Source organism: Eulemur rufifrons, chromosome 20, assembly GCF_041146395.1.
Source record: "Eulemur rufifrons isolate Redbay chromosome 20, OSU_ERuf_1, whole genome shotgun sequence".
Classification (NCBI taxonomy): domain Eukaryota; kingdom Metazoa; phylum Chordata; class Mammalia; order Primates; family Lemuridae; genus Eulemur; species Eulemur rufifrons.
Window position 1 is genome coordinate 7,884,315 of NC_091002.1, and position 70,181 is coordinate 7,954,495.

Sequence of the window (70,181 nt, forward strand, 5' to 3'; positions counted from 1 at the left end):
GTTTTCCTGTGGGTTACTTAAACATGTTTTAGAATTCCATTTTGATTTGCCTATAGTGCTTTTGAGAGAGTCTCTCCGTGTGAGTGTTTAAATGGCTGCTCTAGGTGCTACGTTACGTATATTACACGCAGCTCATCACAGGCTGGGCAGTCACGTGATTAGCTTGAGTAAGGTGTGAAAACCTTACCTCCCTTATGGCCCTTTGTCATATCTTGTTTATAGTGCAATCATCCTACGTAGCTCCTCTGCGTACATTGAGAGCCACACCAGATAGTGTATGATTTTTGCTTCAACAGTGAAATAGGATTTAGAAAATTCAGGAGGAGAAGGAAAGCGCCGGGTTCTCGGTGGGCACTGCACTGGCTGTGACACGTGCCATTGTCAACTGCCACCTGTGTAAGATGGAGCATGCTGGTTTAGAGACCACCAACCTCATTCTACATACAAAGAAACTGAGGCTCAGAGAGGCTAAGCCACATGTCTGAAGTCACACAGGAATAAACATTGAGCACTTCCTATGTGCCAGGCCCTGTGCTTGGCCCTCATGCTGTAAAGACGGATCAGGCTAATCCCCCCTCCACCCGCCCCTCAAGTAAGGGGGCAGGGAGCTAACATTTGAGGGTCCTAATATGTGTCAAGCAGTGACCTGAGGGCTCGCAAACGGCAGCTCATGTGACCTCTGCCACCCCACTGTGGTCGAAATGTGCTGTAATTTGTTCATCTTCTTTCCTGTTTGAGGCTACCTGCTTCTTGGACCTGCCAGCCCTTGGGGTGGCCATGGGAGGAGGAAGAAACCCTGAGAGGGATGCACTGTCACCTCCAAATGACGAGCACACTTGAGCACAGGTGCCCACTTTGGGGGTGGGTTTCGTGGTTTCTGGCTCTGACCTTCTTTCTTAGGAAGCCAGTTGTTCCCGTGATGTTTGGAGATTGGCCCAACTGGCACAATCTGAGCTCAGCAACCTCCATGAAACTCGCAAAACAATTTGAAGTCTGCAAAGTGAATCTGATGGGACGCCTGTAATTTAGTTGATTAAGGCAGGAAATATCCTTCAGGCCCCCTTGGCCCTAACAGGATGCACACGGACCTTCTCAAATGAGTTATCTTGGAGAGAAAATGTTGTTCTCGAAAATGCCTTCAGCACTTGGGGGAAGAACTGGGCTCAAACGAAACCGTGATGAAGTTTGCACAACTTGAGAGTGGGGGAGAGGAGCCTTATTGGTCCTAAACGTAGATGAGATTTTCCTGAAACTGAGTAGAGAATCCCGCAGTGGCTGGCGCTCTCGGAGGGCTCTCTTTAGGGTCCTGCAAGAGGCATGTTCTTTGAACGCAAAGAGAAGATTTCGAGCAGATGCAGGGGCCCGCGGCTGAAGGATGATAGCAGAAAGGCAGAGGCCACCTGAGGCTCCGGGCAGCCTCCCCGCGGTGCGAGAAGCATCCTCAAGCCCTTGCAAGGCTCCTGCAGCGACTCAGTGCTGGCTTTCTGGAGGGGGCAGGCCCTGGTTGAGCCCGTTGCAGAGGTGGAGGAAGTAAGATTCACTCATCAACCCCCAGCAGGACCAGACATCTCCTGTGGGCTGAGCCCTTTGACTGTCAGGGGATGGTGATGTGGTGCTCACAGCCCAGGGCGGTGGTGACAGGTGGGGTGACAGCCACCACCTGCGATGGACTGAATATGTGTCCCCCCAATTTGTGTGTTGAAGCCTTGACCCCAGGGTCACAGCATTTGGATGTGGGGCCTCTGGGAAGTGATTGGGTCTGGAGGGTGGGGGTGACGGGCCCTTAGAAGAAGAGGAAGAGAGGCCAGAGCTCACGAGCCCTCTTCCCCGAGTAGGCTTGGAGGAGTAGGTGGCCATTGGCAGCGCAGAAGACAGGCTTCGCCCAAACCAGAAGCCGCCACGTGGGCCCCTTGCTCTGGGACCTCTAAACTCCAGACCTGCGAGAGACAAACATCGGTAGTTTGAGCCCTCTCCTCTCTGGGACTTGATGACAGCAGCCCGAGCTCACCAAGACACTGTCCACACTGAGCACCTGCTGTGTGCATGGGGCCCTCCAGGCACACGTCAGCCAGTGGTCTCTGCCGCCTTCCAAGGGAGGGGGGCGGTCATATCCCCCTTTACAGAGGAGGACAGGAGGCCTGAGCAGTGCAGCCAGCACAGGGCACAGGGTCGGCGCCCGCAGGGCAATGTCTCCAAGCCACAAAGGGGACAAGTCCAGAGCCGCTGCTTGTCCAGACCATACACACTGGGCGGGAGGGCAGGGGTAGCATGAGGAAAGGTGTCGTTTCTGCTCCTGTAACAAGCAGATCCAGAAAGCAGCAGCTGAAACAGTCCAGGCACTGTCCCCCAGGCGGGGTGGTGGGACAAGAGATGTTTGCTGTGAGGTGGGAGCACATACAGGGGCCCTTGCGCACAGCCACACTCGTGAGGCACAGGGGGCGGCGGAAGGAGAGCAGCCCCAGGAGCAGGCAGCTGGCCAGGCCCAGGCAGTCACAGGGGACGTGCAGGGCTTCAGGGAGGGAAGGTTCACGGGTCCCTGAGGCGACTGCAAATGCGAGGTGGCCCCCCCTGAGCTCTCACTGTTGCTGTCGGGAGGGGCTCCACCACCGCCCAGCTCTGCTCCCAGCAACACCAGCCCATCCTCTCCCTCTGGGACCCTCCTACCCCTGTTTCTCTCCAGCCCCATGGCCACCTCCCCTCCTGCCCAGATGACGGGTTCACCAGGGCTGCCTTTGTATCCCTGCTCTGCCCTGCACCAGCACCGAGCAGGGCTTTACTGAATCCAGATATGCCTTTGAACCCCTGTGTCAAGCCCTCCACTGGCACCCTATGGGGGGCCTCTGCCACCTGCCTCGTCCCCTGCCCCTGCCGCCAGCCACTCTGATTCTCCTCCCTGATGGACCATGTCCTTGCCGCCACAGGCCATCTGCAGGTGCCTTTGGTTGCCGTCCCACTGCCCCCCAGGCCTCCCCGTCTGTGCCCGGCCCAGGCTTCTGCCCCCTCGGGTCCATCCCTCTCCTGGGCCGAGGTCACCCCTTCCTGCTGAGGCCTTAACCAGCTCAGCCGCTGGACACACCTACTGTCTGCAAGCCAGGAGCCCTGGATGGGACACCTACCCTCTCTGAGGCTGCTTCCTCTTCTGTGAAATGGGTGGATAGATAAACTCGTGCTTCAGAAAGGCCTGGGGACCCAGGGGCCACCTCACCAGACACCTGTGAGAGAGTAGAGCCAGCGACTTATTTACATAACAAGCCAGCGGCCAGTGACACACCCCAGGTGCTACAGGCTGCAGAGTCGTCCTCAATTCAATCCTGGATACTAAAAAACAGGTAAAAATAAGATATAGTAAGGTAGTGAGCCGGGGCAAATTAGACTTTGGCTCACATTAGCCCGTTGCTGTCCCGGCTCAGGCTGCCTAACTAAGCGCCCCAGGCTGGGGGCTGCAGCGGCGGGTGTTGATTTCGCAGTCTGGACGCTGGAAGTCCAGGAAGAGATGGCTGCCCGCACGGCGAGGACGCTCTTCCTGGCTGGTGACGACAAGAGAGGGAGCTCTGGTCTCCTCTTCTCATGAGGGCACTAACCCCACCGGGGGACTCCACTGTCACATCCCCACCTAAGCCTAGTCACCTCCCAAAGGCCCCACCTCTCAACACCATCACGTTGGGGGGCAGGGCTGCAAGATGCTGTCAACAGACAAGAACCCAAACTCTGTAAAACAATTTGAAGTGGTTTATTCTGAGCCGAATATGTGGCCCGGAGCTGCGCCCAAGAAGCCTTGAGCAAGTGGTAGCTCTGTGGCTGGGCTATGGTTTGGCTTATGCATTTCAGGGAGACAGGAATCACACGTAAAGTCATGAATCAATACATTGGTTTGGCCCAAAAAGGCAGGACATCTTCAAGTGGGGCTTACAGGTTATAGGTGGGTTTAAAGGCTCTTTGATTTGTAATTGGTTAAAGAAATGAAGCTTTGTCTAAAGGCTTGGAATGTTTTAGGTGAAGATAAGGAAGTCTGTTAATCAGAGACAAGCCACCGGACCTGCAGGTGTGGTGCAAGCTTTGTCTTGCATGGCCTTAGGCCTGGTAATGAGTCACAAAGGGCATCCCCAAGCGGGGAGGGTGCATGACCGGGGGTGTCTCACCTCCCTTCTCATGGCCAGAAACTCAGCATTAGGGTATTTCTGGGGTCCCCTTGGCCAAGAGGGGGTCCATTCTGTCAGCTGGGCCGCTTAAGAGGCTACATCCATAAGAGGCTGCGGTGCAGGAAAACAGTGAGAAGGGGCAGCAACCAGAGGGCTTCCCAGAGGCGGCACTGTTCAGGCAGGAGGTGCAGGGTGGGAACAGCAGTGGGAACAGCATGTGTACAGGCCTGGAGGCAGGAAGCACTGTCCCGCGGCATCTGGGGAGCATCAAGAGAAGCAGGCAGAGCGCTGGTGCAGACACCGGATCACAGAGGACGGGCTGTCACCCAGGCAGAGGCGCAGAAGCAGAGGCACTGGAACCACGCAGGAGGTGGGTTCTGCAACGCAAGGGGCTGCGGCTCCCTGTGCCCCGACCGTCCTGTGAACTCCAGCAGCTGCTCAGTGTCCCCCAACCCGCATCCTCTTATTTTTGCCACACCGAGGCCACGCTGATTTAATGAGTTAATTCCCCAAATTACTGAATCAATACCTAATTACAACCACATGCAATTCTGACAGCCCTGGGAGCCAGAGCCTGTAATCACCGCATTTGCAGCAGGAAGCTGAGGTTCAGAGAGGTGACGTCACTAGTCCACGCACGTGGATGCAAGCTGCTGCATTCAGGGGGGTCGGGATCTGTTGCCCGAGATGCTCACAAACCGGGAAGGGGGTGCAGGATGGGAGGGACACGGACTAACAGCTCACAGCCCTGCAGGGTGCAGTCTGCATCCTGCACCCTGTACCCCTGCAGTGCTGCACCCTGCACGCCACACCCCTGCAGCCCCGCACCTCTGGACCCTGCACCCTGCACTTCTGCACCCTACACCCTTGTACCCTACACCCCTGCACCCGGCATCTCCTGCTCCAGCCTATTTTTACGCTCCAGGAAGGTGCCCCCAGAGGCACATAATCAGGCCCCTCTGGGAGCAGGAGCTGGGAGCAGCAGGAAGGCGTGACGGCCCTTCATACTTCTCCATTTAAGGCAAACTTTATGGGAGTGTGGGCTGGAGGGGCTTGGAACTGAGCTTCCATGGTGGCCTGGGCTCTGGGGGCTGCGGTCGGAAGGGGTGGGGCGGAGACACGCCCCTTGAAGGCCAGAGTCCTGTGGGGGCAGGTTTCTGCTGGGACAAGAAGGTGATGGTTTCGTAGGGATGAGATCGAACCTCCTGAGACTCTGCTGGTGACAGACCATGAATCACAGAGGCCCAAGGCGGGTTTGGAGAGCAGGGATGGGGCGGCGGGGGTGGGGGGTACAGAGAGCCCTGGGGACCAGAGCCTATGGTGGGGTTGGGGTGGGGGGGGTGCGGAGTGTGATGTCAACAGCCGTGAAGGCTGCAAGGGCTGAGCCCAGGAGCTCAGGGGGAGGTGGCAGGTGGCAGGTGGCAGGGCCCGGGCTGGTGGGGCTCCCCAGTGACGCTGCTGATGGAGTTTGTATGCACATGCACGCTCTCACACACACACACACACACGCTCACTCACACCCACTCACACCTGCTCACACACGCACTCACACATACTCACACGCATACACACTCATTCATACTCTCTGACATCCGCACACGCTCATTGACACACTCACACTCACTCATACACACACTCATACCTGTACTAACACACACTCACACCCACTCATACCCGCTCACACATGCATACTTACACACTCACATGTACTCACACACACACCTACACACATACTGTCACACTCACTCATACCTGTACTAACACTCCCACACTCTCATACACACTCTCACACCCACGCACACCAGCTCACACACATACACACTCATACACTCTCACACCCACGCACACACCCACACACTCACACACTCACATACCCCGCCCCCTCTGCTGCCCATCAAGGCAGACACAGGATTGGCTGGGGACACCCTCCAGGCCTCTCCGACCCCTGAGCCCCCCGGGAACCCGGCTAGCCGAGCGCACGGAGGGGCCACTGCCTCTTCATGGTCTCGTCCATCGGCAGAGCCACAGCCCAGCCCATCGGGGCTTCGACCAGCGCGAGGGACGGCAGGCATCAGACTGCAGCCTCTAGGTGGGGCAACCGGCAGCCTCCTCTTGCCAGCCGGGTGCTGCGGGTGGAGCCCGAGCTGCACTCTTTGGGTGCCTGGGGCTGCGTGTGACCCCAGCCTGTGCGTGTGAGTCTTGGGCCCTGGAAGGGGGTGGAGCACTGGGCAGGTGACCGCGGAGCCCAGGAGGGGAGGAGGGCAGCACAGTCCCTGCAGAAATGTAAAAACTAGCTGTCGGGCTGGTCAGATGTCCAGGGGCCCCTGGGTGCTCCACGTGCCTCAGGACCAAGGCATCATTTCCTTCCCAAAGGGCTCGTCCTCCCCAGCCCAGCCCAGGAGCTGCCCCGACCCTGGGACTTTCCCGCCCACGTATGGGGGACTCTGTCTGTAGCCTGGGTCCAGCCAGGAAAGAGGGGATGTGATCGGGGAGCACTCGCACAAATGTCGGGAGGACAGAAGAGACCCTGAGATGGCGACTGCAGGCAGTTGCCACCGCCCTGGGGCTGGAGGGGCAGCAGGGGCAGCGGGGGCTGCAGGCGGGGACCTGCATGCTGAGGGGCTGTGGCCCAGACTGCCTGGAAGCCCCTGCCTGACCACCAGCCAGGACTGGCCAGGAAAGCAGGGCCAGGCTGGGGGAGAGACAAGGCTGGTGTGGGGGACCAAGGATGGGGCTGGGGTCACAGCTGTCTGTCCACTGCTGCTGGGAGGACAGGGCAAGGATGGAGCAAAAGGAACCCCCCTGCTCCCTCCTCCTTCCTCTCCCCTCCTCCCTCCCTGCTCTCTTTCCGTCCTCCCTCCTCCTTTCTTCCTCCGCCCTCCCTCCTCCCTGCTCTGCCCTCCCTTATCCCCGCTCCTCCTCCCTTCTCCCCGCTCCTCCTCCCTTCTCCCTGCCCCCTTTCAGGGAGAAACCAGGGAAAACAGACCCACCTCCCCACCCCTGCTCTTGGAAATCAAATCCTCTGCTGGTCAGGACAGGGACGCCCCCACCAGCGGCTCCCTCCTCTGCCACTGCAGACACACAGGGAGGGTGAAGAGGGGCTGGGACAATGTTCTGGGAGAAGTGCCTCCCCTGCCTGTCTGCGCGGATCCCGGGCCTGGGGAATGGGGTCACCCCAGCGACCCTTGTGCCCCCTCAGGTGTGTGCTGAGCACTCAGAGCCGGCAGCTATTATTATCCCATTTCCCAGAGGAGGAAACTGAGGCTGAGACAGCCCGCCCGGGGCCAAGGAGGTGTCATTCCCATTGTCCCGCCTGCCCCACCGTGTGGTGGCCTGGTTGCACCTCTGCCCACCTGATGACCGATTAGCCGGGCCATTGTTCAGGAGGGGAAACATCTTCGTGTTTCATTTCCTCTCCATTGTTGGGGGGACGGGCCTGCTCCCCCTTTGCGGTGGGGCTGGATATTACAATTGCCACCGTCTGGGCTGGGAATATGCCGGAGACGACGTTTCCTTTAATGAAGCCAGCGCTGGCGAAGAGTCTAGAGTGGCTGGCTGTGGCACCATGAGGCCATGGGAGTAGGGTGGGGGCCAGCATGGCCTCCCCTGGTCCCCACAGCCACCCCGCGGGGCGGGCCCCACTGCAGAGCTGCTGCTCCAGCGACACCGACACCGACACCGACACCGGGGAACCCCAGGTGCGGGCGGGAGCCTGGCGGGGTGTCCAGGTCCCAGCAGCCCTCACCCCCTTTCTTCCCGCAGGGCTGCCTTGTTGGGCGCTCCCCACCCGCTGCCAGACCTCAGGAAGGCCACCCCCGCAGCCCCAGGCTTCAGTCCTGCTCAGCTGTCACTGACAGTGCTGGAGAAATGTGTCCTTGCTCTCAGAAAGGCCCAGGAAGAAACAGCCTCTCCCTCCACCTCACAGGCCACGGCTGCTGCTTTCCGGGCAGCCATGAGGGGAACGTGCCGCTGGGGACCCCTAGAGGTGGGACGGGCCTGGGCCTCTGTGCCCTTCCTGTGAGAATTCGCCAGCCCTGAGCCAGCCCCTCTCAGAACTTCCTGTTAGGTGAGGTGAGGCTCAGTCCTCCTGTGGCTACCATTTTGAGATGGGTTTTCTGTTATTTGCAGCCAAAGGTATCCAGATACCCTCAGAGTCTCCATTTGCAAACGGAGATAACAACAGGAAGATGTCCCCCTCCTAAATGACGTAGAACCCAGGTCCACGGCAGGGGACCTGCTGTTACCTGTCTCCCTCCCTCCTCTTCCTGCTCCTCGCCAGGCCTCCAGCGGTGCCCGGGGGTGTGTCAGTGGCAGGGTCCTGGGACCCCTCCCCTCCCTCTGCCCCTGGAAAGCCTGCTGGGGAAGCTTCCTCCTGAAGAAGAGATCTCTCCCCATATTCGACCGTTTTTGTTTGAGATTGCACGTCTAGGTCTGGCTGTGCCTGCTCCTCTCTCGCCTGGCGTCACGTCCTCCAGGCCCAGCTGTGCTGTGGAGCGTGGCAGAGGCTCCTCCACTTACAGGCTGAGGAATGTTCCATCGTACACACCAGTTCGTCCAGGGGCCCCACGGCGGACACGCGGCTGCCTCTGCGTCTTGGCGACTGTGAACAGCGCTGCTGCAGACAAACGAGAGCCGACATCCCTGCAAGGGGCGACGGCACTTCCCGTTGGGGACATACGCAGAGGGGGATTGCGGGGTCCCGTGGTGGCTCTATTTTAATTTCTTCAGGACCCTCCACGGACGGAGGCTGTCCGGACGGCCACCCCGTCCTGCGTTCCCGCCAGCAGCAAGGCTTCCCTCCGGCCGCGCCCTCCGCACGGCTCACTCTCGGCTTTTCCGTGACGACCACGCCAGCAGGTGTGCGGCTCATCTGCTAAAACGGAGGTCTGTCTGGGAGGACCCACTGCGCAGTCTCGCAGTAACAGCTGGCAGGTGGAGAGGTGGGGGGCCCTATGGGGGAGGAGGGGGCAGCAAGGAGGGGGAGTCAGGGGCCTGACTGTGACCCCACCCAGTGCCACCCCCTTGTGCCTCTCTCTCCACATGACACAGTCCCGGAGCCCCAGAGGACACCTGTCTGGGAAGCCACGTCCTGAGGGGAGCCCCAAGCAGGAGCCCCGACAGCCTTCCAGCACTGTGCCCAGCAGACTTCTGCCATCCCCCAGGGGCACGCTGGGGCCAGCCCTGCCCTCGGCCACCCACCCTCAATGACGTCATCTGAGGGACAAGGTGGCATCAATCACCCCCTAATTGGACAAGACCCAGAATGGGCAACTGTTGACCTTCCACCTCCAGGTGCCCGGGAGAGGAGTTAATGTCATTAGGGGTGCAGGGGGTGCCGGGGCAGGCCAGGGCCACCAGAAGCCTTACAGGGGGTGAGTGGGCAGCAGCCTGGGACCCCAACAGCCTCCCCACTGTCACCTGCTCCTAACCACGCCCATCCTGCACACAGACAGAACTTCCTAAACACAAAGCTGCTGTGTCACCGCACCCCACCCCCACCACAGTGGGACAAGGTGCTGATCCCAGAGCTGCCTGAGTGTGACTCCCACACTCCAGGGACCCAGGCTACCAGAGGTAGGCAGGGGCTGCGAGGCCTTGGGGAGGCCCCAGGGTCCCTGGCTGCGCTGTGAGAGGGGCCGCCGAGGACACAGACTCTTGCTGGGGTGGCTCCCCTCCTGGCCCCCTCCTGCCTCCTGCCCCGTCCACCCTCTTCCAAGCCTCTTGATGGAGCCCCACCCCCACCCAGCAGCTCAGGAGCTCAGCCCAGCCCCCACAATACCATCCCCCTGAGCCACTGTGCTTTCCCCTGGCACCACCGTGGCTCAACCCTGACCCAGCTGCCCCCATGCACCCGCCTCCTGTCCCCCCTGTGCTCTTCAGCCAGCACAGGCTTCCGGAAACGCACCCCTGGCCCTGCACTGCCAGGTGTGCCCACGCCCAGCAGCTCTGCCAGGGCCTGGCGGAAGGCGCAGGGCCTTAGTGGGCATCACAGCACTGTGCCTTTGCTCGGGCTGCCCCTTCATTGGTGTCCCTTCCCCCTCCTCCCTGCCGAACTCCTATTCATCCTTAAACACCCACCCCTGGTCATCCCTGAGAGGCCCGCCCACCTGATGCTGGTCATCATGTCCCCAATGCAGGTGTAGGAAGCAGTTTTCACAAGGTCGCTGAGCTGGTCATGTGGGTCTCTGGGGTCCCTCTGCCTGGCACACCACACTCCTGGTTTGGACTCGTGGGACTCAGCCCCAAGCACAGGGTGAGGCAGGACACAGGTGGGAGGGGGAGCCATTCCCCTCTGGCCACGGCTCCAGGTGGACCGGAAGCCTCCCTCGCCATGTGGTCCAACGTGAGTCATGAGGCCACTCGGCAAAGATTGACTCCTCCCTTCTGTGACGAGTCCACGACTGAGGACCAGCCGTTTCTGTTTCCCATGGGGCCAGCCATGCTGAGTGAGCGGTCCGCACTCGGCTCTGTGGGCACAGGGACGCCCGTCCCTCTGTGCTGGGGGACAGGGAGCTTCCAAATGTTTGTCGAATACAGGAAAGGCGGTCCCTGTGGTGGAGAGCTGGGGTGTGGCCTCCCTGGGGTGTGGCCCTGGGCGAGTCACTTGACCCCTCTGGTCCCCGGAAGACCAAAGAACATAAACCCTGCCAGCCTCTGGGGAAGTGGTGACGCACTGCAGAGGTGACCAGGCTGCATCTGCCCAAAGGTCACAGGTCACCTCATTTCTGGCCCCCGTCAGTCCCTCGTCCCCTCTCAGGAGGGCCCTTGCCTAGACCCCCTCGCCTCCCCGGGCTCTGTTTCCTGGTCTCTGAAATGGAAATAAACCCAGAGCCCCTTGTCTCCTCCTTTGCAGATGGGAGCGACCTGGGTTTCACAAGGACAGTGTCCAGTGGCCCGAGTGGGAGAAGAGGAGCCTGGCCAGGGAGTCTGTGCAGGGTGGGGTGTCCTCCTCTCCTTCGCTGGGGTCCCCATGCTGGGGCTGATTCGGCCCCACTCAAGCCACGGAGCGGTCACAGGTGAGTGCTGGGCCCTCTTCCCCACGCCCCCCGCCTGGGTCTGCTGGGCTGCGGGAGGCCCAGGAGGGGCCTGCGTGTGTCTCCCCTCCCAGGCCCAGGAGCAGGCCAGGCCGGCATGTGGGGTTCCCGCCTCCCTGCTGTTGGGCAGTGCTCCAAGGTGACCTCTGCCGAGGAGGGGGTCCCGCCATGCTGGCCGTGTGGACCCAGGGGAAGGGCCCTCATGACTCTCAGCTCCCGATATCCACAGTCCCGAGGCCCACCCTCCCAGAGGAAGGGGAGAGCTAATGAGGCCAATTCTGGGCCAAGGCTTTGAAGAACCTATGCCAGGTTCTCCTTTGCCCCTCCCCAGCTGGATGCAGGTGATGATGGGGACCTGGGGGTGACAGTGAGGGCCCACAAGTCCCTGCCGGAAGATGCTGCCCACCAACCAAGAACATCCACCAGGGAAGGTTTTACGAGCAAGAAACAAGTACCCGTGCTCTTTGAGCCAGTGTGTATTTTAGGGCTTACACTTAGCGTAGCCAAACCTACTTTAGCAGAATTAGGCATCATTACCCTCGATACACAAGAGACAGACCTGAGACCACAGGTCACGCAGCTGGGTGGCAGGTGGCTGGGCCCCCAGCCTGGTCTGCCATCGTCCCGTTCCTTCTACCAGCCCCTGAGCACCTCCTGTGCCCCAGGCCCTGTGCCAGGTGGGGATGCAGAGATGACAGGGCTCTGTCCCCACCTCCAGGAGCCCTCGGCTTCATGGGGAGACACACAGGGACCTGGCCGGCTCATCTCTGCATTTCCAGTGTCTTCCACAGGTGCCGTGTTGTGGCCTCTGGAAAGTTTTCTGTGAAGAAAAGGAAAGAGTTCCAGTGTCTTTCACGGAGTAGCCATGGCTGAATGACAGTTACCTGCTGTCTCAGTCCGTTTGTGCTGCCGTCAGGAACACCCGAGGCGCACAGTTCCGCAGGCTGCACAAGCAGCGTGGCGCCGGCATCCGCAAGGCCTCCGGGGGCTTCCACGCAGGGTAAGGTGACGGGAGCTGGTGTGCAGAGATCACATGGGGGGAGCGGGCAGGCTCCTGTTAACAACCAGCTCTTGCAGAAACTAATAGAGGGAGAACTTATTACCCTGCTGCAGGGAGGATTAACCCATTCATGAGGGATCTGCCCCCACCACCGAGCACCTCCCAGGAGGCCCCGCCTCCAACATGGGATCAAATTTCCACATGAGCCTGGAGGGTCAAATATCTGAACCGCAGCGCTGCTCTTTGATAGGACAGACACTAACTCCGTCATTGTCAATCACAGCACTTGCGTTACCAAGGACAGGGGCTTAACCACCAGACTGGCTTCCCGAAGGGTCATTTGGACTCTCAGACACTCACTGCGTGTCTACTGTGTGCTGGGCTCGCTGTTTGCCGAGGGCGGGGCTGAGACATGTGCGCAGAGGGCCAGAGTCTCCCCAGATGTGATGCAGGACCCTCCCCAGCCCACCTCCTCCTTCCTGGGGGTCCCCAGATATGCTCCCAGGGGACCCCAAAGGGTGTACATTCTCACCATAAACAGGACCCTCACACGGGGAGGTGGGCAGAGCGACAGCAGCCCCCGAGACGAGGGCCAGAGGGACCCACGCACTTTACCCCCACGACAGGGCTGGCCTGGGCCCTGCGACCGGGGAGCACCACAGCAGAGGTTCTTCTGGAACAGGGAGTCCAGCCCAGCCCCACCCGCCCTACTCCCCACTGACCCACCACACGGGCTTTATCTCCAACGCAAGCGAGGAGTCCTGGTTTGGGCGCCCCCAAAGCCGCTCAGAGGCAGGATCTGTGCGCTCGTTTCCTTGGGAGGTGACGAGAGCAGTGTGGGGCGTGGGGAGGAGAGGGCGGGCGGGAGAGGGCCTGGGTCCCACTCGACACCGTGGCTGTGATTCCCCACGGCGGGCACAGCGAAGTACCACAGACTGGACGCCTGAGAACAGCAGATCTACCCTGTCGCAGTCCCAGAGGCCAGAAGTCCGAGATCCAGGTGCCCGCGGCCGCACTCCACATAGCGACCCGCACGTCCCGTGACCCCACAGGACACCAGCACGCTGGGATGAAGCAACCGAGGGGGCCTGGCACCAGCACGGATTTCCGAACATCAAGGTACAATATTTGGAAAGGTCATAAAACATTTAAGCAACTGACGGAAGGAAAATATTGACGATTTCGTCAGCAGTTTCTCGCCTATTTCAATTACGTTAACTTTTTAATTAAAATCGACTGCTCGAGGCTTTCCAATGGAAGGAAGTTTCACTTCCTCATCTGGAGGGAGTGCACAGGGGACTCCTGACCCAGAGAACCTTCTGGAGAGGAGGGCATGGGGCCAGCAGGACAAAGCCGGCCGGGTGTGGACCACGGGTGCTGCAAGCCAGGAGCAGGTGAGCCCTGGGGAGGGTGGGTGCAGTTGGGCAGGGGTCCTGCCGCCCACTGTCCATGGGGCTGTCTCAGCCCCCCTCGCCCCAGCCTGCCTGCCACGGAGCACTGTCTCCTACCCGCACCGGTGGGGTGATGGGAGAATCATCCCTTCCCCACATTGACTCCAGTGACTTGTGTAGGTCTCTGCTCAGTGCTGACCTCACTGCGACATGCCTCCCCTCAAGAGCCTGCGATGGCTCCCCATTGTTCAGCATGAACTCCCAGCTCCTTAGCATGGCTCTGCCCCTTGGGAGATGTGTGACCCCGTGTACTTTACTCAACCTCTTGGTGCCTCAGTTTCCTCTTCTGTAAAATAGGACTAATGATACACCCACTCAAAGGACTGGGTAAGAGTCAGAGGAGTTTGTCCATGAGCAGGCCCAGCAGGAGGCCGAACACAGGGTAACAAACAGCCCTATGACGTTGGGCTCCATCACTGGCATGGTCTGGTGCTCACAGACCCCCCTGTACCTGATGCCACCATCCCCAGAGCACCTAACAGGTCCCCAAATTCCCCCTGTGCCCCAGCCACCACATTTGAAGCCCGCTGCTCCCTCACCCGGGACTCTCCTCCCTGGCCCCAGCCATGGGCCCAGGCTGCGCCAAATACAGCACAGAGATCACGGAGCGGGGGGTGGGGGTGGGGTGGGGGAGGAAGACAGAGACACGCAGAGACAGATGCAGAGAGACAGGGAAACTGAGTTGCAGGGACAAGAGACACACAGATATGCAGAGATAGAGAGAGACACGGAGAGGTAGAGGCAAGACACAGGGCCAGGAGAGACGGGAGGAGACAGAGCACTTGGCTGCAGAGGTGTCCTTGCCCAGCCTGCCGCCCACGCCGCCCAGGGCTGTGCAGCCTTAAACGCAGGGCGGCCACGTCCCTCGGGGCCAGAGCCCCGTGCAGTGGATGAGAAAGTGATCGTGGCACACGGGGAGAGAGCAGCTGCGGGGGCCGGGCCCTTGACACAAAATGCCCCCCAAGGGCTGCACCTGGCCACACCTGTCCAGGACGGGGCGGTGGACTCCGTGGGGGCACCACGTGGCTGTGGTAACCGGGATGAGCCTGGCGGAGCCCATGGGCAGGAGGGTGGGAGGCTGAGTCCAGGCCTACCTGGCCCCCATGTCCCCGCAGCCCCTCTGTGGAGAAGGCACCTTCTTGAGTGGCAGCTCCGGTGGGCAGGACGCCTGGATTGCCATGGAGAACCAAGAGCCTCCCCCTCCCTTCCCCGGTATGCCCCGTGGAGGAAGCCAGAGGAGCGCAGACTCCCGACTGTCACCTTAAAAGCCTGCACCAAGTCGTGTGCTGGGATCCGGAGCAGATTCTGCAGGCCCCGAGGTCAGGGTGGGGGGTGGGGCTGGGAAGGGACCACAGAGGCGAGGACATGCCACCTCTGGGGCGCAGGGCCCCCGTGCGGGGGCACAGTGCCGGGTGGGGGCTGGCCCTTGCTGTCACCCACGCCAGCACAGTCACAGCTCACAGGCTCACACAGTAAGCACCTACTTACTGCGTGCCAACCCTGCACTGCCGCAGAGCAGCGTGGGAGAGGCCGGGCAGCCCGGATTCCCTGCCCTGGGTGCTCTCTGTGGACCAAAGGCCGTAACTGGACACAAGGCCGCACGGTGGGGAATCATGACCCTGTTTTACTGATGAGGAAACTGAGACACAAAGGAAGATCAGGCCAAGTCTCTCAGGCCTCCTGGGGGCCCCGGATCCCAGCCCAGCCTCTGTTTGGAGAAACGGAGGCCTGGGGCCCAGGTGGAGCTGTCCTTAGTGCAGGGAGAAGGCAGCTGCCGGGACCACCCGGAGCATCCGGGGCTCTGCCCGTTGCATGGGGGGGGCTGGCCTCCTGCCCATGTCCTCCTAGTGGAAAAGGAGGCTGTTGACCACAGGGTGGGGTGAGCACCTCGTGGGGAGGGGCATCTCCAAGCACCCTGCAGGGTTGTCACCACCTCCACTCACCTGTGCTCCCAGTCGTGTGTCCTGAGTACCTGGGCTCAGCAGGCCTGCAGGTCACCCCTGAGCGGGGAGGGGCAGACAGACGGATGGAGGGTGCGTGGGCAGGAGGACAGCTGCACGGAGGACCTGCCCGTTCCACTTGTCTGCAGCCTCTGAGGAGGGCCGTGCTGCTCTGTCCAGCCCCAGCTCCCTCCCCTCCTGGACCACTGCCCAGGCCCAGCCTGGTGAACTGGGGTGTTCGCAGGGTCCCCCCACACCTGCTATGTGCCAGGCCCTGTCCTGGGGGTGCAGAGATGGGCTGGATACAACCTGACCGACCACTCAAGGGCTGTTCCGGACAGGGGTGGTGGGAGCCCGAGGGGCAGGGTGGCGCGCAGCACTGCATGCCCTGCGGGACGTCAGACACTGCACATAGGTTTGTCACCAGTTTCCCAGCTGACGGCATCAGCTGTTTGGGGGAAAAGGCACCTTTTCCTAGTTTGCACAATGGCCCCAAAGGCTCTGCATCTGCCCAGAAGGCAGTGGCCCAACCCAGGGCTGTCGGGTATTTTCTGGAGGCGGCAACTCGAGCCCCGAATCAAAGGGAGGTGGGAGCTGCTGGGCCGTCCTGCCGCCCCTCCAGGGCTGGGCAGTCCCACTGAGGGGTGGAGGGAAGGGCCTGTGCCCTCTCTTGGGTATGAACTGGAACATTCCCCTTTGGCCTAGGCAGATCCGAGGGCCACCCCAGGGCAGGGCACTCTGGGACAGCCAGGGCCCCTCTTGACCAGTTCCCCTCCTGCCCAGGGCACTGTCTTACGTAACTGAGGGTGGCCACCCCCTTATGAGGGTCCCTGGCCTCTGCTCTCGCCCCTCGTCCCCAAGGCTTTGCACTCTCAGCCCTCCCACCCCCACCCTGCTGCCACCCCATGGGTGCACTTGATTGACATGCTGTCGTGGAGGCCAGGCCTACACCTTTGTGTGTGAATGCATGACGGCGGAGGTTGGCTTTGGACGTGCCACCGCTGGGAAGGACAGACTCCAAGAGTCCCTCGGCTCCTCCGGAACCTGGCCTGGCAGGACCCTTCTCTGCGGACAGTCTGGCGGGGCAGGGAGAGTCTCAGAGGGGAAGAATGGGGACGTGACGGGGAGAAGACAGCCTGGGGGGAATGACTCAGGAAGATGGGGAGTGGAGTCTGGCCACGAGGCACAAAGCTGGAAGCGGCCAAGTGTGGGCCCAACTGCTGCTGCTCGGAGCTCACCTGGTAACTCCCGAAGAAACTGCCCCAAAACGTCAGAAGCAGGAAAAACATGAGCTTTGCTGTGACACCAGCCACGGGGCTGTGTTGGCACTTAGTAGGTTTGTGACGGGGGACAAAGTTTTTACCTCTCAGAAACTTGGTTTCTTTGCCTGTAGAGTGGGAGCGGACCACCTGGTCATCAGCGCTGCCGTTAGAATTACCTTCTTAAACAATGGATTTACCTTTTAGAACAGTTTCACATGCACAGAAGAATCGAGAAGACAGCAGAGTTCCGCGTGTGCCCCACTGGTCCCCATCACCAGCACCTCTCGTGGGTCACAGTGACTGACCCAGCATTGACACGTTGCTGTTACTATTAACCAAAGTCCACACTTCGTCCAGGTTCCCCGAGCTTTTCCCTAGTGTCCTTTCCCGTGCCAGGCTCCCACCCGGGACACCACGTCACACTGCATCGTCACGTCACACTGCGTCGTCACGTCTCCTCGGGCTCCTCTTGGCCATGACCGTTTCGCAGACTCTCCCTGTTTTTCACGACCTTGACCTTGGAGGACTGCTCGGGGTCTTGTAGACTGTCCCCCAACTGGGATCATCTTCTGGTCAGGCTGGGGGTCCTGGGGGCATTTGGGAGGAAGAGCACAGAGGCGAGTGCTGTCCCCATTGCGTCCTGCCAAGGGCGCACACTGTCACCAGGGTTACGCCAGACTCCTCTTCAGAAACCACGCATGTAAGAAAAGAGTGGCGTGAAGTATTTAGCGTGTTCCAAGAGAAAACCCTGTACCCTAAGAAATCGTCCATCAAAGGTGAGGGGGAGCTATGAACTCCCTGACAAACAACAAACAAGCAAGTCCTTTCCCGGCTCCCTTTCTTAGGGCACTTACAGAGGGAGGACCTCAGGCCCAGGGAGACCCCCGCGAAGAGGCACAGGGGTGGGAGGGAGCGGCTGCGCGCAGGAAGGCGGTGGGGAGAGCAGCCTGCGTGGGGGGCACAGGGGCTGGCTGGCGTGGGGTGAGCTCTGCCTGGGCGCTGGGGAAAGCACAGCTGGGCGAGTTTCAGTCTATAGAGCACCGGGGGCAGGAGAATGGTGGCAGGAGGGGGGATTACGGGCTGGACAGACACTGCTCCTCGGGCAGCTCCACCTCAGGGATGGCCCCGGCCCTGACGTCTGATGGTGCGGGTTAGCTCTGCCTGCGTTTGTACCTGATGTCAACGGAATCGGGTGTCGGAACGTTTACGATACTGAAATACTGGTACGACACCAACAGAAAGATCTGTATTTTGGTACTTAAAAGTAGTCCAATGTCCTGGAACACAGGGATGTAGAAAACCGTTATCACAGTCACAAGGAGAATAAACCACAAGTCATGCCTAAGTCTAGGGAAGAAGGAGGACCCCTGCTCAACTGCGCCCACCCTCCCCAGGGCTCAGAGCTGCCCGAAATGAAGCCACCAGTGAAAATGCCAGGCTGAGGGGCAGAGGCGGAAAGAGGGGGGCAGAGGGTGTTAAAGAGAAACTATTCTGATACTCAATAAAGGCCATGAGGAGGATTTTTTTCAGGGCTACTGCAACGGGGGTGGGGGGTGGGGGGAGGTGACTCTATCACAGGGAGACAGTGAGCTCACCCCGAAGGAGGACAAGTGGGGCTTTATAGCCGGGGCTATGTGTGGGGTGGGTGGCCTATTGCTAAGAGGAGACCAGAGGGTGGGGCCTCCTACTGAGGCTTCAGATGGCAGCGGGGTGAGGAGCTCCGTTCACTGTACAGGGCCATCGGGCACTGAAGGAGGGATTCTCTCTAAACTAACTTGGCAGGATTCTCGCCAAGGCTGGACTCAGCGAGATGAGCAGGGACGCCCATGCAGGCCTCCTGGAGAAGAGGGCTCGGAGGAGCCTGATGAAGTTTGGCCAAGAAAAGGGTCTTTGTTAGGGGCCTCACCATGCAAGTCCCACCAGGGGATCAGTGGAAATTGGAGGGTGGTTTGCTAGACGCTGAGGGTCAACATCCAGGGACAGCTCAGGAGTGGAGGCCCCCTGCCTCTGGGTAGCAGGAGGGCGCAGTCCCCTGGGGCACAGTTGTTCTGTTGCTGTTACCAGTTTACTACTGTTTCACTCTGGGTCACATCTGAGTGTTAACGACCATCTCACATTCAGCCAGGTCCACCAGCCAAAGGGAGGGGAGGCCCCTGCCACATGGCTGACCCTCCCTCCCACGGATCTGGGTCCCTGCACACAGACAAGCACACACATGCACTCATGTGTGTGTGGACGCCTTCCCCCCTGGGCCTTTGCCTAGGCTGTGCTGGCTCTTCCGTAGCTGTCCACGTGAGGCCACCCTTCCGCAGGAAGCTCAGCCTCTGGGGTAGGCAGGCGGCTCTCTGTTACACACACCCCACATGGGTCAGGGACCACAGACACCATCTCCGTCTCCCCTGGCGCAGGGCCCTGTCCAGAATAGGTGCTCAATAGGTGTCCCCTAGGCTGCTGGGGGCACATGTGCCACGGCCCCTGAGGAAGGGCTGGCTGCCCTGGGGCTGCCAAGGTGGGGGGTGGGGCTTAGCAGAAGTTCCCTTTCCAATGGGAGTCAGGGCATCTGCAAACCATTTGCACGTCCATTTAGGAAGACAAGGTGCTGCAGGGAACCTTTCCCAGTCCAGAACCAGGCCTGGGCCATGCAGAGGTGCTGAGGGGCTCTTCCTCCCAGGTGCGGAGCTGGGGGCCCTTGCCGCCCAGCACATGGCCACACGCCCAGCAGGAGACCCCGGGCTGCCCGGCCTGACCTGCTGTGCCCTCCCCCAAGGCGCCTACAGGTGGTTCTTCCGCAGATCTGCAGACTCACGCCATCGCCGGCCAGCGCAGGCGGCCTGTGCCCAGTTCCTGCCACTTGACAGAGCTGATGCTCCCTGGGCACGAAGGAGGGTTGCTGCCACCTGCTGGCCATTTGCCATCAAGGCAGGGACACGCTTTCACCCGAGAACTCGGCCGGCAGGAAGGAGGAGTGGGAGTGGGGCAAGCAGGTGAAGAAAGAGGACAGGACAGGGAAGAGAGGGGAGGACAGGACAGGGAGGAGAGGGGAGGACAGGGAGGAGAGGGGAGGACGGGAAGGGGACACAGGAGAGGGAAGAAGCGAGGGGAGGGGATGGAAGGGGCCAGAGGAGTCAGATACATTAATCAGATAATCACAGTTCGACGAGAGAATAAAAATACGTTTCAAAACCCAAGTGCCAAAATGGGTGGGCACATCCATCACCTCCAACATTTACCTTTTCTTTGGGTTGGGAAGATTTTGCTTCTCTTCAAGCCATTTTGAAATAGACAATAAATTGTTGCTAACTATAATTTCCCTACTGTATGTAATCAAACACTAGAACTTAATCCTTCTGTCCAGCTGCAGTTTTGTACCTGTTCACCAACTTCTCCTCATGCCCTCCCGCCCCCAGCCCCAGAAACCACCGCTCCCCCTCGACCTCTGTGCGAGCCACGTTCATAGCTCCCACGTGGGAGCGAGAGCACGCAGTGATTGTCTTTCTGTGCCTGGCGTATTTCACGCAATGTAATGACCTCCAGTTCTGTCCATGTTGCTGCAAATGACAGGCTGCCGTTCTTTTTACGGCTGAATAATATTCCATTGCGTGTGCACACCACATTTCCTTTATTCACGCACCACGGATGGACAGCGTGGGTTGGTTGCACATCCTGGCCACTGTGCACAGTGCTGCAGTAACCGGGGCGTGCAGATGCCTCTGCAATGCACTGATTCCTTCTTTGTGGGGAACATACCCAGCAGCGGGGTTGTTAGATCACGGGGTGGTTCTCGATTGGGTTTTCTGAGGTACTTCCACACTATTCTCCATAGTGGCTGTCCTACTTTACATTCCCACCAACAGTGCTCGAGCGTCCCCCTTTCTCCACATCCCTGCCAGCATTTGCTATTTTTTCTTTTTGATAAAAGCCTAACTGGAGAGAGATGATATCTCATTGCGGCTGTGGTTTGCATTTCCCTGGGGACTAGTGATGTTGAGCACTTTTTCATATACCTATTGGCCATTTGTATGTCTTCTTTTGATAAATATCTATTCAAGTCTTTTCCCCACTTTTTATTCAAATTATTGGGGTTTTGCTATTGAGTTGTTAGAGTTCCTTATGTATTTTGGTTATTAATCCTTTGTCAGATGAATAGTTTGCAGATATTTTCTCCCATTCTACAGGTTGTCTCTTCATTTTGTTGATTGTTTCCTTTGTTGTGCAGAAGCTTTTTAGCTTGGTGTCGTTTTTTGCTTTTGTTGCCTGTGCTTTTGAAGTATACCCAAAAACATTTTCCCAAACCAATGTCCTGTAGCATTTCCCCAATGTTTTCTTTAGTAGTTTCATAGTTTTGGATCTTACCTTGAAGTCTGATCCATTTTCAGGTGCTTCTTGTGCTTGCGGAAAGAGGGGGTCTAGTTTCAGTCTTCTGTGTGTGGATGTTTACTTTCCCCAGTACCGTTTATTAAAGACTGCCCTTTCTCTAATGTACATTCTTGGCACCTTTAGCAAAAATGAGTTGGGGCCAGGTGAGGTGGCTCAGCCTATAATCGTAGCACTCTGGGAGGCTGACACAGGAGGATTGCTTTAGCTCAGGAGTTCAAGACCAGCCTGAGCAACAGCAAGACCCCTTCTCTACTAAAAATTAGAAAAATTAGCCAGGTGTGGTGGTGCACACCTGTAGTCCCAGCTCTCAGGTGGCTGAGGCAGGACAATTGCTGGAGCCCAGGAGTTTGAGGTTGCAGTGAGCTATGATGACACTACTGCACTCTAGCCCAGGTGACACAGTGAGAACCTGTCTCAAAAAAAAAAAAAAAATGAGTTGGCTCTAAGTGTATGGATTTATTTCTGGGTTCTCTATTATGTTCCATTGGTTTATGTATCTGTTTTTATGCCAGTACCATGCTGTTTTAGCTACTATAGCTTTGTAGTATAATTTAAAACCAGGTAGTGTGAAGCCTCCAGCTTTGTTCTTTTTGCTCGGGAATGCTTTAGCTATCCGAGGTCTTTTGTGGTTCATATCAATTTTATGAATGTTTTTTCTAGTTCTTTGAAGAATGTCATTGGTATTTTAACAGGGATTGCACTGCCATTGAATCTGTAGATTGCTTTGAGTAGTGTGGACATTTTAACAATATTAGTTCTTCTAATACATGAGAATGATATAGCTTTCCAATTTTTTGTTTCTTCTTCAATTTCCTTCATCAGTATTTTATAGTTTTTCTTGTACAAATCTTTTACTTCTTTGGTTAAACTTATTTCTTGGTATTTTAATTTTTTGTAGCTATTGTAAATGGGATTGCTTTCTAGATTCCTTTTTCAGATGATTGCTGTTAGCATATATAAATGCTACTGATTTTTATTTTATTTTATTATTTTATTTTGTATTATTCTATTCTATTCTGTTTCAGATGGGGTCTTGTTCTTTTGTCCAGGCTGGAGTACAGTGGCATGATGCTAGTTCGCTGTAGCCTCCAGCTCCCGGCCTCAAGTGATTCTCCTGCCTCCACCACCTCATGAGTCGCTGGAATTACAGGTGGATCCACTGTGCCTGGTTCTGATATTTTGTATCCTGCAACCTTACTGAATTCATTTATCAGTTCTAAGAGTTTTGGGTGGAGTCTTTAGGTTTCTCTAAAACCTATCCTTGTCTGCAAGCAAGGATAATTTGACTTCATCCTTTCTAATTTGGATGACTTTTATTTCTTCCTCTCGACTAATTGCTCTCACTAGGACTTCCCATATAATGTTGAACAGAAGCATCCTTGTCTTGCTCCAGATCTTAGTGGAAAAGTGTTTCATTTTCCCCATTCAGTAAGTGTATGGGTCTGCCACATAGGGCCTTTATTGTCTTGAGGTATGTTCCTTCTATACCCAATTTGTTGGGAGTTTCTAGCATGAGAAAATGTTGAATTTTATCAAGTTTTTTTCAGCACTATTTCACCATATGAAATGATCATATGGTTTTTGTCTTTGATTCTGTTGATGGGATGTATCATGTTTATTAATTTGTGTATGATGAACCATCCTCCTATCCCTGGGTTGAACTTCGCTTGGTCATAGTGAAAGATCTTTAAACGGATTGTTGAACTTGGTTGGCTAATATCCCACTGAGGATTTTTGCATATGTGCTCATCAGGGATATTGGCCTACAGTTTTCATTTTTTATTGTGTCCTTATCTGGTTTTGGTATCAGGCAATGCTGGCCTTGTAGAATGAATCTGGAGCATTACCTCCTCTTCAGTTTTTTTGAAGAATTTGGGTAGAATTGGTATTAGTTCTTCTTTAAATATTTGGTAGAATTCAGCGGTGAATCTATCAGGTCCCTGGTTTTCCTTTGATGGGAGACTTTTTATGACTAGTTACTCATTATTGGTCTGTTCAGGTTTTCTGTTTCTTCATGGTTCAATATTGGTAAGTTGTGTGTGTCTATGAATTTGTGCATGTCCTCTGAGTTTTCCCGTTTGTTGGCGTATAGTTGTTCATAGTAGTCGCTAACGGTCTGTTGTATTTCTGTGGTAGCAGTTGTAACTTTCCTGTTTGTCTCTGATTTTATATATTTAAGTTTTCTCTTTTTTCATAGTTTAGCTAAAGGTTTGACAATTTTGTTTATATTTTGAAAAAAAAACAGATTTTTGTTTTGTTGATCTTTTGTATTTTTTTACTTTCAATTTCATTTCTGCTCTGACCTTTATTATTTCTTTCCTTCTACTAATTTTGGGTTTGGTTTGTTCTTGCTTCTCTGTTATAGTTCCTTGAATGCATCGTTAGATCATTTATTTTAGTCTTCCTATTCTTTATGTAGGTGTTTATTGCTACAAACTTCCCTCTTTGTACTGCTTTGGCTGTATCCCACAGGTTCTGGTACGTTGTGTTTCCATTTAAATTTGTTGCTAGAAATTTTTAAATTTCCTTCTTAATTTCTTCATTGCCCCAGGGGTTCTTCTGGAGCATGTTGATTAATTTCCACATGTTCGTACAGTTTCCAAAGTTCCTTTTATTGCCAATTTCTAGTTTTATTCCGTTGTGATCAGATACTTGGTATCATTTCAACTTTTTTTGGATTTGTCGAGACTTGTTTTGTGGCCTAACACGGGTCAGTCCTGGAGAATGTTCCGTGTGCGGCTGAGAGCAACGTGGGTTCTGCACCCGTGGGCTAGAGTGCTCTGCCAGTGTCCGCTGGGCCCATTCGGACCGTGGGGTACAGTTTCAGTCCAGGGTTTCTTCGCTGGTTCTCTGCCTGGATGACGTGTCCATTGCCAAAGTGGAATGTAAGTCCCCAGCTGCAATTGTACTGCCATCCGTTTCTCCTTTTGCATCTAGTAATACTTGCTGTATACACTTGTGTTTTCCAATGTTGGGTGCATCTATATTTATTATTGATATATTCTCTGACTGTACTGATCCCTTTATCATTATATAATGATGTTCTTTGTCTCTTTTTACAGTTTTGGGCCTAAAGTCTATTTTATCTGATTGAAGTATAGCTAATTATACTCTTTATTAATTTCCATTTGCATAGAGTATCTTTTTCCATACCCTCACTTTGTGTGTCTTTATAGATGAAGTGAGTTTCTTGTAGGCAGCGTATATTAATAGTTGGGTCTTGCTTTTCTTTTTAAATCTGTTTGGCCACTCTATAACTTTTAATTAGAGAATTTAGTCAATTTACACTCAATGTTATTATTGACAGGTAAAGACTTACTGCTGCCATTTTGGTACATGTTTCTGGTTGTTGTGGAACTCCTTCCCTTCTTACTGTCTTTCTTTGTGGTTAAGTGATTTTTCTGTTAGTGTGTTCTAATCTGTTGCTTTTTATTTTTAGTGTATCCATTATAGGTTTTGGCTTTGTGGTTATCAAGAGGCTTACCAACAACCTCCTATAGTTATTATAAGTTATTTAAAGCTGATACTAGCTTAACCTTGATCACAAAGAAAGAAAGGAACAAACAAAAAGCCTATACACATTAACTGTCTTCTCTCCCCACATTTTGAATTTTTAATGTCACAATTTGTATTTTTATATTGCCTTTCTCTTAACAAATTGTTGTAATTATTATTCTTAATAGTTTTGTCTTTTAATAAAGATATAAGTGGTTTACACACTACAATTACAATATTAGTTTTACAATCACGTTAGCATCCTCGTCTCTTGGTTTGAAAAACTCCCTTTAGCATGTTGTGCAGGCCAGGTTTGGAGGTGATACATTTCCTCAGCTTTTGTTTGTCTGGGAAAGTCTTTCTCTCGCCTTATTTCTGAAGGGGAGCTTTGCTGGGCACAGTTTTCTTGGTTGGAGGTTTTCCCTTCAGCACCTGAGGATATTGTCCACTCCCTGCTAGCCTGCAAGGTTTCTGCTGAGAAGTCTGCTGCAGGCCGGCTGCGTCTCCCTTACACGGTATTGGCTCCTTTTGCTGGTTTTGGGATCCTCTCCTTGTCTTTGACCTTTGAGACTTTGGTTATATGTGTCCTGTGTATTCTTATTTGGGTAAAATCTGATTGGTGACCTTTGACCTTCCTGCAACCGGATATTTATATCTTTCTCCAGATTTGGAAAGTTTATTGTTATTATTTCCTTGAATATTTCTACCCCTTGTCTTTCTCAGTTCCCTCTTTGACTCCAATAACTAGAATATTTGCTCTTTTGATGCTGTCTCATAGAGCCTGTAAGCTGTCTTCATTTCTCTTTTCTTCTTTCTCCTCTGAGTGTGTATTTTCAAATAGTCTGTCTTGAAGCTCACTGATTCTTTCTCCTGTCTGATCAGTTCTGTTGTCAATGCTCACTACTGCATTTCTCTTTTCATTCATTGTACATTTTTGGCTCCAGGATTTCTGTTTGATTGTTAAAAATTATTTCAAGCTCTCTGTTAAATTTCTCTGATAGATTTCTGAACTGATTCTCTGTGTTTTCTTGAAGTTCATTTAGCTTTAAAACAGCTTAAAACCTTAACAACAGCTATTTTCAATTCTTCATCTGAGAGAGCACACATCTTCCTCACTTTGGGTTGGTCTCTGGCATCTAATTCTGTCTGTCTGGTCACATTTCTCTGAATGTTCCTGATGCTTACGGACTTGGGACAGACAATGTCTGCATGCTGAGGATTAGGTATTTATTTTAATCTTCTCAGTCCAGCTTTGTTTGTGCCTGTCTCTGCATGGGCGGGATGGGTCCCCGACTACAGCAAGAAGGCTGGAGTTGAGACTGAGCCCCCTCAGGGTCTGCTGTGGGGTGGCTGGGGCCTGTCTCATTGGCTCAGGTGGGCGTGCATAATGGGCAGGTCCCTGTACCAGCAGGGTAGATTCTCATCTGAGGCAGGAGGGGCTGGAGCTGAGCCTTGGAATCTGCTGTGGGTGGAGGCTGGCATGCTGGCCATGTTGGCTCGTATAGTCACAGATCTCCCAGTGGTCCCCGTACAGACAGGGTAGTTCCCTGACTGCAGCAGGAGGGGCTGGAGATGAGACTTGGTCCCCTCGGGATCTGCTGTGGGACAGAGGTTGGCGAGTCCTTTGGGGAGGCTCAGGCTCCTGGACTGTGAGACGTGGGTGACTCTCCCTCTGGATCCTTGTGTGAGCAGCTCTGAGCTGTGACCTCGGCTGAGGGGCTGGAGCAGAACCACAGGGCAGCTTTTGGGTCATGGCTGAGACCAACGTCAGGGGCCAGCTGAGCCTCTCCGCCAAGGCACTGGTGTGCGCAATTCCTTCTGGCCCCTTGCAGAGGACTTTGGTTGCAAGCTCAAGGCCAAATGGACTATTAGCCAAGCCCACCTGGAGGACTGGGTCGTTCTGGACTTGCATTCGGGAGCAGCTCAGTGGGTCGGCCACCCAGTGTTGCTCTGTAGTCTCAGAACGGCCCTCCACGGACTCGGGCTCCCCTGCGGCTTCACAAACTGCCCCCTGAATCCTGTGGCTCCTGCAGAGACACTTGGCTGTGGACGGGGGCAGAATTCCTGTTGTCGTGGGGGACATGAGCAGGTGACCTTCTGTTCTGCCATCTTGGTGATGTCACCTCCAGTATGCAGATGGTTTCTAATTCCAGGCAGTGGTCAGTGCTGAGAGGATTCCAGCAGGGGATGACAGGGATGAGGTGACAGAGCCAGAGGCCCCTCAGAGACGATGCTGAGTGAGCAGGGAGCCCTGCGTGGCAGAAGGACGCCTGGGAAGATCTGGGAGAGACCGAGGTGGGGCTGAGCTTGGTGACTGTGGGCGGCAGAGTGAGGCCCAGCGCAGGAGTCCTGACCCTGGCACCAGCGCCTGTCTCCGGCTGTGCGGCCAAGGGGGTTGAGGCTGCAGCTGGCGTTCCGGGTTCCAGTCAGCTGTCCTTCAAATTGGGAGCCCATTCTGCACCGGCAGGGGGCCCGACATCCTCACAGGACCCTTCACCACGAAGGGTTAGCCGGAACTCCAACCCTAACACACCGGGGCTGACCTGGAGGGTGGAGGGAGGGGCCGTGAGCCAAGGAGCGCAGGCGCCTCTGGGGGCCCGAGAGGCAGAGGAGCAGGCTCCCCCAGCCCCGGGAGGGAGCCCGCCCTGCCCACACCGTGCTGCAGCCCCAGAAGGCTCTTGCGGACAGCTGCGCCCAGCTGTGAGAGAACACACTGGGTGGTTTTACTGCAGCCAGAGAAACTGGTACGTTGTTCTAGAGAGCCAGAAAGAACACCAGGGCACTGTAGGCAACTGCCTTCACCTCCTGGGGCCTCAGTTTCCCCATCTATAAGGCGAAAGGAGGGTACCTATTTAAAGACTGATTTCCCTTCGCCCTTTCCAGGAAGTCACCAGGGAGCACAGGGACGCTGGCAGGGGTGCTGGGGTGGTGGACGTCACTTGGCTCAGTGGACTTCCCTTGGTAGCCATGACAACCGTCTCAGACCTCGTGGGTGCTGGCACTGGCGGGTGGGGCTGGGGCCTCTGAATCAGTGGGCCCCTCCCCAGGGGCTGTCCCCCGGGCCCACCGCAGCTGCTGACCCCTGAGGTCAGGCCTCCAGCCCAGACCTCCCTCGAGTCAGCGTCAGTGTGCAGCTGGCCCTTGGTCTCCGCTGGGTGTCCCACCACACCCGCACAGAAGCCCGCTCGGGCCTCCTCACCTCCCCGCTGCCCAAAGCCATCGGCCACCCTCGCTCCTCACTTCCTCTCATACTCAGGGCCAATCCCCAAAAAATCCTGATGGCGTGGTCTTCACACAAACCGCCCCCCCCCCAGCCCTCACAGGCTGGGCCTGCCTCAGCTGCCTCGTCACAGCTGAGCCCTAATCCTGCCTGTACATACACGGGGTCAGCACAGCTGCCTGCCTGCCACTCCTGGTGGCCTCAGGGGTGACACCTGAACCCCCCAACATTGCTCCCTACTTGCTGTCCCGGCCACCTTGCTGTTCCTCACATACCCCAAGCTCACTTCTACCCCAGGGCCTTTGCACTTGCTGTGCCCTTTGCCTGGGAACTCTCCTCCCAGAACTGATGGACTCTCCCCTTCATGCGTCACTTTATCCCAAGGTCTTCTCTGACCACCCTGGAGAGCTAGAGCCCCTTCCGCTCAGAGTCCCCAGGACCTACCTGCACGCTGCCACAGCCCCTGGGACAGCAGGTGCTCACCAAGCCCTGGTGAAATGGCTGGAAGAAAGAATGCCCACTAGGAAGGAGGAACGAGTGCCCTGCACCCCGATGGCCTCTCCCCTCGTCCTCGGAGCCGGCCCTGAGCTGGGCTCTGCCCTGGGCTGTGCCGGCCCCTGTGGTGGCCTGTGGGCTCGCTGCTGCCGGCCTGAGGGTCAGCTTCTGCTGGTCTCTGCTCCTTTGGGGACTCTATGCGTGTCCTGCTGGGGACAGTGTCAGGAGAAAGTGCAGAGGCCCAGCCCTGGCGTGGTGGCCCATGGACTGTGACTCCGCAGGGCTCCACCTCGCTGGCATGTTTCCTGCCTGCCACAGGGAGGGCCCGTCCCCACTGGGACACTGCCGTGTGGTCTCACTCTCCCGGACTGAGGTGGCGATGCGCCGGCCGCTCCGCCTGTCCCTGTGCTGGGGCAGGGCAGTGGCTCCGAGCAGGGGCCTTGGAGCACATCTGTAACGAAACAGCCCACACCGAGTGGCTTCATCAACACACGTTTATTTCCTCGCAGTTCTGGAGGCTGGGAGTCCCAGGTCAAGGAGCCGGCGTGGTCGGGCTCTGGTGGGGGCCCTCTCCGGGCTGCGGGTGGCGGAGTCCGAGCTGTGTCCTCTCATGGGCGGCGGGGTGGGGGTGGGGGGCGGAGATCTCGCACGAGAGCGAGAGCGCTCACCTCCTCTAGTGGAGTCTCTACCCCGTTCCCGAGGGCTCCACCTTTACAACCGAATCACCCCAGGGCCCCGCCTCCCCACACTGGGGATTAGGGGTCCAACATCCGAATCTGGGGGGACAAACTTTCAGTCTATAGCAGATCACTTGCTAGCTAAGGACAAGCCACTTTGCTCTCTGAGCTCAGTCCCCATCTGCAGGGTGAGACGACAGTGGTTCTTGCCCACCGGTGAGGGCTAAATGAAGGGATCCCCACCTGCCTGGCGGCGCTTGCGGGGAGGGAGCGCCTGCTGACAGTGACGGCTGCTCTTATTGTCCTAGTCCGTCCTGACTCCATAACTCAGCGGCAGGCGGCAGAACCGCCCTTTTATCCCCAAATCCCAATTACAATGACCCCAAACAGGAAAACCTTCGTTGTCCTAGGAGTCAGTTGGGCTGGGGTAAATAAACAGAGAAGACATGAGAACCCAGTTAAAGACACGTTTCAGAGAAATGATAGATGATTTTTAGCGTGCGCATGCTAAATGCTTAGGACTCAGTTATACTGAGGAAATTATCCACTGTTTATGCGAAATTCTCATTCAGCTGCTGTCCTGTGTTTTTGTTTACTAAGCCTGCAGACCCCTCCCAGCTCAGAGACCCCGTCGGGAGTGCGGTGGGGTGGGGTCTCTGTGGGTCTCTGGTGGCTACAGGTGCCCCCACCTCTGCCAGGGCTGCCTGCAGCTCTGGTCCCAGCACGGATGCGATTTGGGGGGCGGCCACTGGGTGGCACCATCGTGCTGTGGACGACCCTGCCGTGAGGCCTCTACTCACGATGGCCCAGGGCCGGCACCCTCTCTGGGCACCGCGGGACATAGGGGGACGAGCCCTGAGGCCCCAGCACGGCTGCCTGGGCTCTCCTGCCGCAGGGCACCTCGCCTGGGCAGGCGGATGTGGTCTGTTCACCCATCAGGTCAGGGTGGGGGCACCCATGCTTCAGGGCCCCCAGGGTGGGCACAGTCACACGGCTCTTCCCCCGCTGTCCCTGCCTCCTGCCCCCCTGCCCATGAGTCTCCAGGGCTGTCTGCCTGGGGGTCTCTCCCTGTCTCCATTCAGCCCCCTGTGCCTGGCACCTGCCATGTGGCTCTCCCCTGTTCCTCCTTTCAACCCACCCCCATCCCCCGTAGCCTGGGCAGTCTCCGTCTGTCCAAGCAAAGGAGGCCAGAAGGGGCCCTTGGGCCGCTGATGACTCTCGGGAGGTGACCGGCCCAGACCGAGCCAGCCTGCAGAGTGTGCGCTGGTCGGACTGGGCCTGCACCTGGTGGGTGCTGGGCATCCAGGGTCCGGGGCGCCGGGTCTGGCAGGAATGACCCTCGCTCCACCCAAGGCCCCTGCTGACAGCGCCAGTGGGCACAGACCACGTCCCGGGGTTCCGCGAGGCCTTCGTGTGCACTGACCCACTGGGTTCCTACAGCAAGTGTCAGGCAGGTGCTGTGTGCTCATGTCACGCAGGAAAACCGGGCTGCGGAAGCCGCGTCGCTGACCCAGCCCCCAGTCCACAGGGGCTGAGCTGGGACAGACGAATGAATGAATGAATGGTACAGCCTTGACCCTGGAGGTCTTGGGAAAGAGCAGCTTGACCGAGTGACCGGGCAGACGACTCCAGGCCTCGGTTTCCCCTCTGCCCAGCTGCTCAGGGCTGTGAAGCCCTGGGAACAGGAGCCAGCCAGCAGCTTTGCCCAGCGAGTCTCAGAGTGGGTCCGGCAGCCTCCAGCTCTGCCCAGGCCCAGATGGTAGAAAGAGGGGCTTTGTGTGTACCCAGGTTCTGAGGGTCCCCTTGGCACCCCCTAGGCCACTCCCCCTCCCCAAACCCCACAGAAGGGTCCTGCCCTCCTCCCCTCCCGCCCCTATGGAGGCCTGTGTGTGTGCAGCTCGGACACCCCGGCCAGCCGGCAGAGCCACTGCGCACGCACCAGCACGCTGCCCGTTAACCACCCCCATCCTCGGTGGAGTGTCAGAGTCAGGGCTGGGCTGTCCGTCCCCAGCCAGAGGAAACACTGCCGTAAGGGTCTCATCTGCCCCTGGAAGCCGCACAAGGCACCGGCTCTCAGGAAGGGAGTAGCGGGGCTGTCACTCCAGGTGGGGCCACGGCTGGATACTCTGGGCCACCTCGGCTGGAGAAGGCTTGGCTCTCGGTTTGCACCTCCAAGGACCAGGTCTCTCACTGCCTCCCAGGTGGCCTGCTTGGTTGGCAGATGGTGACAAGGGTCCGAGGGGCTCCTGCCCGTAAGAGGACACCTTCTCCCTGCTCCTTCCCACCCCTCTCAGCTCTCCAGGTCCTGGGGTGCCTGAGACCGGCAGGGACCCCTTGGAGCCAGATCTGCCCATGCTGGCACCCGGGGGCCTGCACAGGCCACGCCACGGCGGGTCACACGAGGGGCTGGGCTGGAGCGTTCTCTGCAGGCACCTGGGAAGAGGCAGGCAGGTGGCAGGTGCTCCTTCCCAGCAGCCCCAAGGCCTCACAGGCGCCTCGTCTGTGGGCTGATGGTCTCGGGCGTGAGGCCGTGCAGCTATGAGCAGCTGCGGTCTCCAGAGTCCAGCTGCCTGGCGTGTGTCCAGGTGGCCAGGGATGCACCACATTGGAGCTCCCAGCAGCAGGCTCTGTGCCCCACAGGTCTGCCCACTGCCTCCCAAGCCCTTCCTCTGTCCCTGTCCCCCAGGCTCTTCCTGTCTTGCATGCCCACACCGCATTCATCAGCGTCGGGCGAGGTTGCGAAGCCCTCCCAGCCCCACCTTCCTTCCCCGAAGACCCTGGCTGCCCCTCCTCACCAGCCCCAGGGCTGTGAGGGGGTTAGCACCTGCCTCCTTGTCTGGGCTCCTGCCCAGGTCTGTGCCCCCCCCAACTCCTGCGGCCCCTGCCACAGCGTCCCCGGCACCCCAACAGGGCCCAGCACTCAGCAGGGTCCCCATGCATGTTTGCCTAATGGATGAAAGAGGAGCCATGGGTGTCGCTGCCAGCGTGTCTGGTCTCTGGGGTCAGTCTCCTGCCACAGCAGTGGCCCCGAGTAGGCACCGAGGAGGACCCTGTACAGCAGGGCCGTGGCTCCAGCACCCCTGCCCGTCCAGCCCCTGAGTTGCTCTGGCCGCAGTCCGTCCTCCATCCCCAGCCACTAACGCCCCAGTGATGTGGCAGGGAGGGGCCGCAGCTCCACCTGAGCTACTGGCTGTGCTGGGCATCACTCTAAAGTGCCCTATGTCATTTCACCAAATCCTACACCCAAGGAAGCCGGCACGTCGTCCCCGCTCACAGGTGCAGCGAACTGAGGCCCAGAGCACCAGGGAGACCGGCCCAAGGTCACAGGGCAGAGCCTGGCCTGGTCCTAGATGACTGGGAGCTCACTGGGGGACATTGCGGCCCAGGCCTGCCCCTTTCCCAACAGCCCTCCAGAGAGGTGTCAAATGGGGTGTGGCCTGGTTGTCAGTAAACTCCAGGTGAAAACCATTAGCTGTCCCAAGACGTGAACACAGAGGCTGTTTGGCTGCAAACAATGACTGCTCCGGGTGTGAGGTGGGGGGACTGCAGTATACCGGGGGTCCCAGGGACAGAGCCCAGCTCCACCCAAGAACCTGAGAATCTGGTTTCATGTCCATGAAAAGGGCAGGGGCTGCAGTCATCGACATGCACAGGAGACCGTGGAGGACTCGGGCAGGCGGGGACGGGGCTCCAGAGGGGGTGTGGAGACCCCGCACTGGGGAAGCCAAGAAGCACACAGACTCTCAGGGCGGCAGGTCGGGCCATCGAGGGCTTGCAGTTGTCCTGACGGCCACGCCCACCTCGGCCGGAGACGAGGGGCTGCCCCGCCCTGCCCTGCCCGCTCTCCGCAGTCGCAGTCGTGGGCCTGACCCCGTGGGAATCAAAGCTCTCATTATTGCCGGGCAGAGGGCAGCATCTGGTGTCGCCTTGTTGTGAAACTATCTTTTCGCACATTTCTTTCCAGGTGTCTACCTGGCCCTTTGTGAGGCATCAGGCTGGGACCTTGTGCTCGCGGGGCACGTGCCAGCCTGTGTACCCGCACGTCAGCACACGACCCTATGTGTTCTGAGGTCACGTGGGCAACAGCAGTTGAAGCGGCACAACATCCGCCGAGTGGACACTCTGGTAGAGTCAAATGGTCCTTTGAGCAGACACTTGAGCAGCTTCCAGTTCTCACCGGACAAGTAACAGCACTGTGGACCCGCCCTTCGGTCACCGCCGCAGGAGGACATCTCGGAGGCAGGGCCGCAGCCGTGCCTGTGATGTTTTTGAGGCACTGATGCCTCAGGACAAGGTGCGTCTCCCAGAGGGACCAGGTGGCCACAGGTGGGCTGTGAAGGCATCACGTGTGGTTGCATTAAAGCGATGGGTGAAAAGGGTTTCAGTTTGTATCTGTGCCTGACTTGACCGTTTTCCAGACATTTGTTAGCCAGCGTTTCAGTCTTGTGAGATGGGGCGTTGGTTCCTCCGGCCAGCTCCCCCGACATCCCCGGGTAGGGTCTGTCCCCAGGTTCCCCCCGGTGGTCCCCTGGCTTGCGGCAGCGTCAGTCCCGTCTTCCCACGGGCTCCTCCCCGTGTGCGTCTGTATCCGAGCGTCCTTCTACCGAGACACCAGTCGCATCGGAATAGGGACCACCTGACCCCAGTGTGTTCTCGTCTGAACTCTGCAATGACCCTTTTTGCAAGTAAGGTCACATTCTGAGGTGCTGGAGGTCAGGACTTCAACATGCAAATTTTGGGGGCACAATTCAGCCCGTGACAGACAGGTCCACACTCCGGACATGTCAGAAAGCACTGTTACTTGGAGAGGCGCCAGCAAGGCAGAGATTTTCCTTGGCGGCCACTGTCCGGGGCAGAGAGGGAGGCCCGGAGATGAGCCATTGTGCGCTAGGAGAACAGGCCTCGGTGGGAAGCTGTAAATTCTGTGTGGTGGGGATGGATTTCTTTTTGGGGAAGAACAAGAAAGAGAGAGAATCGATGTAGCGCGAGTGTGTGGCTTTTTAAGTTCTGTCCTTTGTACAGTGCAAGTTCCGCAAACCACTTAAAATCCCCATTAAGCTGACAAGTGTGCTCAGAAATAGAAAAATGATTTTTTTATGGCATTTACTGCTCAGACCTACCCACTCAGCTGAGAAAACAATACCCACTAAGGATGCAGTTTGATCTGGGTCTCCCCGTGGTGTTTTGCCATGGTGAGAACCACACCCGCTTCCTGCCGCGGCCTGGCACGCAGGGGACTCCATGAACGTTTGTTGCATGAATAGACGAATACACGAATAAATGAACGAAGGCCTGGGGTCCAGACAGGCGCAGACCCTGAGCAGCCCCCACATCGCTTGTTCCTGGGTGCCGGAAGAGTCTGATGCACTGGACAGCCGCCTCAGGAAGGGTGAAGGGCTGGCGATACCTTTGCACAAACACCTCGGCCAGTGTTGGGTCCTTTGCTTTTTCCAGCAACATCCTTTGCAGAGCCAGAGCACGGCCAGAGGAAAGTGCTAGTGAAGAGGCCCGAGGGTCCTGCCACCAGAGGGTTCAGGGGGCAGGATGGCTGCTTGCACATGTCTGAAGGGCTGCTGTGCGGGCCGAGGCCTGGATGTGGCACAGGTGGCTCCATCTCAGGACACAGCTTGAACTGGCGTGTGGATGTTCCCACCAGGGAGGTAACAGTCAGCGTGGTCCAGGTGTGGAAGAGGAACCCACAAGAGGTAGTGAGCTCACCATCCCCAGAGGTATGCAAGCTGGGTCTGATCAGCCATCAGCTAAGAAAATATGGTGAAAAGCACTAACATGTACAAAGTTGAGTTCGAGGCTGTGTGAAGCTGGAGCCAAAAGGAAAGCAGCTGGGGAGGGGCGGCTGGGAGTCTGGTGCCCTTAGCCTGCCGGCCACATGGTCAATCCCACACTCCCAGGGGAGACTCAGCCACCCCCGAGCCTGGCAGGCCCGGGTCTCATATTTCATGGAACAGAAGGCCCAGAGCAGGGCATGAAGGTCCACTGGGGAGCCCAGTGCCCATCCGCTAGGCCTTGCGACCCCTGGTAGGGAGGCCTGGGTGGGGCCCGCAGGCTGGAAAGGAGGCCCAGGGCGGGAGCTCAGCAGGGAGGCTGGCGGCTGCAGGCAAGGTGTGGAAATCCCAGGAATGATGATTGCTTCAGCCTGCGGGGCAGCGCGGCATAATTACACCCCTGCCCGCTGTCTTCCTGCTGCCTCTCAGGGCGCAGCGGGTGGGTCTGGGCTCTTGACTAGCTGTGGCCTCCACCCTCCCGGCGGTGAGGTCATGGGGCTGCATCTACCTGTCCTGTCGGCTCCCCAAATATAATGGGGAGCAGATGCTCCCAGGGGCCCCGGTGGGGGAGCAAAGGGCTGTGGGCCCTGCTCCAGTTGCCGTGGGTGCCAGCAGGCGAACACAGATCTCTAGGCAAGGCAATACTGCCACATTCTAGAACCTTCCACATGCCAAGTGCCCTGCAGGGCCTCAGAGGCTCCGCATGTCTGATCTCCCCAGCAGCTTAGCAAGGGGAAGGCCACATCCCACTGTGGAACAAGGAGGGGCACTGGGGAGGGCGGAGGCTGACCAGTGTGCAGACGCCAGGACACAGGGCAGGGCTGAAGAGGGCCGAGGCCAGGGCCAGCTGCTCTCCTGCTCTCGGCACCTCCCTCCCTGTGACGCAGCTGGGTCAGGTCCTGACCTCACGTCCCGCTGTGCAGCTACCGAAACTCGAGACCCAACCCGGTGCTGGCTGGCTGGCTGGGGGCAAAGCTGGGTCTGGGGCAAAGCTGCCCTGGCAGTGGCAGCTTCCTTCTCCCTTCTCTCCCCTTCCACAGCGGCGCCAGACAGAACTGTGGCACGGGAAGCGCAGCGGGGCCTTCCGTGGCCTCCTCTGAGTGAGGAACCTGTTTCCCAACCAGGGCATTCAGCAAACACTTGCTAAGCGCCTGTCGCCAGTGTGAGCCCAGGTGGGGCACGGAGAGCAGCCCTGGTGGGCAGAGGCAGGTGGATGCTACCGAAAAGATGCGGGTGTGGAGGGGTGGGGAGGGAAACTGACATTGCAAATAGGGCGACAAGGCGGGGGGACTTCTGGGCAAAGACCCACGGGGGAGATGGAGCAGGGAGCCTCAGGCAGGGGGTGACTGTGCGAAGGCCCCATGCAGAGGGCACCTGACGTGTCTGAGGAGGAGTCTGGAGGTGCCCCTCTGCCCATCCGGACACGGGGGTGTGTTTCCCGGGGCTGCTATGACAGCTCCAGCACCTGGGGGTGAAACAGGCGCGTTCCGTTCTCCCACAGTCCGACGCCAGCATCGCAGGGCTGACATCTGGGCGCCTGAGGGCCCACTCCCTCAGCGAGCGGGGAGGATCTGTTCCTCGACTCGCCCGCCTCCTGGCAGCTCCTGGCAGCTCCTGGCATCCGGCTTGAGGCTGCATCACTCCGGTCTTGGCCTCTGTGGTCACGAGGCCTCCTCTCCTCTGTGTGTCCATGTCCCTCGGCCCCTCTTGCAGGGACCCGCCTAACCAATCTGGGACGATCTCCCATCCCAAGACCCCTAACTTAATCACATCCACGAGGACTGTTCTTCCAAACATGGCAGTATTTGCAAGTTCAGGACGTGGGTATATTTGAGGGGACCATTTTGCAGATGACCTGCCCCCGGGGCTGTCTCTCCAGCGCCGAGTCCTGGGGTGGGAGCAGCAGGCACTCAGTGAGCCCTGGGAGGGGGTGAGGAACCGATGGCAGCGTGGCACAGCCCACCCACCACGGCTGGCAGGGCCAAGCCCTGTCCCCCACATGGCCAGGGGCCTGCTGCTCCCAGCCCAGGTCACACTCCGCCGTGTGGCCCCCAGGGGCCATTTCTTCTTCTGCCTCTTTCCTCATCTCTAAAAGGCCCCACGATGGGAACATTGTCGGCAGAGCCACCTGGAGCCGCCCAGACGTGGGTGCCAGCCGCAGGCTGCAGCTGGTGGGGACCCTCAGGGGGGATCAGGAGCCAGGTCCAGCCGCCCCGGCTGTGCCCGCAAGTGTGAGGGGATAACCATGACCGAGAGCAGACACGTCTGACAGAGCTTCACAGCAGAGCAGGGCCGGCCGGCTGCGCCTCTGCGGCCTTGACCCAGAGGCAACCCGGGGCCTGCCTAAGAAAGAGGAATTATGGGTGCAAAAGTGAGAGCAAAGCTGAATATTCACTTACAAGTAGAAAGAATCATAAAACGTGACACATTCTTAGAAAGTGACAAATGGCATAGATATTGCAAAATCCAGAAAAATAACATATGATTTTGATTACCTGCCTGGTAAGTAATAAAAATGATATTTTATCCTCTTTTCCTGCGTTTCTAATCTGTCTGCGCCTGTATTTCCTCTGCACAGACGGTGCCGCAAGCTTAGCCTGTGTGAGGGCGAGACAGACACTCCCACCTCCCCCATCACGTTAGAGTTAAATTCGGTTTGGGTTGCTATTGGTTTCAAAAAGTTGTTTTGTTTTGTTTTTAGCTTCACAACTCATTACTAATAATGCCACGTTTTCCCCAATGTCTTCATTATCAATCGGATCATTCAAAATCCAGGAGCAGTTTGTTGCTTCTGCTCAGCACTCTCCCGTCCTGGCTGCTCCCGGGCTTGTCCTCGCTGCCTTCGCCTCCCACTGTCGGGACTCCGCCCTCCAGCTTCCCGCTCGCCTTCTTGCCTCTATCTCACATTCCTGCCGTTTTAACTGATTTTTTTCTGGGCTCCTTAAGAAATGAATTTAACGTTGACAACACGCACCTTTGATGTCAGCCGGAGCAGGAGTCTGCGATTCCTCACCAGCCCAGTGAACGCCCCAAACCGGCTCAGCAAATTACAGCTTAAAGGGCACGTCGGAGCTTTCTCACCTGTGCGAGGAAACACGCTAGTGGGTCTCTTCTGAGCCTTAGGGTCCTCGGCACGCGGAAGCTCGAGCAGCTTCGCACCGAGGGGCGCCCTGTCCACGGGGGTCTCCCGCAGAGCCCCCAGCAGAGCCCGCCGCCCAGCGCTCCACCACTCACTTGGGGGGGGCCTCCCCTCCCCTTCCAGCCTCCTCGCTCCCACCTCCATCCCCAGCGGCTTCCCGGTGCCAGTTCCAAGTGCGCTGGTACCAGACGGCCGCTTTGCCATGAACTAAAGGTTTTCGCTGGCAGAGCGTCACACTCACTCACAGCACCTCTGCAGGACAGCACCCCGCCCCCTCCGCGCAGGTCCCTCAGGGGTGACAAGGTTGGTGGCACTGGGCAGGGGCCTGGCCCTGAGCTCAGAGTCCTGCCCCCTGCAGACCAGGAGGAGCAGCGGGAGCACCTGAGCGCCCTGCCCCAGGGCTGTGTCCTGGGGGAGCGGGGGAGACAGCCTGAACTGGCTTCTCTACTTAAGGAGGAGGGAGCAGGAACACAGGTGTGAGGAAAAACAGGCCTAATCCCAGTCCTGTTACTGCCCAGCTGGGTGGCCCCAGGCAGTTCACCTAACCTCTCTGTTCTCTTGTCCTGGGGTGTGAAAAGAAGTTAACAGCAAGAGCCTGGCCAGGGGGAGCCCCAGTGAGAAGACAGTTCGGTGGCCGCACCCCTGCAGGGTTGGCTACAAACTGGAGGCTGCTGCCTTGAGCCCTGGGGTCCTTGCACAGGTAACAGAGCCGGCCAGTTCCTTGCATTTGGCCCGGATGGTACAGCTCCCCTCCGGCCCGAGCAGCCGCGGGGCAGGGAGCAGCTGGGCACCATGCCTCGCCCGTGATCACTTGAAGATGCTGGTCTGTCGCTCTGCTCAGCTTCTCAGAGCACCCAGCCCAGCCCTGCGCTCCCACCTGCCCTGGACTCTGCCAGCCCCTGGGACACAGAGGGGAGGGCAGAGCAGGGCTGTACACAGCGCCACCACCGTGGCCCTGGGGACAGTCCAGCGGCCTCCAGAGACCTGCTTACTGATCCCCTAAACTGTCAGCTCTGACCAGTTGGAAAGTTAAATCTGGGAACACCCCTGCCAGAAGACACCTCTTCTCTGTCTCCTACCCAGCCCCAGGGAGCACTCCCACCAGCCTGGGCATAGCCACGCTCCCACACGGGAGAAGGAGACCCCAAATGTCACATCCATCACTCTCCATCCAACTGTGGTTGACTGAATAAAGTCCGCCCCAAGATGTGTACGTCCTAACCCCTGGAGTTGTGTGCTACCTCACTTGGCAAAAGGGACCTTGAAGGTGTGACTAAGGTGTGCCTTAGGACAAGGGGATTGTCCCGGATTATCCAGATGGGCTCTGGGTAATCACCAGGGTCCCCATCAGAAGGGGGCACAGTCTGAGTCAGAGACGATGTGAGGACAGAGGACGCTGCACCGCTGGCTCTGTGGGGAGGAGCCACAAGCCAAGGAACAGCAGCGTCTCTAGAAGCAGGAAAAGCCAAGGGAACAGAGCCCCTCACAGAGCCTCCAGAATAGCCCCACCAGCACCTTGGTTTTAGGACTTCGAGCACTTGGAATTGTAGGATAAACTTGTGCTGTTTTAAGGCACAGCTGACAGACCCAGAAAGGCAGCTCCACTCTGGGTTTGAACCCCCCGGGGGAACTGGGATGGCTGGGCAAAAGCTTGCAGGACATCCAGGAGGGACAGGAGCAGAGCCGGGCTGTTCCTGACAGCCCCTCCCTGCCTCAGGATGCCGCATTCCCAGCCCATTTGACAGGTATTCTGCAAACTGCAAGCGAGGGAGAGGGGCGAGCAGGGTTGGCCAAGGTCATCCTGGATCTGCCTTGCACCGAGAAGACAGGAGGATGTACGTCCTGTCTTTGCAGCAGTCACGAGCTACTCCACTGAAAAGTCAAGTAATCACCAAGGAGATGTTCTTTTTAAACAGGAAAGAACCATCCATGATCGAATGCCTGCCCTGTGCCAGAGGCTCAGAACACACACTTTCTTTCAACTCCCCGCCCAACACTGGAAGAGCAGAGCCCAGTTTTATAGATGGGGAAACTGAGGCTCGGCCATGAGGTGTGAGAGTGATACGGGAGGGAGAGGCCTGAGTGTGGGAGGGGGAGTCCCCTTGGCTTTCCTGTGGATGAGGGGGACAGAGATGGGGCCCTCCAGACGGGGAATCCAATTCCAGTGCCCCTGGCCTTCAGGTGCTCACCCTCACCCCCTCTCCTTCCCCTCCCCTGTGTCTGGCCCCAGCACCTCTTCTTCCCTCTCCCTCTCCAGCTTGCATTCGGTGTGGAGGGACATTCCCCTCGAGGTGCCAAGGACTCCTCCTGGGACCAGGTCGGATCAGCTCCCTGCCCCCCTGAGCCCATCCTGTCTGTGTGGGGGCCTGGGCGGCAGTGTCCGGCAGCCTGGCCTGGTCACCTCCCACACCCCAGGGGCCTGCAGGGCCCCAGTGTCCAGCTGCTGCCTCCGCCAGAGCTGGGCAGGCGCAGAAAGGTGCCGTGTGAGGGTCTCACCTGGAGCTGAGACGGGCCCCGCAGCAACGCACGAAACATGCTCAGGAGCTGGGGACCCGCTCACGCCCCACCGTGGAGGAGGCAGAGCAGGACCAAGAGGGGACACCTGCTGTGGTCCCTGAGGATCTGTGCCCAAGGCACAAGGGGGTTTGAACTTGGCCCCAAAGCCACAGGGAGTGCTGAGGAGTGGATGTTAGCAAATTTCCCTGGCTGCGGAAGGAAGGTCGCCACGTGGGGCCGGCACAGTGCCAGGCACAGTGCTGGGGAAGCTTGGAGGCCAGGCGGGCACTGTCCCCCCCTTGAGATTTAGAGTCTACGGGGCGGGGGTCAGACATTGATCAAATAATCACATAAACACACGTGAAACTATATCAGGAGCAGGTGCTCTGGGCTATGAGAAGGTGCAGAAAGGCTTCCTGGAGGTGGTGACCATGGAGCAGAGGTCAGGAGGATATGTAGGACCAAGGTGAGGGAGACCCACAGAGGAAAACCCTACAGGAAACCCACCACAGGTGAGTATTGTGGGTGGGGCGGGGCCAGGCGTCTTGTTTTTCCTCAGGAGCCGTCAGGCCAGGGTGGACCACGCAGGGGCAACGCTTTGATGAACATAAACAATTTACAGCCCACCGAGGAGGGGGAGGGAGGCAGGCAGGGGAGCAGGTGCGCAGCACACCAGGGAGGGAGCCCAGAGGGCCTGGGGGCGCCCAGCGGGCAGCTGTCCCAAGGGAAGGGCAGACACTGCTGTTGAGCGTAGACCTGCCCAGTTCTAGCGGGTTCCTTTCCAGCCAGCGTGGCCTGGGCTCTCGCAGCCTCTGTGGGAACACAGGGTGTAGGAGTGATTAGGATCAGCCCCTCAGGTGTCCATCTCGAGACAGGCAGCCCTGGCTCTCACCCCAGACTCCTCTCGGCAGCAAAGAACAAACACAGCCTGCCAGAGACACACCCCAGGCCCCTGGTGCTTCAGAGCCTGCCCGCCTGGCCCTGACCCACCTGGGGCTGGCAGCAAACGGCAGGTGGTGCAAGATGGGCCGGCCCGTCTGGAGCTACAGGGCCCTGCACTAGCGGACAGAGGCACCTGCCCCACCCGAGGGCTCACCTCCTGCAAGGGTGGCTCCAGCCCTCCGGGTGCCCCAGGGAGGGAGCAGCTGGTGGAGGCCAAAGAGGGCAGGACCAGGGAGAAGCGTGTGTTGTGGAGTTTCAGCTCTGCCCGGGGCCTGATCCTGGGGCTGCCCCGAGCTCACTTCCTCGGCCTCTGCAGCCCCCAGGGCTCGGGCGGTGGCCTAATGGCAGATCCCTCTACACCTGTCCCACAAGGATGCGCCAGACCCACAAGTCCTGGCAAGGTGGGCTCTCTCAGACATGCCACAAGCAGAAAAGCAAGTAGCAGTTCTAACTATTGAGGCATCCAGTGCTCTTCCAGAAGGAAGAACTGACCACTGGCCTCCAGGTGAGGGAGGAACACTGTGTCACAGGCCGGTCTTGGTGCCTGTGGCCTGGGGCAGCTTTGTGGAGCGCTATCTCTGAACCCCCCTGGGTGTATCCAGTTCACAGCATGGCAGTCACAAGCTTGGGCTCCTGGTCAGACGGCCGAGTCTGAATCCTGTCTGGCCACCCACTGGCTGTGTGGCCTTGGGCAAGTTGCTTTCCCTCTCTGAGCCAGTTGTTGGACGCAAGCCAGGCACTGATGAGCCAGTGCCAACAGCTGTCTCCACACCAGAGCTAACTGAGGATGGAGAACATCTAGGTTTGTCCAGAGAGCTCTCCCTTTTCTGGCCTTTGAGTTGTTCCGGGAAAAAGGCTCAGGTTTTTATGTTTTCGTGATATCGCCCCCACACACCCAGCAGGGGCACCCAGAAGTTTGGGAGTGGGGTTGGGGAAGCAGGGAGCAAGATGGGAGTTCAGCTGGCAAAGGTGGGATGTGGAGTCCCCCAGTGAGACACATTCCACCCAGGAAAGCCTCCGTGACCTCAGGGAAAGGAAGGATTGTGTCCATTTCGCAGGAGACAAAACCAAGGCTCCGGAACATGGGATTCACCCAGCTCTCCCGACTCCAGCGTCCCACCTCGCTACTAGGGTTCTGCTGCCCGATCCTAGAGTGGGCCTCTGCCCCTACCCACCCTACGTAAGAGGGTCCCAGACCAGGAAACTGGGAGATGTTTAAGGATGTAAACTTCCTAGGGCTGCCACTGTCACAAACCAGGGGACTTAAAACGACAGAACCTGATTCTTGCAGTTCTGTACCCGGCTGTGGGCAGGGCTGTGCTCTCTGAGGCTCTGGGGAGGGTCCCGCCTGCCTCTTCCTGCTGCTGGTGGCAGCCAGTGTTCTGGGCTTGTGGCCACATCACCCCAGTCCCTGCCCCTTTCTCTAGGGGCCTCCTGCTCTCTCTGAGTGTCTCCTCTGTGTATTTGAGGACACTTGTTGCTGGATTTGGGGTCCCCTGGGTCACGCAGGGTGGTCTCATCTCAAGATCCTTCACTTAATTACAGCTGTAAAGACCGTTTTCCAAATAACATCACATTCACAGGTTCTAGGGGTTCAGGCATGGACATATTTTGAGGACACACCCACCTGTTCATAGAGGCTGGATGGGCGGAGCCAGAGTCTCTGCACCCAGTTGCTGGATGACACCCTCGGCCGTTGCTCACAGCCGGGGCACCAGCAAAGTGGCAAAGGACAGTCCTGGGCTGTGGCCCTGTGCCCTCTGGGTGTGAATGATTATGAGTAATTCGCACGTCTAGAGCAGAGCTCCAGGGAGGAGGCACAGAGATGGGAAAATTAGATCTGTCCACGGGTTGGCAAAGAATGATTTGCACCCTTGTTTACAAAGTAAACTCAGAGACAGCGCTGTCACCCAGGGTCTTCTCACGCGCAGTCCCCAGCCATGGAGGGGCGAGTGAGACAGGACCCGCTTGGCCTGTCAGAGCCCCGGCTCCAGCGAAGAGACCACGTGGGAGTGTGGCAGTGGCCAGGCAGGAGGCCCCTCCCGCTGCGCCAGGCCCGCCCACAGCCTGCCCAGCCGCTGAGCTGCACGTCTTGTTTTTGTTCTGAGTCCTTCTCTGCTGTTTTGGCTAATTGATAACATCGCTGCTGTCTTACCCTGTGTGGCTCCAGGGCTGTGAGACAACTTGCCGGAAAGCACAGGGTTTTCAAACGGGGTGGAGGGAGGCAGAAATGGAAGGCCTCCCCCGAAAGCAGTGGCCAGCACGGAGCTCCTTACGGAAGTGCTTTGACTGTGGGTGTCACTTTTTCCCAGCTGCTTTATTGCGACCCCTCCAACTGCACCATCCTGTTCCTCAAAAGGCAAAACAGAGTCACCATGTGACCCAGCAACTCTGCTCCTAGGTGTACACCCCAGCGAATCGAAGCCATGTGTTCAAACACACACTTGTGCACTGCTCACAGAAGCCAAAGGGTGGAAACAACCCGAGTGCCCATCCCAGAGCAACGACAAAGAAACCGTGGCGTGTCCACACGGTGGAATATTAGCGGCCATATGGAGGGATGAAGCACCAACACGTGCCGCAGTGTGAGTGAAGCTTGAAACATTATGGGTGGTGAGAGAAGCCGGACACAACCGACCACGTGTGCACGACCGCGTTCACATGGAACGTCCAGAACAGGCAAGTCCACGGAGACAGAAAGTGGACTGGTGGCTGGCAGGGGCTGGGGAGTGGCTGCTTAATGGGTGCAGGGTTTTCTTTTGGAGAAATGAAAATGTTTTGGAACTAGACAGAGGTGGTGGTTGTACAGCACTGCAAACGTACTCAATGCAATGATCGAACAGTAAACATGCTGAGGATAACGAAAGCCTGGAAGGAAGTTACAACACAGAGAAAGGGAGAGAACAAGAACCGCCCTGAGTGCTGGACGTGAATTAGGGAGGTGTGAGGGCGTGGCTTGCAGCACATGCAGATATATGCAAATATTGCCGTTCTTAGAGAGGTAGGTGTAGGTGAGCACGTGTGCCTGCACATCTGCACGTGTGTAAGTAATCACGAACGTCTATTCCAAGCTCTCCCCACTGAGGCCCCGGGAGCAGCAGTGCCCCGATGGCCACGTGCACACTTAGCCCCAGCTCAAGGAATGAGGGGGCACGTCAAATGGACGCAGAGGCCACCACGAAGTGGCTCGCTCTGTCCAGACGTGGACAACTTGAGCGTGAAAGGAAATGCTGGTCGCGATGGGTTATAACCCGCTGAACGCAGCAGGACTCCACGGGCACGCACTTTCACCAACAGTGAGTGGCTGTTTACGGGCATGATGAAGAATGGGACATTTACATGGCCTCAGTGTACTTCCCGCAAAACACCTGTTAATTACAAAGAGAAAAAAGAGTGACTTTGCAGTGGAGACACCTGCAGGTTCCCACCTAATCGAGTAATCAAAGTCAATGTCCCCAGTAATGGGACACATCACAAGTGTGAACCACGTGGTCAGATGTGATAATACAGCGTCCCTTCTGGGATTTTCTTAGGTTTTTGTAAAAACTAAATCTGCTCCTGAGGAAACATCAAGCAGTTCCAACGCTGGACACCCACGAACAGGCCTGCGGGGAGCAGCTCGCACACACGCTGCTTTGTCATTTGGCCAGGCTGTCTTTGGAGCAGGTTCCTACATGTGGCCTTGCTGGGTGACAGGGTAAATGTGTATGCAATCTTGCTAGAAACCCGGCAGTGCATTTGAAGGCATATCCACTGTTCCTCTAACCTGGGCACTTAGCAACGACAGCGCTTCTCAGAGCAGCTCCTCGTGCATCTGCCAGGATGGAAAAGTCCCTCAGGCTCTGACAACCATTTCTCCAATAGTTGGAACCCCCAGCAGGCAAACCAGGAATCTGGGGCCTTATGTGTCCGTGACCACTTTAATTTTCCTGTCAGTTTCCTGGGGCTGCCGTCACAGACACCATGAACTGGCGGCTCAGACAACGGAAGCTGATTATCTGTCCGACAGCTCTGGAGGCTGGAAGTGGGGGACCCCATGGTGGGCGGGGCTGGCTCCTCCTGAGGCTGGGAGGAGAGTGTGTTCCTGGCCTGCCTCCAGCTGTTTGTGATTTGCGGGCCATCCTGGGTGCTCCTGGGCCTGCAGAAGCATCACCCCAACCATGCCTTTGTCTCCACACGGCGTTTTCTGCGTGTGTATGTGTGTGTGTGTGTGTGTCCGTGTCCAGAGTTTCCCTTTGTATAAGGACACCAGGCATGTCGGATTGGGGCCCACCCTGCTCCAGTCTGACCTCATCTTAACCAGTTCCATCTGCAGCTCCCCTATTTTCATATAAGGTTAGGTTCTGAGGTGCTGGGGTGAAGATTTCAACGTATGAATTTTGGGGAGACACAGTGCAACCCATGACATTTCCTATGCAGGACACAGAGCTCCTCGAGCCTCTGCACAGGGGACCTTCCCCAGCCTTCAATACCAGGAGGTAGATCTATAGGGTCGTAGCAGTAACTTAGTGCTGCAGGAACAACTACCCTAAACCCAGTGGGCTCTGCCCCAGGGGCATGCACGGGGGGGGGGGGGGGGAGGACAGGGAGGCTGGCAGGCAGGAGTGTTGCCATGGCAATGTTCCTCTCCCCGCAGCCCCAGTACAGTTTGTGGTTTCCCCACACTCACTGGGCCAACCCGACTCCCCAGAACTGCCAGCCGTGGCCCCTCAGAGGTCTGGGCCCCCGCTCTGCGGCCCCTCCTCCGAGCTGCTGAGTTTAAATAACTCCTCCTCTTCCCTGTGCCTTCCCAGGCCTGGGGGCTGCAGCTGCATCCCAAGGTTGCTGCCCCTGTGACGTCCTAGCGTCCCCTTCGCTCTTCAGTCCTTCAGCACCAAGTTCATGCTTCTTCCCACTGAGCTCTCCGTGCAGCGACGGGCGGTTTCTGTCCCCTGAGTGGACCCTGCCGGGGGGAGCGGTGCTGCGGAAAAGGCGTCTCCGGGTGCCGCGAGGCCAGCGTGCGTGGGAAGCGTGGGCAGACGTCTCTGCAGCCAAGCCTCCAGCGGTTAAGGTGCTCACGGGTGTCGCAGATCTCCAGGGCTGGGGCAGAGCCAGTGTGTGGTGTCTCCCGGGGCTCAGTGACCTCAGCAGCGTTTTTGCCAAGGCGCCGTGAAGGAATGACATTCCACAGAACATCTCGGGGATCCGGGCTGTCCGGGGCCATTCAGACTTCACAGCCAAGAGCGATGGGTTAGGCCAGCACCAAATATTCAGCTTTGAGTACACTCGATGTTTTCTGCTCACATGGCAAGGCCCCTACGCCTGCGAGCCGGGAGCTTCTCCACACTCGCTCTGGTCTCCACACGCCAGGAGGGACCCGGCCCTGGCACTGTGAGGACCCCCAGGGCTTGCTGCCTGGACCCTAGCTGGAGTCAGCAGCATCACAGAGTTGGTCATGGCCCTTGGTCACTCTGGGGCTCCATTTGACAGCTGTGCAAGCTGAGGACCCCCACGGGAGAGCTGCCCCGAGGAGAGATGAAGACAGAGCGGGTGAAGTCCAGGCGCCCAGTTCCCAGGCCCGGGGCTCCTTCGGGGGCAAGGGGGTGAGGGCAAGGCCTGGCCTCCCTCCCCCTTCTCTGGAGGAGAGGAGACAGGCTGCGTTTTCCAGGAGAAAATGTTTTCAGCAAGAGGCAACAGCTTCTCTGTCAACCCTGGGTTTCAGATCTGGACGTGCCAACGCCTCTCACTGTGGCTGACGCCACTGAAGACAAAACCTCAGGCTGCAGATCTGGTGTTTGTAAAGCTCGGCCAGCCCTGGACACCTGCCCAGAGAGCTGGGCCCCTTCCAGTGGGGGCGGGACATGGTCAAGCCTGTTTCAGAAAGTAAACTGAAGAGGGGGCAGGGGCCGGGTCCTGCTACTCAGCCCCCCGAGGGCTACACAGTCCTGGGTCCACCAGTCTCCCCTGCAGTTCAGTCTTCACGACTGTGAAACGGGCCGAGCAATGTCTCACCTGTCGGAAAGCAGAGAGCCAAGCCCAGAGACAGAAGCCAACACACTCGGGTGTTGGCTCCGCATGATCCTCATAATTCAACGGTTCTGAGGAGGGGGGTGGCACATACTTTTAAAATATTTCAAAGAAATGATGATAAACATTACCCAGATGTCTCCCTCTGGCTCCTCCAAGAACACACATGACAATAAAACCCCTGTGAGCAAACTTTATCTCCATCCAAAGATACTTTCTCCTAAATATCATTAACACGTTTCCAGACAGGAAAAATTTACTGTTGCTAGCTTTAGACAAGTATTACGCTAATCTCAAATCTAGAGCCAAAAAACGTGCTCCAATGACGACATGGCTGTTATTTTTTTCTGGGTTTCCTCCCATGTTCGATCAGCAGATATAAACCAAAGTGCTTGTAGCTCCTAAAGGCTGCTGCGAAGTGCCAGAGCCTAATTAGAACCACAGGCTGGGGATGATGTGGATGGGGAGGAATTTTGCTCTTCTGCTTAAACTCTTTCTTTGGCTCCTCCTGCCTTGGTTCCTTCCTTCCCGCCCAGGTGGGCCCTGACTCCCTCCCAGCAGTGTCTTCTCCTGAGACCCCTAAATGTCCCCCGACTCTGCTCACCCTGCTCTTTCATGGTGCACCAGAGACATCTCCTCTTCCCAGTCATTCCTTACCCATCCGTCCCTGTCAGGATGACATGCTTTAACTCACTTCGTCGGTCCACAGCTGGAAGAGTTGTGTGTGCCCGGCTCTGAGCTCTGGGGCTGCGCCCAGCATGGAATGAGGTTGGCTGACAGCAGGTCAGTGGGAATCATCCACCCACAGTCGGGGACTTGTGCCAAAGACTACGTTGGGACAGAGCAGGGGAGGCTGATTTTGCCCAAGGAGTCCAGAGAATCTCCATGCAGAATGTACAAGCTCTCTATGATGTTTCAGAGATAGTTTAACAAGGAGTGGGCTCCTGAGGGTGGAGAGGACGTCACGGCGTGGCAGGGAGAGGGCGCCTCGTGCAAGGCATGGAGGTGTGCGTGAGCTCGCCCTGCTGTGCACCTGCAGGGCCCCGAGTGGGTAGGGGAGGGGCTTGCGACAGGAGCTGAGCGGGGAGGCCCTGATGGGAGGGGCCCATTTGCTGGGCCTCCTCAGCAAATCCCTTCACCTCTCTGGGACTCAGTGTCTGCCTTTCTAAAACGCAAATAGTGAGACAGCCTCACAGGCCAGCTGCAGTAAGCAAGTGACACAGTGGCCATGGGTCCCTCCTGGGAAGGGCCCCAGCTGCCCACTCACTGCCCTGTTCCAGAAACTAGAACAGTGACTGGCAAACGGCAAACATGCAATAAAGATTCTTTCAGAAGGAAGAGAGGAGCAAGAAGGAAGAAAGGGAAGGAAGGTAGAAGGAAGGCAGAAAGGAGGAAAGGGAGGGAAGGAGGGAGGGAGGGAAGAAATACGCCTGGGTTTTTGCAGAGACAATAGAGCTGCCTAGCAATCACCACTGTCCCTGCCCCTTGTCACTGCTGCACTTGACAAGGAAAGAGAGAAAGAAAGAAAAGAAAGGAAAGAAATCACCACTTGAGATTCCAAAACCCAGGCCATACTTCTTGGGTGAACTATCCCAAAAAGTGTTCATTTGGAAAAAACTTTCTCCCTAGGGAAAAAAACTCCTCCAAGTTTCCCTGGTAACATCTGCTTCTATCCAGCATGGGAAGTGAGTTCACGAGAGACACAGCGATTCTAGAGACATCTTCCAAGGCAGAGACCCCTGGGAGAGCGGTGTGGTCTCCGCATTGGCCCCATCGCTCCTTGGCTCACTCAAAGCCTGTGAGGTGGGATTCCAGTGATCTGACCTGGGGCCGTGTTGGTTTGTTTTTCCTGGACTTATTTCCATGTAAGGCAGCTGAGCTTCAGGGCTGAGCGGACTCTGGCATAAAGCAGGAGCTCCTGAAGAGAAATCAAGCAATGCTTGAAGGAAATGGATTTGTGTTCGCATCTTCTGGGGCGAGCAGGTAAGTGTGGGCACGTGCATGCGCTTGTGTGTGCAGAGGCCGGGTGGCAGAGGGCAGTCCCTGTCCTGCATTCAAGTCTGTGCCTTCCTGCTGCTGTGCGGCCTTAATTGACTTCTCTAACCTCTCTGGGCCTCCATTTCCTCTTCGGTGAACTCGTAGGCCTATTCCTTCACCAGGGTGTTGCAAGAACTCAGTCACAGAGAAGCAGAAACGTCTCTCAACAGCGCCTCTTCCTGGCACTTCCCACCGGCTCAACCTCCTGGTGTGGAGCAGGCAAAGATGGCTTATCCTGGGCACTGCCACACCCTGAAGGTCCCCAGGACCCTCCATCCCTAGAACACACCAATTGCACAGTGGCTGGGGTGGAGGGCTGAGCGCCCCAGTCGGGGCCAGGCTCCCAGCCCATGACCAGGGCCTCCTGCCCCACCTACCTCCTGTGACCAGGAGGGTGGGTCCTGGGCCAGGTTTGGTGGCCAGGGGGGACTCAGCTTGTTCCGGAACAATGGGATGACTGGCTGCTGAGCTGGGAAGGCCCCCACACTCTGCCATCAAAACCCCCTAAAGTGCCTCCTGGAACCCCGAGAGCCCAGAGGCCTTTTCAGCATCCCCGTGCTTGTCCTACATGGCGGAGCGTTACGTCAGGTGTGGGGTGTGGGGCCTCGGAAGGCTCACCCGGCAACCCTTCCTGGGGGCAGGGGCTTGGGAACGACCTCCAGGGCTGATTCACCTTGTGGATCCACCTGCTCGCCCCGACCTAGGTGAGAGGGAAGCCCCCAGCCCTGCCCACCAACCCCTGCACAGGTGGGTGAGTGGGGGCCCGGGGGTGTCAGCACCCTTCCCAAGTCTCTCCCACAGAGCTTGCGTCCCTCCCAGCAACGTGACCCCCAGAACAGAGCAGTGTCTTCTGGGGCAGGAGCCAGCGAGGTCTTGGGGTAGAGTGGGGCCTTGGGCAGCCACTCAGGCGGTTTCTTCAGCCTAGGGCAGGCTTGTCCCCCGAGGTTGGTAGAGGGGCCTGGCCTGGGCCACCCTGCATCTGCCTGGCCACTGAGCCCCATGTCCCCGAGTCTATCACAGTCCCCCGTCTCTAGCTGGTATGGACCATGTGGTGAGGGCCATTGCCCTGGCCATGAGCTGTGTGACTTTGGGCACCTTACCCAGCTCTGGGCCTCCTTTCTCTTGTCTTCCAGATGGGGTGACATCGTCTTTACCTTGAGGACACATTCAGAGGCTAGAAAGGGCAAATCCACATGAGGTGCACAGAGCCCCTGGGAGCCACTGATCCTATATCCCTGGCCCCTTCTGGGCCCCACAGAAGGGGGTCACATTAACAACCCTCCCCCCCACTGCCACTATTCAGAAGGCAAAACTCCTAGTGCCTGAGAAACACACCAAGGACGTGGCACCAAGGCTGGGCCCTTGGCAGACCCAGCTCCAGGCTCCATCTAGGTCCCCCTCCCACCCCTCCCACCCCTCCCACCCCCTCCTGAGAGTGGCAAGGCCTACAATGTCCCTGCTGGGACAAGGGTGACACTGCACAATCAGCCAGGACAATGCCCCTAGAGTCCCTAGTGCAGTCAGAGAGAGCAGCCCACAGGCCACCCGGGGGACTGCAGGACCAGAGTGGTCGTGATTTGCAGGGACTGTCTGTGACCTACCACCTGTGGGCAGGTGGCCCTGCCTCACGCAGGGGCCCAGGACTGAGCACCGAGTGCAGGGAGGGAAGAAAGTCCTGAGACAGGCCCAGGTGAGGGGCAGGGCTCAGCCCCCAGAAGTCAAAGCCCAGAGAGGCTGAGATAACTGCTGAAGGTTGCCCAGGGCCTGCAGCAACCAGGCCTGGGATGCCTGCCTAAGTCTCCGGGCTAGGGGATGGGAGGAGGGTCTCTGCCGCTTGGGGGACCCCTACCGCTGCATGACCCTGAGGTGCCCCCCCATCCCTGCTTGACCTTGATGGCAGCGCTGGCCAGGCGCAGGGTCACCGCCCGGCGAGAAGGTTAAACAAGCAAAAGCAGCGGTGTGGGGAGAGGGGCGGGGAGTTCCAGCGCCTCCGGGGCTTTGGGCCCCCCGCCGGGCCTGGTGGGGGAGGGAAGATAATCCGCCCCAGCGAAGCGCCTCGGGAGGCTCCAGGTCTGCATCCGGCCCCACGGCCCGGGAAGAGGCCAGCGACAGAGAAACGCAACGCAGAGAAACGCAACGCCCAGCGGCGGGAGCGAAGGGCCTGAGCTGGCGGTAAGATGACGACACCCGGGCCGGGGGCGGGGGCAGAGGCCGCGGCCAGAGTCTGGGCCCGGACGGCAGGAACGAAGGCATGAAAATCGGAGTCCTGGTGCGCCCTGTCCTGGCACCACTGACGGTGGCCTTGTTTAGGGAATTGCAAACCGCGGAGAGAAGCAGGCCCTCTCCAGCATTGAGAAACAGCCGCGGCCCCAGGGCCAAAGCAGGCGTAGAGGAGCTAGCGGGATTTGGTTCTTGCTGGAAATGCTCTGGCAGCACGACAGGGAAGGTGCCCGCCACCCCTGGCTTGGCGCTCTGACCAAGGGAGGGCACAGGCTCTGCAGGGTCGCCGCGCCCCGCCCCGGGGTGGCACAGCCCATCTGCACCCAGGCCCAGATGTCAGGACGGCTGTGCCAGACCGGGCTCCCCACAACCCTGCCCTCCTGCGCCTTTGCCACGCTGGGGGGCTATCTGAGGCTGTTGTTGGTCAGAAGGTGGGAACAGGAGAGAGAGGGGCCTTGTGGCCCAGCCCTACGGCCTCCCCTGCCCTTCTCCCACCGGGCCTCAGCTTCTCCGTCTGGGAAATGGAGACTCCCAGGCGGAGGCGCTGGGCCGGCGGGGAGGCGAGGGCCGGGAGGCGAGTGGGAGCCGAGACCGCACTCCAGGAACGGCCCGAGGCGCCGGAGGAGCACTCATTCTTGAGACAAGGGACGCGATTCTATCTCAGGAAGGCTCAAAAACCCAGGCGTCGGAGGCCGAGTCTCCCAACCCCGCGACCGCCGGGGCAGGGCTGCGGGCCTGGGCGCTGGGCGGCCGGTGCGTCACTGGGGGGCACCTCGTCCTCTGGAGCCGGCCCGAGGGCGCGATGGTAGTGGGGCCCGCGGGGGCCGCGGGAACCTCGAGACCAGTCGCCTCCTCCCGCAAGAGCAGCCCCGGAGGTCCAGGCAAGGGGGCGGCGGTGGGAACCGAGAATCCGGAGCGGGGAGTCGTCCCAGAGAGCCCGCACGGACTCGCCTGGTTTTCCCTCGTGGCCTCGTTCTAACCGTTTAAGACCAGCTGCGCGCACCCCGGACCCGGAGTCTCCGCGCCTGTCTGGGCTCCTACTCTGCCCGCTTTGGACTGGATGGCGGGGCGGGGCGGGGTGGGGTCTTGGGGCCAACAGTCGCTAATTCCTGTCCCAGGCAGGCGGCCTCAGGACCGGCGCTGGGTCTTCGGGAACTTTCCACCGGGACACGTGCCTGAAGCACGCGCTGTCCTGCTGTCCGTGTCCAAGTCCCTGCGGGTGCGTCCCACCTGCAAATTGCTGGGGCTCCACTCCCTAAGGCTCCGTGGGAAGGATGGGAAGGAGGCTTTTCGGGAGCGGGGACGCGGCCCTACGAGGGAGGAGGGCTCCGGAGGCGCGCGGCGGGGGTGCGGTGGGGGTGCGGTGGGGGTGCGGTGGGTCGGCTAGCGGTCGCTGTGTCGCGGGGCGGGGGTGTGGCCCTACGTGTTCTCTCCTGGAGAGGTCAAACCAAAGCCTTGAGAAAACAATAAAAGAAACCCAGACAACCAGGAAAGGAAGGGCTTTATTCTGCTTAACATGCACAGACCCTGCGGGCGGGGTGGGCTGGAGCGACGGGGGCGGGCGGAAGACCCGAAGGTCCCCTGCGGAGGAAGCCAACCGCCCTCCTTGCCCGCCCCTTGGACCTTCCAGTGGCGCCTACCGGAAGGCCGGGCGGGGCGGGTGACCAGCGGGGGTCCAGCTCAGACAGGCTTCCGACACGACGCCGAGTGCCCCGCGGGCCTCTCGCTTCTAGTGGCCCGCCCTCCTCCACATTTGCAGCCGCGTCTGGGGAGGGCGTGTTTACGCAGTCAAGCCAGTGAGGACGCGACGGCCCCGCTGCAAGAGCTACGGGGAATGTTGTTCTTCTGACCGTTTGGCTCTGGATAGCGCCTTCCGTAGGCGCCTGTGTTTGCCGGGTAACCGCGGGTCCCACGCACCCACCAAGCCTCAGTCTTCCTCGGTAAAATGGGCCGCCTGGTCAATAACCGGGGTGGCCCACGATGCGCCTGGGCTCTCTGGGTTTCTCGCAGAGGCGCCCGCAGCCGCAGGAGGACCCAAGACAACTCGCAGATTCGCAGCCGCGGACTCCCTGGTTCGCTCTCCCACACGGGCCCAGCGCCGCAGGATCAGCTCTAATGGGGCCAAGCGCTGCGGGAGCAGCTCTAATGGGACGCAACTCCGGCTCAAGTCCCGCGCGGCCCAGTAGGACTAAGAGATGGGCTGTGATGCAGGCTGCCCTGGGGAGGCAGGTCAGGCTGCGCTCCAAGGGCGCTAGCTGGTGGTAGGCAGTGTCCCCTCTCGCCAGCCCTCCACGCAGCATCCCCGAGGTTCCCGACATCTTTTCCCTACCGACAGGGGGCTAGGATCCGGCCAGCACCTCGGACCCCATCTTTTGCCTTGGGGTTTTGGGCACACGCGGGTCAAGACCGGCCCACCACGGCTTGTGGGGTTAAAATGTGCAGCCCTGGACTCGATTCACCCCTCAGTCAGGAAATAGCTACTGAGGCTCTTCTCTGTGCGGGAAGGTTCTCCTTCCAGGCAGGCAGAGAAGGAACTCTTGCGGTGAGTGCTAAGCACAGGAACGTATGCACACTGCTGCCTCTGCGTCCAGGGAGAGGCCTGGGACAAGGAAGCATTTAAGTTGGGTCTGAGTGACAAGAGAGAACCGTCCTCACTGGTGCTTGGGTGGGGAGTGGCGATGTGACCGCTTCTGCAGCCTGCGTGAAGGTAGCACCGAGATGTGGAGTTCGGAGGACAGCCGTGGAGGAGTAGGAGCAGACCGGGCAATGGGGAAGGAGCAGGACTCTGTGGCAGCTGGTGTCGGGAGGCAAGTTGAGGCCTGGAAGGGGAATGCAGTCACTGAAGGGCCTTCTGGCCACGCCCGGGCCCTCCTGAGGCTGAACATCCTTCCACTCCCCACTGGCTGGAGGGATTTAGGGCTGCCAGGAAGGCAGACACTGTGTTTGGGCCTGGCCATGCCTTGCCTGTGGTTGACCACAACCTCCCTGAGGTCAGTGTAGGCAGGGAAGGCAGCAGCCCTGAGAGGTAGGGACCATTATTGTACCCATTCTCCAGATGAGGAAACCAAGACTCAGGTTATTTAGCAAAACAGCCTGCACACAGTGGCGGCAGGCGGGGGGCACCTCAAGTGGGATGAACATACCTCCCCATCCAAGGGACAGCTTATTAATGGGGAAACTGAACCCCAACTGGGGCCAGGATTTGCCCAAAGAGTGGTTGAATTCGAGGCTGAAAAAGCTTGAGAAGAACATGCTGCCCAGGCCTGGTCAGGCAGTCATGGGGAGGTGGGGAGAAGTGGAGGACCCATCTCTGCTGCAGGTGCAGCCCAGAGAACAACCTGGAGGGACAATGGTGCTAAGGTTGGGTGGGGGAAGACCAGGTCCCCCACACTCCACTCTCCAGGGGAGTGCCACCTCGGTGTGTGAAAATGCAGGCTTCACATGGTGGGGTGGGGTTGGTGGAGGCCGTGGTTGCAGAGGGGTGGCAGAGCTTTGCAAGGGTACCTGGGAGAGCATTTGTGGGATTTGCTCAGGGTTGCCCACTGCAAGTGATTCCATGCAAAATTTATGCCGAAGTCTGAGTCCAAGCAGGCCTCCCCAGTTAAACTGAGACAATCTAAGTCATGCAGAGTACAGATAATCCTCCCGCCTCTGGGCTCCCTGGCCCCCTCTGGGCCTCTTCTTTGAGGCTGTTCTCTGCATTTCCTCCTCTGTAAAGTGGGGAAAGGCAAAGGGAGGTTGTGGCACTGCCTCTGTGGCTGGCACGCAGGTAGGTAGATGAGTGAGTACTCAGGCAGCAGCCAGGCAGGGCTGGGCGCTTGGGTGGGGTTTGACTCATCTACTCTGACCCCTCCCATTTTGGTGGACAGAGGGCTTGGGGATGGCGGGTCCTCTCAGCCTCAGCCTCCAGCCTTCCCCCAAGGGATGACCCTCAGTGGTTAAGTTTAACGGAGATGAACAGCACATCTGGCCCTGGGAGCTGTCGGGATGGTTTTAGAGCCTGCGCCATCCCCGGGGTAGATCCAGCCTGTGCCAGCTCCAGTTCATGACCCTGAGTGAGTGCCACCACCTCCTAGGACCTCTGCTCCCTCCTGGCAAAGCCTGGATGCAGTCGAGGCTCCGGATGACATGTCAGTGATAGTGATCCTGTGCATTTATTTGATTTTTCGTTTAATGTCTGCAAACTGTTCTGCCTAGTTCATAGCTAAAGCCCCACACATCAAACTTTGCCTGGCACAGACAGATTAAGAATGAATGAAGGAAAGAGGGAGTGAATGAGTGTGGGGGGAGCCCCACCATTTTACTAGACCCAGCAGAGGATTTCAAGCAAAGCCGAGCTCCACAGGGCAGTGCAGGGTGGGGGCGCCCAGCAGGTGTCACAGGAAGCTGGAGGCTTTGGGCCCTGATGGGCAGGGGCTGCTGCCCAAGCGCCACTCCTTGCGCCAGTTTTGTGCACAGACCCAGGTTACAGTCCTGTCCCCAGGGCTCTAGAAACCCCAGAGCACCTAAGCAAATGTCTCTCTGGGAAGTGAGAGGTCTTTGAGATTCCAGAGAGGCAAGGGGCAAAGGGCAAGGGGCAAAGGGCAAGGGGCGGGAGAATTCGTAGGAATTTAACAAAACGCAGTTAGCTCCATGGCACAGTGCCATGCGCAGTCTAGGGGACAGTTACCGGCTGGCGGGAGAGTGAGAGCCCAGGGTGTGGCCAGGCTTGAGTTTCTGGTTTTTTCCTCTTTTCCACCATGTTTAGCCCTGCTCTGCGCAGGGGTCCCTCCTGTGGTTGCTAAACGAAGCCCCCAAGAGGAAAGGGCCGGCAGGGCGCACTGTACTCATGGCCCTCAGGACCCCGCCTGGTCTCCCTGTGCGTGTTCCCAACCCACCGCGCGCGGGAGGCCGGGTTTGCAGCTGCGAGGTCCCTCCAGCTCGGCTCCTCTGTGCAGAATCGGGGCGAATCGTTCTTTTCTGGGCTGCTTTACCTCCGCAGTGCGATGGCGTGGCTGTGCCTGGGGTCTACACAGAGAGGGGACGGGAGGACCCGCGCCGGCTGACTGCCTCTCATCCTTCACTGGGGGGGGGGGGCAGCTCTCTGCTTTCTGGAGAAACTTTTTGGCTTCCATCATTTTGCATCAGCCTGGCCTAGAGAAGGTGCTGGAAGGAGTCAGGGTCGCCGAGCAATCTGTCCCCACATTGGCACCGCGTGCCCGGCGCTTTCGTGAGGGTTGGGCGGCCCCATCTTCTCTTGCTCTCTGGGATGGGGAAGGGGCGGCCTCTCTTGCTGGGAGACATGTCGGTCGCCGCAGGGCAGCGTGGTGAGGCCACCGATGAGCTGGGGAGGAGGTGCGCATGCCCGAGGGGCGTAGGCGACTCCGGAGCGCCCAGCTGGTGCGCACCGGCCTACGTTTTGGCTCCTCCTCACAACAAAGGCCGTCCTTGTATGGATATTTTTCCGTTGAGAAAACTGGGGCCGACAGAGGCGACAGGCCTCCCGAACTTGGACTGGCATTTACCCACCCCCGGCCCTGAGGCCAGAGACCCTCGCACAGCGGGAGGAAGGAGCGGAGGTGGCTGTGGGTAGACTTAGGGCGTCACTGTCTCCAGCATCACAGCTCCACGGTGCGTAGGGGCTGCTCAGAGACCCCCAGGTGCAGTGGTGCTGATGGGTAGGGCCAGCCGGCATTAAGAGATTGGGAAGCAGAAAGAGGTCTGTGTCCCCCGCCCCGAAGAAGGCGTCTCCCGGCAGTAGCCGTGCCTCCGCGTGGAGTGGAAACAGGAGGAACTTTCCTCCAGGAATGATGCTGCGGTCCGGGGTCTGATCACATTCCCTGCCTTGGAATCACACTTTCAAGTTGAATTCAGTCAAGGTATCAGCTGCCCTGTATGAACTCTCCAGGTATCAAAGGGCACCAGCGATCACCCCCTGCGCCTGAGACCCATTTTCCCCTCCTGTAGAGGGGCCCTGCTGGACTAAAATCTCAGCGACCCCTGCTCTCCTCTTTGCTTATTCTGAGCATTGGCGGCCCCTGCCGCCTCCACTGACATTCCATTAAGCGATGCCCCCTGCATGTGATGGAGAAGACTGGAGTTCAGGAAGCTGCTCCTCCAGGGACCCAGCAAATGGCTCCTAGCTAATTAGGTTCGTCCCTTAACCTTTACATTGGTTTCTTGTTTTAAGAGAAAGATTAAATGCAAAAGTGGGCTAATTTCCACCTTAGATGTCCCCATGAGACAGCCAGGCTGGACACTACCCCTGCTGGCACCTTGCACTAATTGCAGGCCAAGAATCAACAAAGGGAGAGTAAGTCCAGCCCCGCTGCTGGATACTGTGGCTGCTGGACTTGGATGCAGACCTTGATGGATTCTAAATGGCTGCTTTAGCTCCTTGGGGTTAGGAACCCCCTCCTTCCCTGCTGTGCAGCACCACAGAGCATGAGCCAGAAGCAAACCTGGGGCCCTGTGCCCTCCAGCTCCCTGCACGCCTGAGCCACGAGTGTGTGACAGGACTGTGAGGAGCGGACACTGTCCCCTTGTCTTCCCGTGTGAGCAAGGGCAGTGCCGGGCTCCTTCTGGGCTGTTTCCCAGTCTAGAACAGGGCCTCGCCTTCTGACTGATTACATAAGTAGCTGTTGAGCAAATGATGGTGAATAAACGAAGTGACCGCTAACACAGGCCCCGCCCTGGTGAGAGTGACAGCAGATGGCTGGGCGGCGGCGTGAGCTGCAGGGGTGCACAGACAGCAGTGCTGCCTGCCACCCCTCCCTCCCTGAGCTGGCGCTGTTGGGTTTAGGTTCCACATTCCAGGGGGACGGGCTCTGCCTGCAGAATTCCCCTGGAGAAAGTCTCTAATAACCATTTTGGGGAATGCGGAAGTGGCGTTTTTAAACATCACTTCAGTCCTGCTCCATGGTAGGCCTAAAACCACATCAGAAAAAAAAAAACACATCAGAGACTTTAAGATACTTGGGGGTGCAGGGGAGTTTTAGGAGGGAAAGTGCCTATTTCCACATCTCTGGAGGGTGGTACCAAGTTATTTTAAGTCAGTTCCAAAAACTTCCTGAAGGTGGCGCCCTTGGGACAGGACGTTTCTCCAGGAGCCCGGTGGGTTAAGCCTTCAGGATAAATTAGCCTTAGATGAATTTTTCTGCTCTGCCAAAGAAGCGAGGGAATTCCAGCAAAGTCTGGCTCATTGGTGGACAGTTGGCCGGACAATTCAGGTCCAAGAAGCTGTTTTGTTTTAGCACGTCCTCCCCTGGTCCCAAGAATGTAACATTAGGGTGGTTTGGACGCTAAATGTTTGTGGGCAAATTTATTCCAGAGTTACTCTAAAGCTCACATCTGTCCCTTCCCCATCTGTGCATGCATTAGGGGCACTGCAGGTGGAGAACCAGGCCCCACCTTGCAAATTTTGTCCTGTTATTTGCCTTCATCACAACACAGGACAACTGATTGCCACTCCTGCCCCAACCCGGCTGAATTACCCCTTCTGGGTGCTCAGAATAGGCCGGTGGTGCACAGTGAAACTTCAGCAGTGGCTAAGAGTCGTAGGTGCAGGACCCTCTGAAGCCAGTTAGAGACCCGGCTGCCAGGAAGATTTGCTCCCCTGAAGGAGATCAGGCAGCACGGGCGGCGCAGGTCTCTGGGCGTGGTGTGCAGGGGCTGTCTGTATAAAGGGGCTAGAGGCCAACAACATAGGGGCAGGCAGGACTGGGTGCAGGCACTTAGGCTTCCCTCCCACCTGCTCCTTCTCAGGTGTGGAGCACTCAGAAAAGCTTCCCTGGCCCAGCCCTCTTTGGTGGCACGGGTTTGGGGTCTTCTGTGGGTGGGGTGATGAGTGTGTCATATTTGATGGGTGCTTAGCCATCTGGCCATCTCCCCCACCAGTGTCCCCCTCCCTGCCTGCCCCCTGCCAGTGCATAAGTCATCCCTAAGGTGTGCTCTGGCTGGCCCCAGGTAGGCTCACCCCCAGGAGTGGGCATGCAGAGGAAGGGCAACAGAAGCCAAGATGTGGGAGATGTGGTTGCCCCCGCCACCCAGCGATACCTCACAGGGGCTCAGACCAGGCCCCTGGGCTGCAGAGAGACTAGACTGAAGTTTGGGGTTTGAGGAGACCTGGACCCTTCCCATGCCCTGAGCCCCCTCTGTTTGCATGAGGAATCCCACCGTGCTGCCTTATGTGGCTTCTGCAAGGCACTGAGGATGGGTCTTGTCAGAGGAAGGGGCTGCATCACTCAGCACACAGCTCTCCCCGAGGCACTCTCTAGGTCCCTGTCATGGTGGTCCCACTCTCCTTCTTGCCCTCACAGTGGTCAGCCTGGTTCTAGCCTGCTTTGGCCTGAAGGGTGAGCACCAGCCTGGACCCAAGCTCTCCCTCACCCCCAGCCAGCTCTCAAACACTTCCTTAAGCAAGACGAACTCTTGTGCAACTGGAGTCTCTTACCAGATTCTCAGCACATATTTCTGTACATCATTACAAGTTCAAGTAAACTGCATAGTAGGATCAGAAAAGGATGCCATGAGCAACCTTGCATGGCAGTGAGTTCCCCATCAGGAGAGGTGTGTAAGCAGCAGCAAGATGACGCCTGTTAGGAGGTTTCTATACTGAGCCATTGTTTGGGACCCTCCCTTTGAACTAATCTCCCAGGCTGACTCCCAGGTGAGCTAACATTTCAGTTTTGTGGCTCAAAATCCCACTTTCTGCCGTGCTCGGGTAGCCTCTCCCAGGCCAAAAGAGTAAATGGCCAGTGTGCCCAATAGTATGGAGAGACCTGGGCTCACGCCACTTAGGGCTGAATACTATCATCTGTCTTCGTCCTTTTGGGCTTCTATAACAAAATAGACTGGGTAATGTGGAAATAACAGAAATTTATTTCTCATGGATCTGGAGGCTGGGAAGTCCAAGAACTGCTGTCAGCAGATTTGGTGTCTGGCAAGGGCTTGCTTTCTGCTTCTAACACGGTGCCTTCCTGCTGTGTCCTTAAGTGGCAGAAGACCAAAAAGGGATAAACTCGCCCCTGCCCCGCCCCCAATAAAGGTGCTGATCACCTCCTAAAGGCCTTGCCTCTTAATACTCTTGCACAGGGGGTTATGTTTCAACACGAATTCTGGAGGGACACAAACATTCAAACCATAGTAATGTTTCCCAAAGATATCAGGTTTTAATACCTGGAACCTGCAAATGTTACCTTTTAAAGGAAAGGGTCTTGCAATGTGATTAATTGAGGATTTTGAGGTTAGCCTGGACTATCTGGCTGGGCCCTAGGTGCAATCACATGCACACGTGTAAGTGGGAGACGGAGGGAGATTTGCCGCAGACACAGACGAGGCCGCGTGAAGAAGAGGCAGAGACTGGAGTGACACGGCCATAAGCCAAAGACACCTGCAGCCACCAGCCGCTGGAAGAGGCAGGCAGGAGTCTCTCCCAGAGCCTCTGGGAAGCCTGGCCCTGCCAACTCTTGCTTTCGACTCAGTAATGCTGATTTAGGACCTCCGGCCTCCACAACTGTGAGAGAAAAAATTTCTGTTGTTTGAAGCCACCAAGTCTGTGGAACTTTATTATCACAGGTGGACTAAAGCCAGGCGTCCCTGGATTAGTCCTAGTGTTTAGCAGACACCCCCAGAGCCCAGGCCATGGCCGCGGAGGCGCCCAGCAGCAGGACTCTCCATCTAGGGGGCTTCCCACAGGACCGCTGGTGGGCAGGGCCCCCTCCCTCCTGCCTACAGATGCAGAGCTGGGTGGGACAGGGAGGGAAAGTTTAGTTCTTGCCTGTCTCCTTCAAAACCTTTCTTGCACTTCAGTCTTCAAACTCAATCTGCAAATGCCAGAGCAGATGTTCTCTGCAGGGCCCCTGAGGAGAAGGGGCACAGCAGGAAGGCACTGCAGGATGCAGGTGATTCCATTTCTGGAGTTTTCCCAGGCCAAGCCTCCACATTCGGGTAGCCCTGGGGAAGCAAATGTTCCTCTGTAGGTGACGAGAGATGGGGGTGATGCGGTTTGGGACGGTTTGGGACAACCGCTATAAGCAGCCAGGAATTAACTCACAGTCCTCATGGACTGGCGGCACAGGATGGCTGCTGCCACGGCACATTCGAACGCCAGCACCCACTCTGTGCTGGCCCTGGGCTGGGGGCACAGACGTCATCCTTGTCCTCTGATATGACCAGCTCATCAGCCAGCAGGGGTGCGGCAGATGGTTCAGAGACACAGGAGGGGACGGGGAGGGGGAGGAGGCTCCTTTCCCATCCCCAGCGTCCACCCGCCCGCACTGGGGCTCTGCAGGGTGGCTGAGGGGGAAACACAAACGCATCAAACGCATTGCTGCTCACCAGCATCCCCCGACTTAAAGACCATCTTACACCCGGAGAGTAAACGCTACTTATGCTACTAATCTGGCAAAACAATTAAAAGGAGATATTGTCTATGGGGAGGAGTGTGGGAAAGGCATCCTCAGACGAGGCTGGGGAGGGCCGAGCGCAGCAGGCTTTGGAAAAGCAACCTGGAAAGGTGTAAGAGCATCAGCAGCCTCACGCGTGCACACACACACATACATACACACACATGCACCATCAGGCCCACCAGCCATACACCGGAATCGCTCCCATAGGAAGACAAGTACTGGCTCCTAAGGAAACAGTGGCAAGTGTCCTTTTAGGGGGATGCAATGGCAGCCTTTTTGGTGTTACCAAACCCTGGAGACTGAAGAAATGCCATGCATCCGGAGATGCTGGAAACACGTGCCCCCGCCCGCCCCCGTGGAAATGACGCAGCCGGTCAGCAGGGGAGTGGGGCTGAACCGGGAGACTGAGAGGGGTCCCCCTGAGCCCAAGGGGGAGAAAAGGCAGAATAATGCTTGTAACGTGATAGGATTTGTGTAGAACAATGACCCCTGAAGCCCTCTCTACTGCTCACGTGGCTGTGCATGTCTGGGTCTCGGAAGGTCTGGCATGATTGAGCACGGGAGTAGCGACGTGCAAAGACACACGTGAGGTTGGCAACATGGGATTCTGAGGGGGATGGGATGGAAGTGGGTGGAGTACCCGTGAAGGTCTATGACAAGAGTGCATGGGACCCCATGGGCGAAGCCTTGTGCATGGGGGTGGACGGGATGCCCGTCTGTGTATGCACGAAAGGACGCAGGGGGTGGTGTGTGTGCCCGTGGGGGTGTAGGCTGTGTGCATGTGCGTGGATGTGTGTAGGGGTCCATAAGTGTGGGGGTGTATGGAGAGAGGTGTGCATACGTGTGGATGGGCACGTGTGTTCATGAGTGTGTGTGCTAAGGTGGGGTTGGGGGTCTGTGTATAGAGCTGTGTCTGTGCAAGTGTGTGGGCGTGTGTGCACACGTGGGTATGTGGGGCGTGTAGGTGCATGTGTGCCCGTGGGGTGGTGTGGGTGCAGGTGTGGTGGCATGTGTTTGTGTGAGGGTGTGCGGTGTGGACGGATGGGCTGTGTGTGCATCAGTGAGCGTGTGGGGTGTGCGTGTGTAGGCCTGGCTCTTCCCGAGGAGACGCTGGGAGGGACCGTCCCAGAACCCCAGAATGACCACAGCCCACAGCGGGGTCTTAGGATGGGGTTCCCAGATGACCTGCATTATCTCCACATCACGCTGGAGGTGTCAGATTCTTTGTGCTGATCATGTACTGTTTACAGAAGGTGAAAAGCCATTTTCTCTGGGGTGGGGGCAGAGACCCTGAGGGCCTGCAGAGGCAGCTCGGGCACCAGGAGGCCCGGGCCAGGTTCAGACATGTCGGGGCTCAGGCGCTGTGCCAGGGATGTGCCCCACCTCAGCTAGTGGGTGCCCTCTGAAGGTGCCACAAACTGTCGTTTTGCTGGTATGGGTGCCAGCTCATTCTTCTACCAGATGAGGACATCAAGGCTCAGAGTGGCCAAGTGCCTGCTCAGGGTTGCACAGCAGAGGAAGCCAAGCTAGATTCCACCCAGGTGGGCCTGACCACAGAGCCCACCCTCCCTGCCTCCTCCAGCAGGTCAGAGGGCAGCCCCAGGATTCTAGGGACTCTCCTCAGTCCACTGATGGTCAGGCGGGGGCTTTGTGTCCTCAGGGGGCTCCTCTTCTGCTGGCCCTTGGACACGGCTGCCCCACCCACCCTGGTTCACCTGCACAGCTGAGCCTGGGAGGATGACCTGGGCCTGGGGCTCCCACACCCGTTCCACGCCCTCCCCTCTCCCCTCAGCGGGCAGCCTCAACCCACCCCAGCTTCTGTCAGCTGCTCTTAAGAGCCAGACACACTGACCATTTACCATGTGTTGCTTTGGTGACTTTAAAATTTTTCCATTCCAGTTTTTAAAAATTAGGTAATGCTCACACCTGGAATAAAGGCTCAAACAGTGCAGAAACAGGTGAAAGTCCTCCCACCTGTTTCAGCAGCCAGTTCCGCTCCCGCAGCCTTGTGTCCATGTCCACAGATAACCCTGCTGCGCTGGTGTCCACACACTGAGCCTCAGAACCACAGGAGTTTATGCTCAGTCCTAGAGGCCAAAATCAAGGTGTCCGCAGGGCCATGCTCTCTGCAGACGCTAGGGAAGGGTGTGTCCCAGGCCTCTCTCCAGCTCTGGCCGTGTCTGTGTCCAAATCCTTGTGATAGGACAGCAGTCTCACTTCAGGGTGAGGGGCAGGATGACCTCAACCAATTACGGTCACATTCTGCGGCCCTGGGGGTTAGGACTTCCCTGTGTGAGTCTTGGGGGGCATAGTTCAGCCCCTAAAAGACACACACAGACAACGTACGTGACTGTGTTGAGGTTGGGCCTCCTGCTCCTGTGCACACCTGTGTGTCTGCCCTGTACTCACAGCCCCCCACTTGCTTCTTACCTCTCCCGGTCCTTGGGGCAGCCCCATATTGAGCGCACCCCATTTTCTCTCCCAGGCGCACAAGGCAGCCATGAAGATAAATCCCTGCATGTAAATCCTGCCATTCCCTGAGGGGGGGTGCGGGGCAGGGCATGTGTCACTGGGGAGGACCCGCTGGGAAGTGGCTGCTCCCAGTTGCTAAACCTGTTGAAGCTTCTGACTTAGCTGCCTCCAATGGGGGAGGGGGAGACATGGGGGCTTGTTCCCTACCCAGCTTCCCCCATCCCCCACCAGCCCCTGCCCACACAAAGGATAGCCAAGCCTGAGCTCTCCTCCAGATGTCACCAGGGGCACCAAGCCAAACTTTCCTCCCAGCAGCCTGAGCAGGAGCCCCCCAAGTCCTGTTAGGCCACAGGCATCCATTCCAAAACCAAGAGGGCCAAGCCATCCAGACTGGCGGGGGCCCTGCACCAGCCAGCTGTGGTTTCCAGAAACTTCCCTCCGGCTCCTCAGGAAAAGGCTCCCTGCACCGTGGTGGCCCCAGCCCTTTGTTCAGCCTGGTTCCTCCAACCCCAAGTCACTTCCAATCAAGGTCACGGGCAGCCGAGCCGTCTGCAGGTCCCCCGTGGTTTGGATAACTCCGAGCACAAATCTGTGCTCCATTGTGGAAACCAAAACCTGCTCCCACCTCGAGGTGCTCTCATATTAAAACCAGATTCCCACTGCCCAGGCCGTGAAGTGACCACACCTTGCATATCTTCACCGAGCTGGGACTGAGAATGCAGGCCCCTGACATCGCAGGAGGAAGCCAAGTGCTGATTTCGCCATTGCACTTCTAAAAATCGTCATTCGATGCCCCGCGGAGCACTCTCCTGGGCACAGAGGTCTGTCTCGCTGGTGTGAGCTGTGTGCTGTCTCTCACCAGCCACCGCGGCCACCAGGGCCACCAGCGCAGGAGCCTGGTTATGTCCCTTTCCAGTGGAGGGGGCTGCAGACAGTGAACAGTGCTGCATCTCGCGGCGGGTCACAGAGCTGGGACCCAGACTCATGCATTCTGCCCACGGGGATGTCCTGCCTCCAGGAAAACCTACTGGGAGCCACCTGGATAGCACAGGTTTTTAGCAGTATGGGCTGAGAGAAGAGCCCTTCTCAGAGTTAAATCTACCTGCGGCACATGTGCTGAGAACTGCTGCAGGCTTTGAGACTGGAAAAAACAAAAACAAACCCAGGGGGGAAGGCTGGCCCGAGGGAGGGGTGGGTGGGCAGAGCGACGAAGCCAGGACAGCGACCCTCCCCCCAGGATGTAGAGGGGGCATGTGGTGTTCTCTGGCCAACTCTTTTAACTTTTGCAAATGTTTGGAAGTTTTCAAAATCAAACTCTGGGAGGAAAACCCTACATTGAACCAAAGGGGCAGGGTCTGAGGTCTGCTGGGCTCCTGCTCCGGAGGCATCTGCCTGAATCGGGACAGAAACCGACACAGCAAGCATGCAGTGGGGGCCAGCGAGGTTGGGGGACCAGCTCTGGCACCCCTCGAAGGAAGCACAGGCAGGTGCTGCCGGAGGCCCTCAGGCTGCGGGTGGAGCAGCCCCTGGGCACAGCACAGCGTCCGACTTCCAGGGGTATTGTTGGCGCTGTCCCCTTGCCTCCTGCAGGCCCTGGGCAGGGCACTCCCACTGGGGAAGTGGCTTCTCGGCTCACTAGGGTGGCAGACGGCTCAGGCCACGTGCTCACACACAGCCTCCGTTTGTCCCAGGGGCCCTAGAGAGCTGGCGCAGGGACACTGAAACTCCTAGCGCCAGGTTCCCCTCTCCATCCCGCTCTTGGGATGGACCGATCTCACCGCCCAGCTACACGGCCAGGAGTGCCAAGGACACATTCTCCCCTCGCTCTCCCTTCCCTCCCCCTGCTGCCTCCTCCTCCCAAGGCCCTTCCCCCCCCATCTTCCTCCTACCTCCTTTGCTGTCTGTCCCTGCTCTTGTCCAGTTCTCCTCCCACCCTGTTTTTCCCCTTTCTCCCACTCCCTTCTCTTCTGTGCTCTACCCTCCTCCCCCTCCCTCTCCTCTCACCTCCTCCTCCTTCTCCTCTGCCTAATCCTCCCCTCTCGTTTTGCTTTCTTCTCTCATTCCCCTCCTCCCTCCTCCTCCTTCCTCTCCTCCTCCCTCCCCCTCCTCCCCACTTTCTCTTGTCCCCTTCTTCCCAGCCTTTGGGCCCTGCTGGGAGTGGGACTCTGGGAAGCATCCACTTAACAAATTATGAAAATTATCATCCTCTTTCCAGTTGTAAAGGGAGACTTTCACAAGGAAGTGGCTAGACTCCCAAAAGGCAGGCAAAATAATTTTCAAACATTTGGTCCTTTTCAAAGCAAACACTTACAATATGTGCTAAAGACTTGTCTACACCATTATCTCCCCTCAACCCCACACCAGACATATGAGGGGGATGTTACTGCTGTTCCCACCTTATGGCTGAGGACACGGAGGTCCTTCAAGGGCAGTGACTTGCTCATGACCACAGTGGGCAGGTGGTGGAGCTGAAACGAGGTGCCCTGGTGCTACTTCACATCCCACAGCTGCAAGGACATGTCATGCTGGTTGTGACTGGTGAACAGACTATTTGACAAGTCAACAAGAATGTCCTGAGACTGTACCCCTCCCCAAGCCTGAGCCAGGAGGGGCTAAGAGGATAAAAGAAGGCACTGCCAGGAGCCCTCCCACCCTCCCTCTCCACTGACTGCCATCCAGGTCTGCCCCTGATGAAGGACTGCCTCGGGTGGACTCCATTGCTCATCACCCGACCATGGCAGGAAGCTCCTTTTGGACGTCCTCATCTCCTACCGCCCTGCTCCTAGGGCCCAGCTTTAATCTGTCACTCTCTCAGCTCAACAACCATCAGTGGCTCCCCGCTGCTTTGCAAATTAAGAGTCCTATTCTTTAGCTTGCCATGCATGATCCTTCCTAGCCAGACTCCAGCCCACCAAGTTCTCCCCTTCCCAGCACTGTCTCACATACACGGACCGACCCGAAGGTTTCCTTCAGGCTCAGCCCTGCCTTTGGTCTCAGCAAGCAGAGTGCTGTCACCTCCAACAGCCAGGTTTCCCTTTGTACACATCACAGCATCACACGTACAGTCAGATAAAACCAAGTGCCGGTAAGATGTGAGGAAATAGAAATGGAGATGGCTGTTGCGGACAGTGATTCTGAGATGCTTAGCGGAGGTGAGACCCATCAGCCCAGATTTCCACTCTTGGGCGTTCACCCTCCCGAAAAACTCCCAGGCCCATAAAGAAAGATGACAGGTCTGTTCATGCCAGTATTATTTGTAAAAGCAGAGAGTTGCAAACAACAGGAAAACCTCTCAGTAGGTTGTACACTGTCCTTGCGGCACGTGTATTTCCCTGAGTGATTGCAAGAGTACTTCTCATTGCACACTCTGCTGGTGTGACTTCAACATTCTTCATACTGAGAGGTGGGGTCCACGTCCCTCCCCTTGAACTTGGGTGAGAGCTGCGACTGCTCCAATCAACAGAATATGGCGAGTGACGCCGTGTGATTCCCAGCCTGGGTTCAGCGTGGTGCTCCTCCCTCCCTCGGCTCCCCCTTCCCTCCCTGTCTCTCCCTCCTCTCTCTCTCCTCTCCCACCCCCTCCACTTGTCCTGGGAACTTGTGTTGTGAGGAGGCCCAGGTCACATGGAGAGGCCTCACGAAGGGGTCCCTTGCAGACAGCCAGCACCAGCTCCCAGATAAGTGAGCGAATGTCCCCTTAGATGAGTCCTGCCCCAAGTCAAGTCTTCCCGCTGAGACCCAGACTTCAGGAATTGGAGGCAAGACAGCCCAGCTCCACAGCATCCATGAGCGTTCCAGTAAATGGTTGTTTCACAGCACTGAGTTTTGGGGAAATATGTGATGCAGCCGTAGAAATGGAACAGTGAGCGTTGGGTTAGTACATAGTGGTTAAAAAAGAGGTAAGCGTTGCTATATTTATCAGCATGGCTAGATTTCAAACCTATACTTTTAAAAGTGAGAAGTGGAAGTGCTGTAAAATGTCATACTGTTTTTGTAAATCAATACCCAAGAGCAGGTACCTGGAGTGGCATGGAGTGAGGTAAGGATGAATGCGCTTGGGATGAGGGATGAAGGAAGCAAAAATAAGATAAAATTTAAAAGTAGACATTCTCTAAAATCATTCCAAAAGAAAAAAGTTGATTGGAACAAAACAAAACAGGTGGTGGCTGGCTGTGGCTTGCCCCCAACCCCGATCTATGCCCTTCGGATCATTCCCACTGACTCACATACCCTGATCTGTGGGGTGTCTGTGGCTACTAGCCCCCGAACTAGGCACTGGGGACCCAGGGGTGGGGAAGGCACAGTCCCTGTCCAAGGCAGCTCACTGCCCAGTTGAGCAGAGCACCAGGCTTCCTGCAGGGCATTTGTTGGAAATTCTAAGGTGGTGGTGGGGAGGGGGGGGTTGCCAGCAGAGGTGGCCCAGGTGATGGAGGAGGCCTAAGGAAGAGTAAAAGTGGACACAGAGGTGACAGACTGTCTGCTACTGAGAGAGATGGCTGTCTGTAGGGATGTGGCTTGGGGCTGTTTGGAGGTGCACTTGCAGAGATGGAGTCATGGGAAGGTGACAACCTGCTGACTTTGAGATGCTCTACTTTTCTAGGGGGTGAGGAGCCCTCCAGCCCCAGAATTCTAACTAGTGCCCAGGGGTGACCGGAAACCTCAGGCCCTGGGAGCCCCGGAACCGGACTGAAGGCAGCGACTTCATGGGGATCAGTCTCCGAGAGCGTATCCTGACCATCCCCAGCCTGCCCAAGGACTGAGACTGGGTCGTGAACAACACAACGGGCCGCTTCCACCCGAGGCCACGTCTAAATAAGCAAATCCCTCGAAAGCAGCAATTCTGTACTCCCAACTCTGTCGACAATCCTGTCTCCAAACTCTGGCCTCTCCACTCACCTGGACGCAGAGTTTCGCTCCCAGCCCGGATACCAGCACGGAGTACGGAGGCAGGGGCCTGGGCGAGCAGCAGTCCGGCCAGGCCGGGCGTCCCTCACCGACCCTGCGTCTCGGCCACAAGGATCGGCCCACTAGCCAACGTCCACGCTACGCGCCCAGGGTTTCGCCGCTGCAGTCGGGAACGTAGCGGGGACCCAGCGTCCGCGGTTCGGAGTCTGGGCGCGCCTGCCGCTGCCTGGTGCTCGGGCTGGGGACGCGCCCTCCGCAACGCCCAGAAGGCGGGTGCCCGGGAGGAGCGCACTCCCCTTCCGTCCCATCCCCGGCCTGGCCGGCTGCCGGCCCCAGCGCCGCTCTCACGCGCGCCCCCAAGAGGCAGTGGGAAGACGCCAGCGAGCGCCGCCCCGCGCGGCCGCCCTCCCAGACGTGCCCAGCCTCCACTCCCAACAGTCTGGCACCCGCAGTGCCGCTGATCAGCCACGGTTTCAGGATCAGAGACTCCAGGCGCCTCATCCAGGGACACACAACCCCAGAGCGGAGGGAATTAGAATCCAGGCCCGGAGGAAGCTCCGCCAGGCCTGAGGGAGAGAAATGGAAGTGACAGCACCAACCTCGCAGGCTTCTTGGTTGGACGGGAAGGAAACATGCTGAGGCGCTGCTCCCTGGTGGGCCCAGGGCAACCCGCATACGTCGGATAGTTAGCCGAAAGGCACTT